The sequence below is a fragment of the Lygodium microphyllum genome, chromosome 17, assembly GCF_053477565.2.
Source record: "Lygodium microphyllum isolate KBCC chromosome 17, Lygodium_microphyllum_v1.1.10, whole genome shotgun sequence".
NCBI lineage: Eukaryota > Viridiplantae > Streptophyta > Polypodiopsida > Schizaeales > Lygodiaceae > Lygodium > Lygodium microphyllum.
This window is the reverse complement of record NC_141151.1, coordinates 6,722,687-6,794,775: the sequence shown is the minus strand read 5'-3', so window position 1 is coordinate 6,794,775 and position 72,089 is coordinate 6,722,687. Positions and strand designations below refer to the sequence as shown.

Genomic DNA, 72,089 nt, shown 5'->3' with positions numbered 1-72,089 from the left:
GTTGCAAAAAATAGATCAATTGTAGTTTTGGTTCCAGCCTTTAGGCTAGGATAACATCATCAAGTGTCCTTCATCTTGGATTTGACAATTCAACATTAACCCTTGAAACTCATTAATGTGGAGTTCAGCATCTTCCTCTGCTAACCCATTAAAAATAGGAAGAGAAAATCCTAAGGTTGGAAAGTTCGGCATTCCTACCAGGATTGCAATGGGTTACACCTTAACAACAATCGGATTCACCAAAGGAGTTTGAATTGATGGCACTACTACCCCACTTGAAGTGGGCTTACTGATACTAGGAGAGAGAGGAAGTATTGGAACTTCCTCCTCCTCCTCATGAACTATTCATAGAACTAGGGTTGCTAAGACCCCTTCCTTATAGGGATATCAGACCAGTCCCTTGAGGGGAATATCTCCTAATAATTTTGGCCCACCGTCTAGCCCGTTCAGCTCTTTCTTGCTTCTAAAGTTTCACTACCTTTTGGCATACACTAATAAACTGGTCCCTATCAAGCAAGATTAAGACACCACCACTTATTAGCGACTTTGAGAAAATGCTCCACCTATCAGGACATAAAATGGGCCCGACATTGGCTCTAAGGATTTACCTAGGCCTCTATGCTCAACCAAAATACCCCATGGCCTCGCAGCCAGGAGCATCTAAAGGCTACACACTGATCTAACCAAACAAGCATTTGCATGGCTTGTAGCGACATCCTTGTTCCTCTTGAGACTCAGAGCCTTGGTAGAGGCAATGGGGAGGGACCTTGACTCTTTAGACATGCATGAAAGGTTGTTTGGAATGGAAAACCAAGAGGCCACAGATATTTGCCACAAAGGTGCAAGTAGTGACAATGTGAGACCCAATCGATGCTTTGGTAGACTAATTGGGACGTTGAGAATACGAGTGTAAATATGGCCAAGCTATGCTATTGTATTTTTGTAGATAATTCATGTCATTTGATTTTTATTCATAGCAATTCTTTTAAATTAAAATTTCTGCCCTTATTATTCCCTTTAGAACTATTAATTATCAACAACTTCTTAAATTATAAATCTAGTTAAAATTACATCAAAATTTTTATAAATTAAATACCTTAGAGTTGAAAATATATTTAATTGGCTTAGAAAGTATAGATAATTTTATAATAATCAAAAAGAGACTTAGAAAAGTAAAATAATCTTTTCCAAAAATAAGATTAGTAGTTGTGCAAATATTTGTGGTTAAGAAAGTTGTTAATCTACTTACTAAATTTAAAAAATAAAAAATTAACCTCTTATACAATAAAATACTTAAAAATTTTCAAACATGTTCATTTTGAAATGATAACATTTTAGCTTGTTTATGCTTGAACACTCTTTGATTTGACTTAGGGGGGCTATGAAAAGTTACTAAGCATTATACTTAGTCAATACAGTTGAGATTTTTTTTGACATTATTGAAGCATTTGTTCTTAAATTATCATTCTTATTGTCTATAATCTATAAATGGATACTTGTGGATATAGCATGCTTTTATTAAGATTATGACGTTCTAGTTTCTATGTCCACTTTCTTCACAATTCTAGACAATATGTGACCATTATAGATTTGTTTGATATAGGTTTTAACATTTGTTTAGGTTAATCTTGAATCCTTGGTTTTTTGTGTGATTTTGGATAGTATGTGGTACTCAAATGCATATTGTATTATCCCTCAACAACTAAAGAAAAACATAGGGATTGCCAAAGGAAACAAAGAAATTTATAAACACTTATGCATGCATCAAACATGAAGACAACCCACAAGTACAATAAGACAAAGCCAAATGATAAGTAGAGGATGTGCTTGCTACCTTGTTTGAATCCATAGGTGTGTGTGTACATGTGCATGGAAGAAAAGGCATCAAATAGCTAGTTGTGGAATGGATAGTGATAGGACCTAATAGGTTTTTTTAATCACCCTCACATTAAAAACTTCTTGAACATTAACTCAAATGCCTCATAATTCCCATCATTTCTTTGATTAAAGAAGTAGTATAGTTGATACATTATATCCTTCTCCCCTTGGAGAAATCAAGATGTCATCATCTCAAGAGAAACTAGGAGTAATATAATGGATACATTATATTCTTCTCCCCTAAGAGAAATTGGGATGCCCTCATCCCAAGAGAAGTTAGGGGTATTGTTTTCATAGGATGGGCTTATCTACCCATGTGGCATCTTCTTTGGTATAGTGTGTATACTATACACAATGGTTTCTTAATATTTGAGATGTTAAGGGTTTCTCCCTCATGTGAAGATGAATAATAAATGTATTTAATTTTAGGATAAATGTCACACATTTTTAAAGATATTTTATCACCAAAATTCACCTAGATTGCAATGTAAAGATATAAAATAAACCTAAGACTTCCTAACTTTCATATATACTTTTCTCATAAGGCATGCATTTTATACATTAGATAAGTAAGTGTGTATATGAGTATGTATACACAAATTCCTTATCTATATGTATGCATGTTTTGATTAACATGAAAAGTTTAGATGATAAATGAGATTTTTATTGCTAGAATTTTAATTATGTTTTACTAGGGGCTCCAAAAATACTTCACACAACAAATAACCATATAGTCCTTTGAGAATATAAGTAAGACTTTTGTTGGTCTTGGATGGGTTTGATGTCATGGAAAATTACTTAAAATTATTGATCCATTTTTTCAAGCATATCCTTAGAGGCTTTTACTTTGATAGTGGGATCCAAAAATTTCAATGGAGTTTGGTGCTCCTAACCATAAAGAGCTTGAAATGGGGAAATCTTGACATTATAGGCCAATTCCATGAGATGTAGGTCACTGATCCACCTTCTTGATTCTCTTTCACAATAATAGGCTCTTAGGACATCCTCGATGATTTGGTTTACTCTTCAGTTTGACTATGATGTTGATAAATGACATAGAAATATAGGTGAGTCACAATGGCTTGAAACAAGAAAGAATGAATTTGGAGGTGAATTTAGAGTCCCTATCACACTAATTATGATTCTTGGTAGCACATTATCTTGAATATTTCTTTGATATCAAAGTTTGCAATATCAAAGGATTTATAGGTTATCTTGACTTGTATCAAGTGAATTGACTTAGTCAATCTATCTATTGCTACCATTATTGAATCAAAGTCACTTATCCAAGGGAAAATCCAAATATAAAGTCCTTGATTATATATCCCCACTTCATCTGGATAATGTCCAAGGGTTGTAGTTGTCTAGGTAACTTGACTCTTTCCTCCTTGAGTTTTTGACAAGTTAGGCATTGGATCACATACCATAATATATCTTGCTTTATTTCTACCCAATAGTAACTCTTATGTATAATACTAAGAGTCTTTGCACACCAAAGGTTTCTAGCTATAGGGGTGTCATGTGCTTCCCACAAAACTTTGGCCTTAACTTCCTAGCTTCTTAGAATACAAAGGTGATCTTGGTAATAAATCCATCCATTACTTGTGTCATTAACTTTTATCTTGGATTGCTCCTTTACTACACTCATACCTTGAAATACTCTTTTCATATCATGCTCCATGTCATGATGAGAAACTTGGTGCACAAGCTCTAGGATAGTATCATCAACGGTGGATATAGTCCTCAAATTTTGCACCTTAGTGAGGCTATTTAAAAATGGCTTTCTATTGAAAGAATCTACTACAACATTACCCCTTCTTGGCTTGTGTACAATTTTAAAGTAAAACTCTTATAACATTTTGATCCATCTTTTTTGTCTCATGTTTAGATATGAACACCATATTAGAGATTTTGGGAAATTTTCAAGTCCCACTTTTAATGAATGTCTTAGTTTTGTGAATGAAAGAGGGCACTATGTTTATGCTTGTCTTTAAAGGGCACTTTGTATGTTACAAATATGAGATCACACATCTTGAGAGCTTAAGTGATGAAGTGTAAGCTATGTGGTTATTAGGAGATTTGATTTCACCTCTATTATTTCTAGCATACTAACAAAATGCGATGTTGTATGGTGGTGGAAACATCAAGGAGTCTCAACTAGGATATACCTAGGAAATTTCCAAGTTTAATGTAAGAATACAAAGGTTTGGAGTGTAGAGAGAATTTAGAATACAAGAGCCTTAAACATTATATGAAGATATGTTATCATGGCCAAAATTTATAATGTTATGGATTTGACAATATTATAATATGAGTTTCTTCTTTTAGATATAGTATCATTTAAAGTGACATGTATAAGTTTCATGAACTAGGATCTTAAAAGAGTCACCACTAAACTAGTTGTGGTTTAATAACTTGATCTAATACCATATAGTAATAAGTTTGGATAACCTATGATGTGATGGTTCTTTTTTTTGTGTAAACCAATAGACACAAGTATATTAAATAATTGCTCACCTCATTTGCATTTTTTGTATGTGTGCGCATGATATATAAACGTCTTTTGTTCAAAAGTTCTATTTATCTTAACAATATATAGACAATATGAATATTGTCTTTGGCCAATATCAACTAGCTTAACACTTTGAATAGCTAAATGAACTTTCATATCATAAAATGAAGATTCATATACCAAGCTAGAAGTTTATGATTTTCTAAGACCAAAGATTTAACCTTTGACCAATGGTTTGTGTTTCCAAAAAAAAGACATAAATTTTATTATTAGTATGACTTATTTGTTAGCTAATACATAAAGTATAAAATTGGACTCAAACCACTTTATAAGAAATTTCAATACAATTAACTAATTTTATTGAAAGAATGAAAACATTAAGTAGATTCTCTCATTGATATTGGTGGTGTTTAAAAAGACCAAGGTAACTACATAAAACACTTTAAATTTTTAACAAGCATATATTTCATAGCCATGCAAAAGCCCTTAATATAAGGGATATATTTATTATGAAAGTCAAAATTAGTCCATATAGATTCATTGCCTTGTTACATCATATATATAGGGAAAACACAACTTTTGTAGATTTTGTATAAAACATTTAGCTGCAGTACCATTTGTTAAATGTTTGTGATATCCTAACTCATGAGCAATTTGCATTGCTTCCATATCTTTCAAAGTAGAGACTAAAGGAGTCTGCTTCGACTTGGATAATTGTGAGCTATTCAATGTAGGAGATGGATGACGTGAGACATTTGTTGAGGATGTTTGTATAATAGATGGTCTCTTGAAGTAAGAAGTAATTGAAGGTTGAAGATATCTACCGTCTTTATCAATCATGGTCTCATGCGCGGTGCTAATGATGAAGATGAAATACCATCATTCTTTGCTCTAGTCCATTCATCAATGAAAACCTTGAATTGTGCATACAATTCATGTCCATATTGAACTGCCTCCTGTCCATGTCGATCAAACTTGATGACTTCATGTGCATCATGGTATTTGCTTAAGCAAGGCAAGTATGGTAGAAGTTCTTCGATCAAAATAGAGTCTCTATGATCAATATCAAATGTTTTTGGATAAATGCAGTTCTCAATAAGATTTGGACATCCTATGTAAGGGCTTCTATCTATGAGAATAGTCTTGGTATGCTGGCAAACATCTCCATATTGATCCCACACATACTTCAGAGGCTTGAATATTGCTTCTACTCCCATCTTATCTAGCCTATATATGATTTTGAGTCGATGTCTATGACATTGTTCTTGGCACCAAATCATGAAGAAATGATACTTCCTTTTTGCATGGATCTCCAAGTACTTAATAACAGCCATAACATTCTTATGTAAAGCTGTTGATCAAACTTCCACTTGGAATCTTGCAAATAAAGCTTCAAGAAACTCCATACATCCCGATCAAAGAACAAGCCATTGCTTTCCCATTTGAAAACTTTGAAATTTTTTAAACTGAGTAAAGCATCATTGTAAAAGAAGACCATTGAGATCAAGTATTACATATGATTGTGTTGCATTTCTTATTAAGGACACATCAATCACATGATTGTGCTCTACTGTTGTTGAATTTGTTAGATATCCAACCATAGATATCTTAGTTGAAGTTACAAATAAGAAAAAGAAGCACATTAGATTCATTTACTTCCTCATCATTCTACTTAATGTTTGAGCTATAAACTGGCATAAAACACTTCAGCAATTTAACTTCACATTGACAAATACATGCATAGGTACTAGTTAATAAATGATGTCCTAAGAAAAGAGACATTTGATCATGTGGACAAATCTAACCAAAAGTAATATCATTGTCAGATAGAGAACCAGGGAGAGAGAAAGAGGAGAGAGAATACTGCAGAGGAGAGAGAAATACTGCAGGAAGAGAGAGAATAAGAGTGACAAGGAGAGAAAAAGATTAGATTTAGAGAGAGAAAGACAAGAAAGAAGGGGAAGCCATAGAAGCTGTGAGCAAGAAGGGAGAGAAAGTCTGTAATTGTATTAATGTGTCAAAAAGATATGAAAATTTACATCTTCTCTCCTTTTATACCAATGTCAGTGTGACATGGCATAATATCAATATTATTAACACTTATTTGCTATTCTCAGCTTCTTACAATCCATCCCTTCCCAAAAGTTTTTGTCCTAAAAAACAAACCTAGAAACAACTAGAGAGGAGATGGATAGAACAGAGTACTACTCTGTTTTACAGCTTTACAAATGGGAAATGAATGAAGAATGACCATTACAAGAGCTGAATTTGAAGAACAGAAGTAAGGCCCAACTATATACATGATTTGAAATACTTCAGAAGCAAATGGAGCCATAAAGTCTTCAACAAATAGTCCCAGAACAAAGTAGACAGCTTGCTGAATAAATAGTCCCTGCTGGACCAAATCTGGCATAACTTTTGATAGAAATGTCCAAATGAGATGTACCATATATCAAAACGAAGCTCTTGAAGAGTACTTTAAGCCCATGTAGATAGCTTAATTCTGAAAATTAGGTACGATAAAAACTGTTCTAAAACAGCGTGCTGTCCTGAACCAGTCTGCATCAATACTAGCTCTATAAGCAATAGGCTTCAGCCCCACCAATGTCTCCCTCAAGTATGGATACTCATCCAATATAGAATCAGGTCTCCAAGAAGCCTCTTCAGATGGTAAACCTCTCCATTTGATCAAATATTCCACAATAGAACGTGATCGAAGCTTCTTTTTGCGCTGACCTATAACAGCCTCTGGGATGTACTGAACAAGACCATCTTCATCAATAGGTGGCAGCTCATCAACTATATCCACTGGATCACCATAATAGGGCTTGAGTTGACTAACATGGAAGACATTATGAATCTTTGTAGAAGAGGGAAGCTCTAGTTTGTATGCCAAATCTCCAATCCGCTTAAGGATGCTGTAAGGGCCATAAAACCTGTGGGCAAGCTTATTACTAGATCCATCTTTCAACATAGAGTACTTGGATTTGGGCACTTTCAACAAAACCAACTCTCCTTCTTGGAACTCTAAAGGCCTCCTCTTCTTATCAGCATACATCTTCATTTGATCTTGAGCCTTCCTTAGATTCACCTTGCATTGCTAAAGAAGGGTCTGCATTCTTTCCAACTCCTCCTTCCCATGAGGATTGATCTTTTCATTAAAGATGACTGTGGGTAAGGGCACCTTGTAACCATACAAAGCCTCAAAGGGTGAAACTCCTATGCTCGCATGAGTGGAATTGTTGTAAGCAAACTCAGCGAGGTATAACCAAGAATCCCATGAGGTTTGGACATCATAGCAAAAATGGCGAAGATAAGTCTCCAACCATTTATTAACTCTCTCTATCTGTCCAACAGCTTCTCCTGTGGGTATGCAGGACATGTGGTCAACCATGTAATGTTGCGAGCAGTGGATTTTTCCTAGGAAACATGCTCAAAATTAGGCAAAAAATTAGAATTTCAATGAAAAAATAGAGTTCGTCGAAGACGACATAGGGAATCGAGTCAATTTTAAGCAACAAGCAGTCCACGGGTGCCAAAAGTACTTTAAAGACCCACCAACTGATAGTTGCAAATTTTTCATAATTTTTCCATCTGCTGGATTGGATCCCAAAAAGTGTCAGGTAGTGTTACTCATAAACTTTGAGTCCCTATCATGGACAATCACGTGTGGTAATCCATGTAGTCTAAAAATATGCTCCATAAACTGGTTGGCCACTTGAGAAGCAGTAAACTGAATTTTTGTTGGGTTAAAATGAGCTGCTTTGGTGAGTCTGTCAACCACCACATAAATACTATTCCACCCCTTCTTAGTAGTAGGTAAGCCAGTGATAAAGTCCATAGTAATATGAATCCATTTACCCGTAGGAATAGGCAATGGCTGTAACAAACCTCCTGGCTTATGGGTGCTATACTTATTTTGCTGACAAGGCATACACTTCATAACGAAGTCCTTGACATCTTTCCATAGTCCTTTCCAATAAAAGCTCTTGCTGATCCTATCATAAGTCTTGAAAACTCCCAAGTGTCCAGCTAAAGGCGAAGAATGTAACTCCTCCATAATTTTCCGCTTGAAAGAAGAAGTAGAGGGAATAACAATCTTGCCCTTCCACCAAATAAGACCATTTTTAAGCTGGTAATGCGAGTTTTCTTCCATAAGACCTTGCTGTAATTTTTGAAAGATTTGGCTGAATTCCTCATCTAAAAGATAGGCCTCCTGTAGTTCTTCAATCTAATCATTATGTAGTTCTGTCATGGCTGACACTTTGCAGGCCCACATACGAGAAAGAGAATTAGCCACTATGTTATCTTTGCCCCTTGTATGAGTGATGTCAAAGTCATAATTTTGTAATGTAGCTACCCATCGACGTTGCTTTGGAGTGAGATTTGACTGAGTAAGGAAATACTTGAGTACCCGGTGATCACTATGTACTCTGAATCGGCTGCCATATAAGTAATGGTGCCATTTCTTGATTGCATGAAGGATAGCCAACATTTCCTGGTCATAAACATTCATGGCCATCTCCTTATCTGTAAGCTTACGGCTCTCAAATGCAATTACTCCATACTCCTGAAGCAAAACAACCCCAATGCCACGGCCACTAGCATCACATTGTATAGTAAACTCTTTGGAGAAATCCGGGCATACTAGGATAGGAGCAAAAGTAAGTAGTTCCTTTAACTGGTTGAAGCTGCTATCTGCAAGAGCATCCCAAAAGAAAGCCTCTTTCTTCAACCTGTCAGTCAAAGGAGCTGCAATTGCCGCATAATGCTTTATAAATCGGCGGTAGAATGAAGATAGACCAAGAAATCCTTTAAGAGAGGTAGTAGTAGTAGGCGTTGGCCAATCTCTTATGCATTGCACCTTCTTGGGATTAGCCTGTATTCCTTTTTCACTGACTATATGCCCCAAGTATTCCACTTCAGTCTGCATGAAAGAGCACTTCTTCTCCTTAGCAAAAAGCCTATGATGTCTCAACACATCAAAAACCTTCCTCATATGTGACAAATGATCCTGTAAAGTCTTGCTATAGATCAAGATGTCATCAAAGAACACCAAGACAAACTAAAAGAGGAAAGGTTGCAAGATCTTATAGATCAGGCTTTGAAAAGTAGTTGGAGCATTTGTAAGCCCGAATGGCATCACTAAGAAATGATATAGCCCACGATCAGTCCTAAAAGCAGTCTTGACTTCATCACCCTCTCGCATACGAATCTGATGATACCCTGATCTCAAATCAATCTTCGTGAAGAATCGAGCCCCCTTAAGCTCATCAAGCAAATCGTCAATCCTGGGTGTAGGATACATGTTCTTCACTGTTATCTTATTGAGATCCCTGTAGTCAATGCACATTCTGAAAGATCCATCTTTCTTTTTGACTAACAGGACTGGAGATGCATAAGGTAAAGAACTTGGTTCGATGAATCCCATTTCAAGAAGCTCTTTGATTTGCTTGGCTACTTCCTCTCGTTCACATTTTGATAATCTGTAAGGTGGCTTATTGATTGTCTTTGAGTTGGGCTCCAAATCAATGGGGTGATCCACCACTCTCTTAGGAGGCAATGAAGTAGGTACTTCAAACAAATCTCTATACTCCTCAAGAAGAGCTGTCAAGGCTGGATGGTTTGCTGAATTATCGGGCTGATCCTGTGTTTCTTTGTTCAAATGCAAAACAAATGTCTGTGAGCGCTTCTTGTACTCTCTCTTGAGTTGTTGAATGGTGATAAGCTGAAAATCAGATCTACTAGGAATTCCCTGTAAATGGATGAGATGTCCATTGGAGAAAAACTCCATATATAACTGTGAGAAATCCATAGTGATCCTGCCTAATGTCATCAACTATGGACCCCATTTCCAAAGTGATCAGGTTTACTTTGACTTCAAAATTTTCAGCAAACTGCAAAGAAACCTGTGGGCAAATCTGTGTGCTAATTTCCTCTTCACCATTAGCCACTTGTACTCTAATGGGCTGCTATAAGTCTATGGGAACACAATTCAACTTGTCCATGATGGACTTATTGACAAAAGTGTGAGTACTACCACTATCTATCAGGATGAACACTGGTTTTCCACATATGCTTCCCTTCATACTAAGTGTATTAGGGCTCTTAGATCCCGTCCAAGCATCCATAGAGATAGAACAATTAGTGGCAGCAAGCGACTCATCACAAGATCCACCAGGATCAAACGGAACATCTCCGCCTAGATCAAAAGGAAAAGAGTCGGCTGGATCATAAAAGTACTCCTGTCCACCGTCATCCTCAAAATCTTCATTTTCAGCATTGATTGCCACTGCATTAGCTTCATCTATGTCATCTTCAAAGTCCTCAAAAACTAGCATACTCTGAAGCTTTGGCTTGGCATTTTTGTATACACACTTTGAAGCATGATCAGGAATATACTTTTCTCCACACTTGAAGCATAAGCCCTTGTCCTTCCTTTCCTTGTAAAGATCCATGGGAATAGATTTGGGATTTGTATTAGCTGAAGTGGACTTAGGCTTGTTGTCACCCTGCTTAAATTCAACCTTTGGACTGTTTGCTGTCCTGAAATTACTTTGAGACCTAGAAGCATTGAATGGAGGATAAGGTGGTACCCGTAAGCTCCCACTAGGCATATGATTGCTGCCATAAATGTTACCAACTTGTCCCTGCTTTAAAACAGTCCTTGGCTGTCCATAACTTGGCTGAAATGAAGACTCTTTCCTATACTTTCTTCCATAGCGCTCTGCAAGCTCAATAGCCTTGAAAAGTGAAGTAGGATTTTGCGCCATAACATTAGCTGACAAAGATGGCTCTAAACCATACATAAACTTGTGTAGCTTGGCCTCATCACTGATGCTTTCCATATACATGGTCAAGTTGAGGAATTGGTTTATATATTCTCTTACACTTAGGCCCCTTTGTTCCAAACCATACCATCTCCGTGCTAGCTTTTCTTTTTCATTAGGCGAAACAAAGACTTCAGCCATAAGTGCCTTGAAAGCTTCCCAATTCTCAATAAGTACATTCTCTTTCTTGATATACCTCCACCAAGTATGGGCAAATCCTTCTAGATGCAAGGAAGCAAAGTGAATCTTCATATCATCAGTTTTAGGGTATATATCAAAGTAGGACTCCATCTTAGAGGTCCATTCCTCTAATTCTCATGGTGAAGATGACTGGCCATTAAATTTGGCTAAAACAATTTTGTCTTTGAATTCTCTTTCATGAAAGGGTTGCTGTCCCAAAATTGGCTGATCAGGATTTCCAAGTATAGAACCTTCAAATTGAGACTGAAATCTTCCAACAGGTGGCTGAGAATTACCATGTAATCTTCCTGTTGGTAAAGTACCCCTGGAATTTTGAGTATGTAATCCAAAAGCTTGAGTATTGGCCCCATTCAAACTGCCCAAATAGTCATTATGCCTTTGTGAATCTTCTCCTACTTCATACTGACTATTTGGAATGAGTCTTCTTCCAATGATCCCATTTCCATGACCATTTTGGTTGGATGGCTGAAGTGGGACTGAAAGGCCACTGTTTGAACAAGCCCTCTCATTGGCTTCTCTTGATCCCATTTGCAACTGCATTAATTGAGAAAATTGTGCCATAAGTTGAGCATTAGATTCTACTAATTTATCAATAGAATCCTTGGTTTGAGTAGTTGAATCCATCAACTTATCAATGGAAGACTTTGTTTGATCATTAGATAAAACTATCTGCTCCATTCTTGACAAAATGGCCTCATGTCGTTCCCTATGTCTTTGTTCATGGGCACACAAAGTATCATTGAGTAAACTAACTTCTCCTTGTTGTTGAAGCTCTTCAGGGTTCTCTTGAAGTGTGCTATCCATCACGGAATCCCTGATTTGCTGAGCATAATCCTCCTGGACCTTATTTTTACCTTTATGTCCTGCCATATTAGTGCAGTCCTATAGTACCCCCTGTCAGTAAAATGGCTATAACTTTGGCTAGGAAACTCCGATTTCAGAAATTTTTTGTGTGAATCGAAGCTAACAATGCCCTCTTTGAGATGAGCTATAGCACCCTATAACAAGTTTAGGACAGAAAATTCTGTAGCTAGATTTCAGAGTCTGAACTGTCCAATCCTGCACCCTGTCTAGACCTGTAAGTGCCCTGTTTTGACCCTATAATGCAAGATAGTAATCCCAAATAGCTACCAAACCCTGCAAAGGGGTATATAGGACATTTGGGTACCTTGTAGTACCTGCACCTGTGCTTCAGCAATGAAGGGTGTACCTGTAACCACTTGTAAATACCTTGTAAGTGACCTGTAAATTCCATGTTTTACCCTGATATTATAATGATAAGATAATTTTTGTAACTAATTACAATAATCTATTATTAGTATCCCAAGTATACTTATAATTAGTGATAAAAAGTAGGTATGGAAAAATGACTTTACTAGAATATATTTTACCTCAAAGAAATCATAATATACATTTATTTTACCTCATGATTGTAAGAAGTTGGGAATAGCAAATAAGTGTTAATAATGTTGATATTATGCCATGTCACACTGACATTGGTATGAAAGGAGAGAAGATGTAAATTTTCACATCTTTTTGACACATTAATACAATTACAGACTTTCTCTCCCTTCTTGCTCACAGCTTCTATGGCTTCCCCTTCTTTCTTGTCTTTCTCTCTCTAAATCTAGTCTTTCTCTCTCCTCGTCACTCTTATTCTCTCTCTTCCTGCAGTATTTCTCTCTCCTCTGCAGTCTTCTCTCTCCTCTTTCTCTCTCCATGGTTCTCTCTCTGACAAGTGGTATCAGAGCTTCAGTCTTTGATCCATTATTTTCTTCCATTTTCAGTCTCATTACTCAGTTTCTAAAAAGGCCTTTAAAATGGCATGTACAAAGAAGGTGTTTATTAGTCCTAATTATTTAAAGAAAATTTAAACATGATACTTTTGACCATGTGACCAAAACCATGCCACATATAAGTAACACATGATAATTTAATTGAGATAAGCTATACTCTATTTGGATAAGTTTTCATAGTTTCTTCTTAAGGACTAACCATTCTATTTTTGAACTAGTTATGATATTTAAACTAATGAATTGTAACAAGCATTTTACCTTAATATTCCATATGCATATCTTAAAAGATACATTGGAGGTGAAATCTTTGTTGCAATATTTGCTAAAATGAGGTAAAAATCCTTTGGGAGGTGCAATGAATCTTTATTGGGGTGTGCAATATAATGTTGGCTCTCTTATCCTAAGGTACATGCATAGACATACACTAGTGATGTAGTCAAAGAGGCTATAAGAGATAAGATATTTGACCATGTGGACAAATCTAACCAAAACTAACATGACACAATCATTACACAACACATATAAGAGTTTAATTGAAATAAGATCTAAAATAGACTTAAGTAAATTTTACATAGCTAGCTCAAAATTTTCATTATGATAAGTATTCTTACACACTAGATTACAATATCTTCTTTCAGCAGTTATCCTTACAAAGGATGATAAATTTTAATGAGCTCTTTAATACTATTTTAGAAAAAGATTTACTTAAATAGTTTTTAAAACAAAAAATGCTTGGTGCCTTTTGTAAAAAAATTTAAAACTAAAGACAGTTTCTTTAAGTAATATTATCAAAGAAAGAAAATATCGCAAATGCTAATGGAAGTAACTTCTCAAGAAAAAAATCAAATTTACATCAATGTGTCTTCCTTGATGAAAGGAGAAGGAACGAAGTTTAAACACCTAAATTAGCCTTTAATTTCTCTTTCATAATTAGACTTGCTATATCTTGGCTTGATTCTTCTATGCCCTTGGGTGGTACTTCAAGAACTTGAACTTCAGTAGGAGGAACCTCTTGGAAATTTTAATTTTTGTTTGGCACTCTCATGGACCCTCCATGATTGTGCTTCAACCTCTCTTTGCTCTTGAGTGTTGCAAACCACTGCAATGGTCTTCATGTGATTTACCAATGCCACCTTAGATGCAAGTCCACTTGCATTTATATCAAATACAACCTCATGAGCATCATTGAATGCTTTGATTGTAGTTTCCATAACTTTCATTTTATTTCTCAAAACAACCTTTGCAATCCTCTGGTTTTCTTTAAGGTCTTCATCATTGCACTCCTTGTCCAAGCCTTCAAAATCTAAAATGGAAGGGTTGTTGATATTTTTTATATATTTCTCAAATTTGATGAATCTTTTCTCCATTGTCACTAATGTCAAAACCACAAAAGAATCTATAGATCCAATAGCAAAGGTTCTATCCATTGGTAGGAAGTCAACACTACCACAACTAGCATGTGATACTTGTGCAAGAAATGCTTTCAAGAGCATTTTTTAAAGTTTCCATTTTCTTTCGAGCAAGAAATGATAAAAACATGAAATTTTTAGGTTCACATGTCATTTATAGTAGAGTGGATACAACCTTTCCAAACTTTATAGAGTCCCATTTCATTCCTACAACCCCATGTGCTACATCTAGAACAACAACCCCAATGATAATTGGATCTTTGTAAACATTATGAATAAGATCAAAGGTTTCTAGATTGCATCCGACAACATATACATGCCAAGGGCTAGTGGAGGATTAAATTGGATTTTACTTTTTTCCAATTAGGAAGTTCACAATATCTTTTGCTCCATTTGGTAGGGACCCTGCATCGACTCCATGTGTGAGCTTTTTTGATACCCAATCATTGCAAATGCCTAAAATCTTTGTGTAGAATTCATCATTGTTGATATCATAGTTATCAACAAGCTCTTCGCAAGTCTTCATAACAGTGCTACTTTCTGGAATTGAGGCATTGAAAAGAGTGACTAGTTCTTCTTTTAGGACCCTATCTTGCTTGATTTACTTAGCCCTTGTTTCCATGTCAATAATATCTTCCTTATCCCATTTGTTTCTTTCTCAAGCTCTTCTTCTGGGATATAAGATCACCTCTAGATATCTCTTCATGATTTTGATCCAACTATCAAATATTTCTTGGGAGCTAACAATCATATGGCAATCTCTAGATGCACAATTTTCTCCAATGCATGCCACAAATCTTGTTGAGATGACAAGCTCAACACATTTAGACATTAATGATGGACTACCTGGTTAGATGGGTCCACACTTCTACACTTAGCACGTCGGTGGTCATTATGACTCTCACATGGCCACTGACTCATTACTTATTATATTCAAGTTTTTACACCTATTTACAGCTAGCATAGTTATAGCGCCAGTTGACTAGTGTAGTCGGTTATGCATTGTTTGACTTAGCATGCCACTTTCCTTTATGTTGTATCTTATCTATACTTTGTGTACATTGAAAAGTGTGTGGAAGAAGAAGAATAAACCAACAAGAAAACGTTTTGGCCTCCATCTCTCTTCTTGTCTCTTGAGTGAGCTTCTCCTTATGCATTCTATGTATGTTCGGCGCAGCATCTTGAGCAAGTCCCCCCACCATACGATCCTTGACATGGTATTAGAGCTGTACCACTGATTGAGGCTGGTTTTGAAGGCTAAAGCGAAGGAGAGGAGCCAAGGATTTGAGCAAGCAAGCAACGAGTAAGAAGCTCTTCCATTCTCTACTTCTTCTCTTGGACAGTGCCTGTGGAGACACCGGAAGCAGGGCAAAGCAAATATCTCATATTGCAGTGAGATTTGGTGTGTGCGAAGAGCATTGTGTATTCCGCAAATTAGCCCTTTAGGGTTTTCCCGCTGCTATTTTGGCCATCCGAGGTCATTTCAGGCCCTGTTTTAGACTCGCAAGATTGTGGACATATGTTCGAGGTATCCTGCAATTTCAGTTGTGTCTGTCGTATACAGGTGCACATGTTACATATTTTAGATTTGTAAGTTCAAAGGTATTTACCAACGAATAAACACAAGGTTTATCTACAAACTGGTTGCAGATTGTATGTATTGTTGAGCAGACAGTGAAAAAGGCTGTCTAGTGTATTGTTGTGCACTACAGGTCGAGGTTGCAGAAGATTTGCTTGCTATTTGGTATTAGTTTTGTGATAATGGTAGAGAACAGTGGAAACCCCATCATTGAGAAGCTTGACAAGAACAACTATCCTTCATGGAAGTTCCGTGTCACGAACTTTCTTATTGGAAAAAGCCTCTACGAGTTTGTTTTAGGTGAAGAAAATGAGTCGAAGGTGAGTGATCCTCCAATTGCAGAAGAGACAAAGGCACAGAAGGAATGGAATGCAAAAGACAAAAGGTCATATATTGGCTATCTGCAGTAATTGACAAAAATATGCTGGGACATATTAGAAATGCAGAGAATTCATATGCAGCTTGGACCATACTTGAAAGTATGCTTTCCATAAATACAAAGGCACGAAAGATTCAACTCAAGCAAGAGTTTAATACATTGAAGAAAGGGAAGATGTCTATCAATGAGTATGCACTAAAGGTAAGGAGCATTGCAGATGCCTTGACAACGATTGATGCAATGCCCGATGATGATGATTTGGTGTCGTCTACCTTGGGTGGACTTAATAATGAAAAGGCTTGGAAGTCTTTTGTAACTTTCGTATATGTCAGAAAGCCATTTTCAGATTTCGATGAGTTGGTCTCCCTTATGATCACTAAAGAGATCAACATGTAGAGTGAGACATCTGAAAAAAGTGGTGAACAGGTCCAAGCTTTCTACTCTAGCTCAAGAAGGGGACATGGTAGGTTCTCTTCAAGAGGTCGTGGTACAGGATGTGGTAGTGACAACCAACAAAACAGATTGAATCAACACTTTGGTGATATGTAGGTTTCAGGAGGTCATGGTAACTTTAGAGGCAGGGGGAGCTTTATAGGAAGAGGTGGATGGCAGAACAGAGGTTCTAACAACTCTGGTATTATGTGTCACTACTGTGGCAAAACAGGTCATATTACAGCCCAATGTTACGCTAAGAAAGATGATATTCGCAGTGGTAAGTTGCAGCAAGGAAACTATGCATCATCTTCACGACAGAATGAAGACAAAAATGAACGTCTGTTTGTTATGCAACATATGTTGAATGCTGTTACAGGAAAGGGAACACATGATGATGTTTGGTATGTTGATTCAGGTGCATCCAATCATATGACCAGCCATGTAGAATGGTTTGGAGAGATGCAAGATTTGCAAAATATAGGTTATGTGCAGACGAGTGATGATTCATGCTACCTAATTTCACACATTGGAAAAGTTTCCTTGTCTTTGCATGATGGTAAGGCAAAGAGTCTTTCAGATGTATTACATATGCCATCTATTACAAAGGACTTGGTGTCAATCGATCAAATGGTAGAGTAAGGGTTGCAAGTCAGATTTAATGCAAAGGGCTGCTTTGTAGAAGACTTCAATGACAAGTGCAATTTGGTTGCAAAGGGAAGTAGAGTTGGACGTATGTTTACTCTGGATGCTGGAATTCCTACTATGAATGCTGCTATGTATGCTAGAGGAAAAGGTGTTGTTGCAGATATTGAAATTTAGCACAAATGCATTGGACATGCAAATGTACAAAGGCTGAAATTAATGCAATCCAAAGGGTTGGTTACAGGTTTGCCTGCATTTAGAATTGCATAATTTCATAAGGTTTGCGAGTTTTCACATGACAGATATGTAAGCAGAAATACCCTTGATGTTGTGCATACAGATATTTGGGGGCCTACACAAAATGTATCTTCTCTTGGAGGCAGTTCATACTTTGTCACATTCATTGATGACTGTTCTAGAAAACTGTGGGTATATTTTATGAAGGAAAAGAGTGAAGCATTTGAGCACTTTAGAACTTTCAAGGCTGCAGTTGAAAGAGAAACATGCTTGAAAGTAAAGTGCTTGAGGTCAGATGGAGGGGGACAGTACCTCTCGAATGAGTTCAGTGATTTTTTGAGGTCTCATGGGATAAAGAGACAGTTCACATGCAGGTATATCCCACAGCAAAATGGGATAGGCATATTGCAGAAGTTGCATGCGCCTTGATGGGCTAAAAAGAATATGCCTAAGCATTTTTTGGTCTGAGGCTGTTCATACTACTATTTATATTATGAATAGAACTCCCACAGCTGCAGTTCATGGTATGACCCCCAAAGAATGTTTTATAGGTAAGAAGCCTTATGTCTCACACTTGAAAGTGTTTGGTTGTATTGCATATGTTCATGTATCAGATGACTTGCAGAAGAAACTGGATCCAAAGGTTGAAAAGTGTGTGTTTATTGGATATTCTTTAGAGCAGAAAGAGTATCGCTATTATAACCCTATCACATGTAAGTTCAGAGTGAGTAGGGATGTCATCTTTGATGAAATGAGCAGTTGGTATGCATCTAGTGGTGATGCATTGGATGATAATGATGATCATGACACTCATGTGCAGGCTGGAAAGCAAGAATCACAGACTCTTAGTGGACCAGAGACATCATCTGGCAGTCCTTGGTCTAGGAGACTAAGGAGTATCTCTACATCTTCAAGTGCATCTAGTAGCACTACAAGTAAAGACAAAGGAAAGATAAAGTATCAGATGGCATTGATGCAGTTCTTGATGGAGACTCCAATGGCTCAGAGAGCATGGATGATGAGCTTGGCATACCTTCAGTGAGGACTCCAGGTGTACAGAGAGCACGTGTCAATGCAAAGATTCCATTGAGTGATCCAATGGTACGCAGATCTAGTAGGGGCAGATACCCTGTTAAAAGATTTGGTTTTGAAGGTTATGCAGCTCACCATTATGCTTATATGGTGAAACTAGTTGAGGATGTTGAGCCCACATGTTTTGAGGAGGCTGTTGGTCATGCTCATTGGGATGCAGCAATGGATGAGGAGATGGCTGCATTAGAGGCCAATAAGACTTGGGATCTAGTATCATTGCCGAAGGACAAGAAAGCTATTGGATGTAAGTGGGTTTATAAGATTAAGCACAATGCAGATGGTTCTATTAGTAGGTACAAAGCTAGGCTGGTTGCAAAAGGCTATGCCCAGACATATGGCATAGATTATGAAGAAACCTTCAGTCCAGTTGCTAGGATGGAGGTTGGAGGTTGGAGGTTGCAGCAAATGGATGTGAAGAATGCCTTCTTACATGGTAATTTGCAGGAAGAAGTGTATATGGATCAGCCAGCAGGTTATGAAGATTTAGAGCATCCCACGTATGTGTGCAGGTTGAAGAAGGTGCTCTATATACTCAAGCAAGCACCTAGAGCATGGTCTGACAAGATCAAAGAGTATCTTGTCAATATTGGCTTTTATGTTTTTGATACTGATCACTCACTTTATGTGAGAAAGGGAGATGCAGGTTTGGTCATCATAGTCATCTATGTGGATGACTTGATTATTACAGGTGATAGTGATAGTGGGATTGCTGAAGTCAATGACTTTTTGAAGAAGAAGTTTGAGATGAAGGATTTAGGTGAGCTAAGGTACTTCCTTGGCATTGAGGTGATCAGATGTGATGATGGTATATGGCTGTCCCAAAGACAGTATGGCTTGGATATGTTTTCCAAGCATGGTATGATAGCATTCAAATCACTTTCAGTCCCGTTGGAGCAAAATGTAAAGTTGAATGCTGATGTTGGGGATGAGATAGAAGACCCTACTATGTTCAGGAGGATAGTGGGGAGTTTGATCTACATGACCATTACAAGGCCAAACTTGAGCTATGTTGTTGGTCTTGTGAGTCAATTTATGCAAGCAAGTACCTAGAAGCCACATTTGGATGCAATCAGACGCATATTGAGATATGTGAAGTCCACATTACATTATGGACTTTTCTATGAGGCAGGTACAAATGTACATGTGTTTGGATGCACAGATGCAGATTGGGTTGGTAGTATGTCTAATAGAAGATCTACCAGCGGATACATGCTCTCTCTTGGTAGTGCAGCAGTTACTTGGAGCAGCAAAAAGCAAACTACAGTTGCTTTCTCGAGTACAGAGGCTGAGTATAGAGGTGCTACTATTGCAGCATGTGAGGTAATATGGCTGCAAAAGTTATTGCTGATTTAGATGTGCAGGTGGAAGGTCCAGTTGTCATTTATTGTGACAACATGAGCGGTATACAGTTGACTAGGAACCCTATGTTCCATGCCAGGACAAAACATATTGAGGTACACTACCACTTTGTGAGATTGACTTGGTGTATGTCAACACACAGGATCGGATAGCTGACATCTTCACAAAGGCATTGGGTACAGAGAAGCTTCAAAAGTTTCGAAGCTTACTTGAAGTTGTAGAGATGCAGTTGAGCTTGAGGGGGAGTGTTGAGATGACAAGCTCAACACATGCAAACATTAATGATGGACCGCCTGGTTTGATGGGTCCACACATCTACACTTAGCACATCGGTGGTCATTATGACTCTCACATGGCCATTGACTCATCACTTATTATATTTAGGTTGTTACACCTATTTACAGTTGGCATAGTTATAGCGCCAGTCAACTAGTGTAGTCGGTTATGCATTGTTTGACTTAGTAGGCCACTTTCCTTTATGTTGTATCTTATCTATACTTTGTGTACATTGAAAAGTGTGTGAAAGAAGAAGAAGAAACCAGCAAGAAAACGTTTTTGCCTCCATCTCTCTTCTTGTCTCTTGAGTGAGCTTCTCCTTGTGCATTCTGTGTGTGATCGGCGCAGCATCTTGAGCAAGTCCCCCCACCACGCGATTCTTGACAAATCTCTACAAAAAAAAGATCAAAATACTGATCATAGAACATAAGAAAGAGCATCACACTAATCTTCACAAAAGATAAGGTAAGCTTATATGTGATTACCTGCCATGGTACTCTTTTTTTAGAAAGCCCTTGTTGGGATTTTGGTGAAGAATCAAATGATAGCCACCACTGATCTCTTAATTATTGAAATTGCTCAACATAAGGGGCATTCTTCATAACATTATGTGATTCCATATTTGTCATTCCTAAAAGCTCAATGCACATTTTGGCAAGACAATCAACTAATATTCTAGCATTTCTCATGGTGCATAAATGCTTGGTTGCTAGACAACATGTAGTATTACTCTGAATATATATCTTTGCTACATGAATTGAGTGAAGCCCCAATATAATCCAATAACTATAAGTGTCCAAATTATTAGCATCCACCTCATTACGATGCATGGGTCTCTTCTCATTGTTATCTTGTACAAAAGGCATAAGATATGCTATTGTTACTAGATTCATGGGATTCTTTATGAAAGACGTGGTCAACTTTTCTACATAATCCCAACATAGTTACTTATAAGCATACAAAGGAGGGGCCTCATAGCACCTATTAACAAGAATAGGAAATTGTGTTGTTGGATCAAATGGAAAGAAGTTTTCAAACATGTGAAATCCAGATTCTTGCTTCTTTCCCTTGTTCTTAACTATCTCAAAAAAATCAAATGGTCTTTTTACTCCCCTGACCTCAAGAGAAATTATTGGCTTTGCATGTGTAACTTCCAGCATGGAAGGTAAAGTGGCATTATTCTCAGTAGTGTTAGCAGCCATACTAGCAACTACAGCTTGTGACAAGGAACTTTGTTGAGGTGATTTTGACTTTGAGCTCATGGGATTCAGTGAATTATTTTCTTCTTGAGGATTAGGTGACGATCTCAAGTCTACTTTTTTATCTTGGAGCTTGTAATATTCCCCCGTTCCTCCCCCTCCCATGAGAACCCCCCCTAAAAATTTTCAATTTTAAAATAATTTTTTTTACTCTCCCTCTCTCTCCCCCTGCCAACTGCATGGCGGGGAGAGAGAGAAAGAGAGTGAGTAAGAGGAAGATAGGGGGGGCATGCAGCCCCCCAGGTGGGAGGGGTGGCGGCCATACCACCCTCCTCCCCCTCTTTAAAAGGGGAGCCTTCCCCCTCCCTCCGGCATTGCAGCTTCCCCTCCTCCCTCGGCTCGACATCAGCCCCCCCTCCATCATGAACAGGTAACCCCCCCTCCTCCTCGTCAGGCAAACCCCCCCCCTGTGATCAGAGAGAGAAGAAGAAGAAGAAGAAGAAGAAGAAGAAAAGAAGAAGAAGTAGAGAGAGAGAGAGGAGAAGGAGAGAAGAAGAAGAGACGAGAGAAGAAGAGGAAGAGAAGAAGAAGTAGTAGAGAGAGAGAGAAGGAGAATAACAGAAGAAGAAGAAGAAGAAGAAGAAGAAGAAGAAGGAGAAGAAGAGACAGAGAGAGGGAGACAGAGAGAGAGAGAGAGAGAGAGAGAAGCTTGTGGAAGCTTCTTCTTTCACCTCTCCTTAAAGAGAGGTCACACACCCCTCTATATTGCCGAAAATATGCCCCTTCCCCTTCAATCTCTTCCTCCACTCAAGGAGAGGCGGAGAATCTTGCCTAGGAGAGTGCGAGAACTCTATCACTCATACAAGCGTCTTCAAGTATGGCCCCGAAGTGTAGTTCCACAAAGATGGCTGGAAACCCTACAAGCGTGGATGGAGGTTCGAAACAAGGTGGCACCACAACCGTGAATGGTTCATCAAGCATCAATACCACTGGAATTAGGGCATCACTTCAAACCCAGGTGTGAACTTAGTTGGGATGTATGTAATAAGCAAGATAATTTCCATCGTAAGATGTCATCATAATAGGTGAAATTGATTAGAAATGGCATCGTAAATTGCCAAAAATTCTTGCATAAAGTGCATTGCTCTTTGCACAAGTTCTTGCTTAAAATGCATTTCAGAGGACATTAAAAGAAACAAAGTGCATGTCCGTATCGCAAGATGGATTCTAAGGTACATGTAATAATCTGCTCAAAAGATTAAAGTGCAGCTAGGCTCATACAATGATCACATAAAGTTAGATCATTCAAGAAGGCCATAGATCGTGTAAATAATTACATGGAGGATAATGTTAAGATTGCATGCATAGAAAGCACCTTCGCATGTGTGGCACAAAATATCAAAATTGTAAGCATTGAAATGAAGGCATGGCATTACGTTGCGTGCTTTAAAGTTGTTGGAAAAATTCAACATTGTTTGTAATTCACCAAATAGGACTGAGATCCATAAGTCCCATGTCAAAGTCCTTGGTGACTTCAAGAGGGATAGGTAAAAGCTTAAGCACCTATGAGCATTGTTAAGAGGGCTTAAGAAGATTACACTTAAGACGAAGTAGGATCTGTTCTAAACAGAACCATCTTGACCAACCATGGTCAAGGGAATAGACAATCTCGATCAATTAAGATCAAAGGTAAAGGTACATAGGCACTACAAGGGATCTAGAAAATAACCAGCAAGTTGACCAACCAAGGACAACGGGGTTGTCCGTGATCTATTTTACAAGGAGACCTAAGGTAAGGATAATAGGGTCGGAAGGGTACAAACCCTAACCCAAAGAAAAAGGGAATACAAGTAACCTAGCTTGCCAAGCCCTTGGGATCTCGCCAAGTCGCGAACAATCCAGGATCGGATGCTAGGAGCATCCGAGAAAAAGGAATCACACCTTAGTAGTTGGTCGTACAAATGGCCTCCGAAATGATCGTGATTGTACACTTCGGCACATTGTTTGAATTTCCTTACTCAAGGAACTAATTCAAGGCAAAACACTTAATGCTGCAAGTTAAAAGCCTGGAGGGAGAGGCAGGTTCAGTTACCTCTGACTGTCTGCCTGGCCCTATCCAAGGGGGTTGTTAGCCGCGCCGGGTATGTGGACCGAACCCGCCGCGAGAGGTCTCTCTGTGGATGCTGCTTGGAGTGGGAGGATGCTTGGGTGCCAGGGGAGGCTCTGGCTATAAATTCCTTGCCTTCGGATCCCGCACAAGAGGTCGATGTGACTCGAGATGGGATCTCGAGGCTCGTGTACTAGTCTACGGGCGGAACTTGGAGCAGCAATCCTATTGATTGCTAGGATAGTCTTCGGGCATGATACTTGATGTATTCCGGGACTATGATAAATAAAGATCAGATGTTTGAAAAAGAAACTTGCTTGACATTGTTTTTGTGTCAATGTGTAAGTTACGTGAAGGAACTTGTGTTTAAATTGATTAATTAAGGAAGCTGCATTTGCATGTCAAACATAATGTGGTAGGTAATTAGATAACTAACAAACTGAGGAAGCGGTGGACATGACTTGGGTCCATCCTACGGAAGAGTGGTCCCGGTTAGCTGGGAACTTTTCTCAAAAGACGTTTTAGTTTGAAAAAATATGCCAATTGTTTACAGAAATATTAGAAATTTTTTGGGAATTTTTTTGTAATTTTTTTATTTTTAATTGATTTTTAAGGAATTTTTGAAATTTTAAATGTGTTTTTAGGGTTTTTTGAGATTTTAAATTAAAAGAGCAGTACTCGACTGCGTGTGAACAGCTGATAAGGACTACGTGTGAACGGCTTGCTGTAGCACACCACCGCACGGACAAGGTGGAAGCGCGTGAACGACCGGTAAAAGACGCTCCCACACGAACAACGCATAAGCAACTCTGCGCACGCACACCCTGCGTGTGGCAGGGGGTGCGGGGGTTTTTGTTGTTGGGAAAATTAATGTTTTGTGGCTGCACTTCGGGGGGGTGGGTGGGAAAAGGGCTTAGGAGGGGGAAGTTTGTATGTGGGTGGGAATGGGGGCTTGGAGGGGGGAGGTTTGTGTGACTTGGGGGGGGGGGGGGGGGGGGGGTGTAAGGGCTTTGTAGCTATACCATGCCGTTGCTACCGATTGCACCTATATAGGGAGTAGTAGTGACTCAAAGCCCTGCCTTGTTTCCACTCTACGTGTGATTCCCTATGCCCAGTGGTGAACCCTCTTATGTGCGGCGTCACGAGGGTGTAGTCCTGGGATGTGTCTATGTTGTCCCACTTTTGGATTGAATAATACAAGAGTATACCTTGAGCTCATATCGTGTTACCTTTTTGTGCCGTGTTGAGTGCGTAACGAGTACAGGTTTATCACACTTGGTATCAGAGCAACTCTTGCTCGGAGTGAAGGAGTGCTCACGAAAGCAGGAGAAAGGATCCAGTGCCCTGAAGAGATCGAAGTCGTAACGACCCACAACACGATGCCCCACGTCGCGTCTCCCCACGTCGCGACGCCTCCCCGACGTGACGCCCCAACCGCGACATCCCACCATCTGAAGACGTGACGCGGCTTCCCCGCGGCACGACCCACACCACCACCGACGAAACGCGGCTTCCCCGCGTCGACACCACCACCAACCACATGGAGGACGAAAGGAGAACGTCACCCTCCCGACACTGGAGGAGAGAAAGAAGAGTAGGGGACATGAATGGAGAGTGGCCCAGGAGGAGAAAGTGGCCGGGCTAGAAAGACAGTTAGATGGTATGTCAGGCATGCTAGAATCGATATGGAGGAACATACAAATGAAAGAAGAGGAGGAAGAAAGGAGAAAGAAACTAGAAGTAGAGCAGGGCTATAGAGAATGGGTGATTCAACAACAAGAAGAGGAGAAAAGACACCGAATGCAAGAGGAGATGGATAGAACGGGTAGAGAGGAGACATCTAGGAGGGTGCAAGATACAAGGAAGGAGAAGGAGAAAGTAGTAGAATTAGGAAGCAAAAAGAAAGACAAGAAGAAGGAGAAGAAGCACCATCGCAAAGAAGAGGGAGATAGCAGTAGTTCAGAAGATGATTATGGAAAATTCAAGATGCCCCAACCCGCCAAGTACAAGGGAGAGAGGGATGGTTTGGTTCTGAAGAAGTGGATCGCAGAGGTGGACAGATACTTAAAGTATTCACGAATTACTGAAGACAGGAAGGCGGAGGTGGCACCATTTACTTGGAGGAGGACGCTGCCAATTGGTACTTGCTAGAACAAGAGTAGGGCCACACAATCTGTTCGTGGGAAGAGCTCCAAGAAGAACTGAAGGACTACTTTATTCCAAAGCTGGAGAAATTCAAAGTGAGAGATGAATGGAGGAACCTCAAGCAAACACAGGGAAAGATGAAAGAATATGTCAACAAATATAGACAGATCATGCTGCAGCTACCAAACATGGATACAGATACTAAGCTACATGGATTTTTGTTTGGGATGCAAGAATGGGCGAGAAGAGATGTGGAGAGACAAGAGCCAACAAGCTTAGCAGAAGCCATGAGAATGGCCGAACGACTGGTGGACCTAGAAGGCAGAAGAACAGCACAAGGAAATCAAAATAGGTTCAACAACAACTTCAACAACACCTTCAACAACAACAACTCATGGAACCAAAGGCCCAATGCTCCTAGAGGGGCATTTACAGATACACGGAACCAAAACAACATGACCACCACAGCTGTATCACAAACCGCCTTAGTACCAAGAGGAGCAGCAGGAAGATGGGGTAACAATCACTACAGGCCAACCCCTAATACATCATATGGGCCAGCAGGATCAAACACGTCATGGTCGAGACCCCCAGGCCCGTCCGTTGAAATCAGATGCTTCAAATGCGGGGGTCCACACTACCAAAACAGATGCCCAATAGAAGATACAGCCTCGTCAAGTGGATCAAGGGTGAATGCAACTAGTGCATATGGAGGAGAAGAACTACAACCACCACGAATCCAAGAAATCCCTAGTGGGAGTGAAGAAAGCATGGACCACCCAAGGGTAGGGTCAGTTAGCGCCCAACCCCAATGCATGGCAGCCAGAGTAGCAGCAGTCCATCATCTATACATCAAGGCCAAGTGGGCAAGGGTAACCAACCCATCATGGTGGACACAGGAGCAACACACAACTTCATGACACCGGGGTGTGCAGCAAAACATGGACTAAAACTGTCGAAGGCCCCAGAAGGACTAACAGTGACATTCGCACAAGGAGAAGCCAAGGAGGTGAAACAAGTCTTTGCAGTCCAAGTAGTAGCCGACAAGTGGAAGGCCAAACTCAACTTCTTAGTAATCCCCATGGATGATTTTGAAGTGATACTGGGATTGGAATTCTATGACAAGTATGTCATTGCAATGTTTGGTAAAGGTGTAAATGAAATGATGTTAGATATGCAAGGAGAAGGCGTCAGAGTACCATGTGAAAGAATGCAACTACCTGGCAGGACCCCAATCAAAGTGCAAATGAAGGAAAATAAGCCAGGAGTAGCTTGCCAAACAATGAAGCAGACTACAACCCAACCAAAGGGCCAGACCCAAAGTGTACCGGTCTAGGGGATCGTTATCAGCCACGCATCATGACTTGCAGTGCAAAGCAAGTCAAAAAATCAGTCAAACAAGGAGATATGGTCTATCTATGCATGATCCGACCGATTGAAGAAGAAGAGAGTGGCAAGAAACCCAGACAACAAAACAAGAAAACAGAAGTGGCAGAAATACTGGAAGAGTTCAAAGACGTGATGCCAGCAGAGTTGCCCAAGGGTCTACCACCCAGGCGAGATGTAGATCACAAAATTGAGCTAATCCCCAGGTCGGCCCCACCAGCCCGAGCTCCCTATCGCATGAATCACACCGAACTAATGGAACTGAAGAAGCAACTGCATGAGTTAGAAGAACAAGGATTCATCCGCCCTAGCAAATCCCCCTTTGGTGCCCCAGTGCTATTTGTAAAGAAGAAGGATGGGGGACTCAGACTCTGTGTAGATTATAGGGCCCTTAACAAAATCACCATAAAAAACAAATACCCCATGCCCCTAGTCGAGGATCTCTTAGATAGGTTACACGGGGCCAAGTACTTTAGCCGAATTGACCTTAGATCCGGATACCACCAAAACCGCATAGCAGAAGAAGATATCCCCAAAACAGCATTCCGTACCTGATATGGTAGTTTTGAGTGGCTAGTACTAGGATTCGGCCTAAGCAATGGGCCAGGCACATTTTGTGGACTCATGGATGGAGTCTTTAGACCGGAGATAGATATCTTTGTCATTATCTACATAGATGACCTCCTAGTCTACAGCAAAACATTAGAAGAACATAAGCAGCACCTACGCCGAGTTTTTGAGAAACTGCGGCAACACCAGCTATATGCCAAGCCCGAAAAAGGTGATTTTGCAGTAAAAGAGTTGGAGTTCTTAAGCTTTATGGTAGGAGCAGATGGAATCAAAGTGGATCCTAAGAAGGTCGAAGCCGTCCAAAGATGGCCCGTACTCAAGAATGTAAGAGAAGTGCGGGAGTTCCTCGGCTTCACAATGTTTTGCCGAAGATTTATAAAAGATTACAGCCTCATCACTGCCCCCCTCTCCCACCTCACCAAGGAAGATCACCCTTTTACATGGGGGAATGCGCAACAGGAAGCCTTTGAGCAGATGAAGAAGTGCATGAGCCAAACCCCTATCCTAAAGGTGCCAAACTTTACCAGACCCTTTGAAATTTCCACAGATGCATCCGACTACGGCATAGGAGGTGTCCTGGTACAGGAGGGCCACCCCATTGCTTATGAGTCAAAGAAGTTTACTGGTGCTGAAACAAGGTGGAGCACGCATGAGAAGGAAATGTTGGCAGTCATACACTGCCTTAGAAAATGGAAGCATTATGTTCAAGACAAGCATACAGTCATCTTCACCGACAACATCTCCCTCAAATACTTCCAATCTCAGCCCAAGTTATCGGCAAAGCAAGCCCGCTGGCTAGACTGCCTAGCTGAATTCGACCTGGAGATTAAACACAAACCCGGCTCCACGAACAAGATAGCAGATGCATTGAGTCGGAAAGCAGACCTAAAAGCTGTCAGTGTTGTCAGCAGCAACTTCATAGAACTCGTCAAAGAGGCCCTAGAGCAAGACCAAGAAATGCACAAAATAATCAAAGATGTGGAAGCAGAGAAGACCCCACACGGAATGTATACCTTAGAGGAAGGTATCCTCTTTCTAGGCAAGAGATTATATATCCCCAACAATGTGGAATTGAAGAAACTCATACTACATGAAATACATGATAGCAAGATTGGAGGCCACAAAGGGCAAAGCAAAACCTTGGAGGCCCTCAGGAAGCAGTTCTTCTGGCCAAACATGAAGGAAGAAGTAATAGACTACATCAAAACTTGCCCCACTTGCCAAATGGTCAAAGCACCACGATCAAGACCAGCAGGTCTACTATAGCCATTACCAGTACCGAGCCGCCCGTGGGACGTCATCAGTATGGACTTCATTGTGGAACTACCTGAGTCCCATGGGTACACAATCATCTTTGTAGTGGTGGACTATTTTTCCAAACAAGCTCACTTCATCCCAGCCAAACCAACACTAAACGCCAAGGAGGTAGCACGCCTCTTCTTCACACATGTATTCAAACTTCATGGCTTACCGCTGGCTATTGTATCAGATAGAGATGGAAGATTCATGAGAGACATGTGGAAGGAACTCTTCAAGACTCTGGAAACACAATTGAGATTCTCATCATCCTTCCACCCAGAGACAGATGGACAGACAGAACGAGTCAACCAAGGCATCGAAGATTATCTCCGAAGCTATGCTCGAGTAGACCAGAAAGATTGGGCATTGTACCTTGATGTTTTGGAATTCCACTATAATAACTCCATACACTCGGCAACCGAGTACACTCCCTTCGAGTTAGCAATAGGAAAAGAAGTCATAACACCATTGGCCTTAGCATCCAGAGCGGCCAAAGCAGAAGATCAAGATGCAGAAGAATTTTTGAAGAAGTGGAGAGACCGCAACGCAGCAGCTAAACAAAGCCTAGAGCAGAGCAAGATCACCATGACAGAGCAAGCAAACAAAAAGAGAAAGGCTGTACTATTCGCCAAAGGAGACATGGTCCTAGTGAGCTCTAAGAATATGTCACTTCCCAAAAACATGACCCCCAAATTCAATCACCGTTACTATGGACCCTACCGAATCACTCAAGTGCTGAACGAAGTCACCTACAAGCTGGACCTGCCAGATAGTGTTGGTGTTCATAACGCATTTCATGCTCGTCTTCTGCGCAGGTTCTATCCCGACAACCAATGGGGACGACGCGTACCAATGCTCCATTCCAATGGTCCCTTCGAAGTAGAAACCTTCCTCCGAGGCCGGGAACAAAGAGGCTTCCCCGAATACCTCACCAAGTGGCGTGGGCGTCCACTCAAGGAGGCCACTTGGATCTCAGAAGCGGAGGCCCGTGAACGCGGAAAGGATGCCTTCGCCCTTTGGCTCGAGGAGAACCCCCCAGCTCCTTCCAACGACCCTTGAGCCTTCCCAGTACTTCAACAATAATGCGGTTCTCAAGCATAGACCCAAACGTGCCCTACTCCTCAAATGTTATTGAGTCGAGGGTGGACCCGCATGGTAGCACCCATCCAAAAAACAACTCCAGTAAATAAAAGGCCCCAATGTCCTAGTGCGGCAAACACTGGCCAGTCTGATAGCATAGACTGTGTTAAGACCCCGCGGTCCTTTAGATCGGCAGACACTGACCAGCTTGATAGAAAAAGCTGCGTTAAGACCCCGGATGAGTCAAATAACAAACGCTACCCTTAGATTGCTGAGGTCAGCAATCCAGTAAGCGGGGGTGAGTGTAAGGGCTTTGTAGCTATACCATGCTGTTGCTACCGATTGCACCTATATAGCGATTAGTAGTGACTCAAAGCCCTACCTTGTTTCCACTCTACGTGTGATTCCCTATGCCCAATAGTGAACCCTCTTATGTGCGGCGTCACGAGGGTGTAGTCCTGGGATGTATCTATGTTGTCCCGCTTTTGGATTGAATAATACAAGAGTATACCTTGAGCTCATATCTTGTTACCTTTTTGTGCCATGTCGATTGCGTAACGAGTGCAGGTTTATCATGGCGGGGGGGGGGGGGGGGGGGGGGGTTTGGGAGTGGTGAGGTGGGGAGGTAGTAGGGAAGGAGGAGGGTGAAGGAGGAGGAGGGAGGGAGGCAGGGTGCAGGCAGCGGCGCGGGCGAGGAAGGGCGCAGGCGGAAGGGGTGTCGGCAGGAGGCGTCCAGGTGGAGGGCGGCGTTGCACACACGAGCGAACGGGCAGCGCTGTGAGGCGGCCGGGCAGGAGGCGACTCGAGGACGGGCGAGGGCGTCAGAGCCAGGCGGGGCCCCAGGCACCAGGGTGGCGACACCAACAGGCGGGCGGGTGTGGCAGTCCAGGCAGGCGGCGGGCGAGAGGCATCAGAGCCAGGCGGGGCCCCAGGCGGCGGGATGGCGATACCAACAGGCGGGCGGGACGAGCAGCAAGGCGAAGGGGGGAGAGGAGGGAGGGAGAGGCGTGCCCCCGTCCCGTGCGCAGGCGCGGGGCGGGGTAAAAAAATTTGTCGTGGCAGGATCGGAATGGCGTCGGGACGTTGGCACGGGGTACACGTACACGACCGGGCATGTGGAGACGCGCGAGACACATCAAAACAAGGAAAATTTAATATCTCCCAATCCGGGCATCGAAATGAAATGACATAAAAACAAAAATTATGCAAGACGGCAGGGGGAAGACAGGGAAAAAGTGCAACGCGGGTTCCAAGGGGAAGACAGGGCGTTCACATGCAAAAAACGCAAAAAACGGGTCAAAAACGCAAACGAAAATTAATATCGAAAGATCCGGGCATCGAAACGAAGTGCGAGAAAAAGGAAAAATGTGCAGAAGCACGTGCCTGACAACCTTGTCTCGACCAAACACCGTTCCGACTGATATAAGACGTGTTCACATGCGAAAAACTCAAAAAATGGACCCAAAAAGGGATTCGGAAATTAATACGGAACGATTTGTGCACCGGAACGAAGTGCAATAAAAACACAAAATGTGCAAGGGACAAATTTTCACAGGCCTGTCATGGTAAAACACAGTTCCGATAGGGTTTGGAGGCATTCACATGCAAAAAACACCAAAAAGACACTCAAAAACACATTTAAAATTTAATAATTAAAAATCCAGAAGTCAAAATAGGGTGGAGGAAAAAGAAAAAATGTGGGAAAAGGTGGGCTGGACAAGACTGTCAAGTCAAATTGGAATTCCAATGCAAACAGGGTAGGTTTACATGGAAAAATGTCAAAAAGACGCACGAAAAGGTCCCAAAAAACCGTAAAAATTAAGATTGGACAAACCATGCATCAGAAAGAAATGGAGTAAAAAGGAAAAATGTCAGGGGGAAAGTGGTTGTTAGGGCTATGATGCCAGATCACCGTTCCGAAGCAAGCAAGACACGTTCACATGGAAAACGGTCTAATTTTCGCAAAATCCCTAAAAAATTAATAACTCAAAAACCGTGCATCGGAACAGGGGTGGGTAAAAAGGAAAAGTGGTCAGTTTGAAGGGACAAACATGGCTATAAGTTTAGATTGGAATTTGGAGGAACGTAGGGTGCGTTCACATAGAAACACAGCAAAATAAAGGAGAAATGAAAATGAAGGAGGAACATCCCCAAGGGAGGGGTGACAGTGGACGACTGGGTGGAGAGGGGACCCAGGAGTGTAATAGAGAGTTATGGCGTACATGCATGATCAAAGTGAGGCATATGCAGGGCGGTATGCAAGGTAGACGTGCAGGGATGCGTCCCCACACTTAAAACCTTAACGGATAGGGTTGACCGAGCAACAGGGACCTAATACCACATGACATACCATCCGCTAACGTCCCCACACTTAAAACATGAACATCACTGACAACAAAAAGTGTAGGGTTAAAAAAACTTGGCCCGTGTTGTCGAGAATCAAGGTTGACTGTCGATGGCACGTCCTGTGTCATTGTCGGCTGCAGGAGGTACCAAGGTATCTTTACAGCACAAGTCCTTCATGGCAGGGACCACGCGGCAGCACCCAGGTAGGTAGCTGGTGGATGAATCGCGTTGGGTCGGTGTCACTAACGAAGGAGAGTCGCTCAACTTACAGCACTCAGATGGGATGAGAGAACAGTCACTCGCCCCATTACGAACATCACTCGATGAATAATGATTGAAACCCATATCTCACACTCGGTTTAGGAATTGACAAGGAATGGTACAAAGGAGTACGCCAGGGTGCACAGTTGATGGTGCATCAGTGCGTCCAACTCGTGTGGCATAGGTGCAAGGAGGAAGGCAAGGGAGCCTTACAGTGCAGTGTACAGAATAGGGTGACGTGTCCTGTGATGATGGAAGAAACCCACCCCGTGGGTGCATAGGGAAAAGAAAACATACCTTGCACCAGGGGTCGTAACATCCCTCAATCTCACCTCTCGGTAATTGATCGAAGAAACTCCAATCACACTCAGCCCACCCTCTGTCTCATGCTCGTTTGATAGTTACAGAGGGCAGCCCTTGCCTGAAACCCATTGATGTAACCCTCACGCTCACTTGTGCAAAGGTTGTATGCCTTGTGCGCATTTGATGGTGCAACTGTGCATCCCGCCCAGTGCTGGCATACGGTGCGAGAAGGAAGGCCAGGAAGCCTTATGGTGGAGTGCACAGAAACAGATCGTGCTTTGTGCATTAAGAGGCCCATCCCGTGCGTGCAACACTTCATTCACACTTCTCACCTCTCATTTGATTTGAAGGAAAAAGACTGGTCACTCGCCCCACCCTCTGTCTCACTCTCTGTTGATAGTTACAAAGGGCAACCATACTCACTTCCCCATCTAGTTAGGATGAAAGCTCGCGTCACTCGATTGTTTGTCGATGAAGATCGCGTCGTCCATTGTTGAAGAGGCATACCCAGGGAGGTAGCCATCAAATCGAACGTTGTATCACATAGGAACATGGTGTCTACTAGAGGACTGTCAAACGCTCTACAGAAAGGCACAGGACACAGCGTACCAAGGGAGGCAGCTTCGGAACTAGATCCTGGGGATGTCGATTGATTAATCCACTTTCTGGACTGCTGGGTGTTGCCACCTTTTCCACAGCCAGCTTCCCACCCAAGGGTGTTAACCACCTTTTTTTGGAACGAGGCCTGCTATGATAGGGAATTTCTTCATTTTCTCCCATAACAGTTTTTTTTCTTTTCTTGTTTTTTTTTTCTTTTCTTTTGTTGTTGTTTTTTTTTCTCCTATTCCCGAGGGTGTCTCCACCTTTTCTCGAAGAATAGGTCGGCATGACAGGGACCGAAGTCCTTTTCTCCCATGACCGATATGTATAATTTTTTCTTTTTTTTGAATTAAGCAAGGGAATGGTAGAAATACCATTTGTCAGAACCAACCTCGCCACTGCCGCTAGTAGAAAATAGAGGATAAGAGATCAGGGCTGGAAGGTGGGGCTGAGGGGACAGAGGGTTGCGTCCACCTCATCAGGAGTGGCTGAAGAACGGCTATCAGAAGTAGTATCATAAGAGTGACAGTGCCATGCCAACGGTGGAAAGGATCAGGTGACCATGATTGTCAAGATCCCCAAGGAGGGAAGTACTTCTTCAGGCGATATCCATTGATCAGGAAGGGATCATCAGAGGCATCAACGGTCTGCACTTGGACAAAGCCATTAGGGTTGATAGCAAGTACCTTATATGGGCCCATCCACCGCTGTTAAAGCTTGCCAGGAAACTTGCCAAATCGTGAATCATAGGCTAGGACCAAATCACCTTCTTTGAACTCCTTGTGCTTGATGAAGCTATCATGGTAAGCCTTACGTCGAGCTTGTGTGGCTTCCATGCACTGTAGAGATATCCTGCAAGTTTCGTCCAAACATTCCAAGTGCAGGAGATGACATTGCAGTGACTCACTATCTCCCAAGCATTCTTTAACTGCCACTCGCAAAGAGGGCAATTCCAATTCAACAGGGAAAACAGCTTCTGTACCATACACCAACTGGAAGGGTGTATGTCCTGTAGCTGCTTTATGGGAGGTTCTGTATGCCCAGAGGGCCTCTGTAAGTCGATCATCCTAATCACGACGATGTGCGGCAATCGTTCTTGTCAGGATCGAGCAAAGGATGCGATTGGGGACTTCAACTTGGCCATTGGCTCTGGGGTAGTAAGGAGTGGACTTGCGATGGCGGATCTTATACAGCTCTGTCAACTCTTCCATGACTTTATTAATGAAATGAGTGCCTCTGTCACTTACCAACTCTAGGGGACTGCCAAAATGGGTGATGATATTCTCGTACATGAACAGGGCCACGCTGTTACCATCGTCCCGCTTTAGAGCTTTGGCTTCACATCACTTTGTGACATAATCCGTACATACCAAGATATATTTATTTTGTTTCCTTCTGGTGGGAGGATCGATTGGGCCGACGAAGTTGATGCCCCACTTCTCGAACGGATTCAAAGGAAGGATAGGTTGCAGTGGCATAGCGCTGGTCTTGGTGGGTTTCCCCATCCTCAGGCATCACATCTTTTACAGTAATCATATGCATCCTTGTGGAGGGTTGGCCACCAGTATCCTGCTAGTAGAGCCTTCATGGCTATAGCTTCTCCTGCAAAGTGGCCTCCACATGGCTCAACATGGCAAGCCTTCAAAACAATCCCAATCTCATCTCCTGCAACACATCTTCTGAGCACTTCATCTTTGCCTTTCTTGTATAGTGCACCGCCTAACAGGGTGTAGGGGGCTGATTCTAACATAATCTTCTTCCTGTCCTGACTAGAAATGCCAGGAGGGTATTGTTGGGTTGCCAGCAGATTGGCAATGTCTGCATACCAGGGGGTTACAGTTTCTACCAGAAATAGGGAAGCATCAGGGAGGTCTAGATCATCATGCTCCTCGTCTGCAGTCTGTGGGATACGCAACAGATGATCAGCCAGAACATGGGAATGACCAGGTTTGCTAATCACCTCAAATTCAAACTCCTAGAATCGAAGGAGTCATCTCATCATTCGTCCTTTCACATCTGCTTTGTTCATTAGGGAAGGACAGGGCCTCATGATCCACATAAAATTTAAAGTAGGTAGACAGTAGGTAGTGGCGAAACTTCTCTAGGGCAAACACCATTGTCAAGCACTCCAGCTCTCTCACTGTATAGTTCCGTTCCCTATTAGTGACTTTTCGGCTTGCATAATATATAGGTTGATCTAATTTGGAGAGGCCCTTTTGACATAGGACAGCACCTAGCCCTTCAACTGATGCATCTGTGTGTACATGAAACTCCTTCGTCCAATCAGGAGGCCGTAAAATAGGAGCCTCAATCAGGCATTGTTTTAGGGTATTAAAGGCTTCTTCACAGTCATCTGTCCAAAGGAAATCAACTTCTTTCCTTAGGAGCTTTTGCAAAGAGGTTTCCTTTGTTGCAAAATGGGCTATGAACCTTCTGTAGTAACCCACATGGCCTAGGAATCCCCTCAACTGTTTGAGGTTGTTTGGTGCTGTCAAAGTTGCAATCTTCTCAATCTTTGCAGGGTCTGTTGCTATCCCTTGTGCAGAGACAATGTGGCCTAACAGAACACCAGAAGAGACTCCAAAGATGCATTTGTTAGGGTTGAGGGAGATCCCATACTCCCGGCATCAGTCAAAGCATTGTTCCAAATGTCCCCAGTGTTCACGGATCAAACTATAGGCACAAAAGTCATCCAAATATACCTCAATAAAGTCATGCAGATGATTTTGGAATGCGGCCATCATGACTCGCTAGAAAGTAGCAGGGGCATTGCAAAGTCCAAACGGCATCACTCGGTAAGCATAGGTCCCCCATTCTGTGGTGAAGGTTGTTTTGGATTGGTCTTCTTCTACTATCTGCACTTGGTTGTATCCACTGAATCCATCCAGAAGGGAATAAAGCTCATGTCCTGCCACTATATCCAACAGTTGGTCTGTGAAAGGGATAGGAAAGTGATCCTTCTTCGTCTTGGAATTCAACTTGCAGAAATCCACACATATACGAAGCTTGCCATTCTTCTTGGGTACAACCATGATGGGTGAGACCCATTCACTATTTGCCACTGGATAGATGAATTCGGCTTCCAGAAGCTTCAGCAGCTCTGCTTTCACCAATGTGGAATAATTGGGGTTCATTCGCCTCTGTCGTTGCCGTACTGGCTTGGCATCAGGCTCCAAATCAATATGATGCTAACATATTGTGGGATCAATCCCCTTTAGGTCTTTGTAAGACCATGCAAACACGTCCAAAGAGCCAATTGTAAGCTATTGTTCTATAACAAAAACTCAAGATGATAGGAAAACCTCCATTCTTGGAGGAAGAACACAATAGGTATAGATTGGCCATTGAGACACAGGCCTACAACCAACTAAAATACCACAGCATCAGCAATTTGGAAGAGGTGGTGACTGAGGAAGACGTGGTGAAGCAAATAGTTGATTAATGCAAGCTCCAAAAATACGTAGAGAAGGTTAGCCAAAAAATATACCACGATAGATGAATTGAGTCCCTTAGATCTTTTGATGCAAGAAAGAATAAGGGTACAGTAACCGTCAAGCAAGGAGGCTCACCCAAAAGGATAGAAGTTGCACTTAGCCCTGAAATAGTGGAGAAGGCATTAGGTTTGGTAAACACACAAGGAAAGAGACCAAAGTAGGATGTTTACGACATTCTAAAGATGTCCAAGACAAAGGTGCACACTAATGATGGGATTAGTTTAGGAGACATCCCTGACCCCTCTGTCTAGTTACAGGCAAAGATGGTGCATACCCTTTTCTCTAGTCACCAATACAATGCACTCTTGACCCAGATATGAGTGCCGATGCTTGAAGGCATCACAGAAAGGGCCCTAGATGAAGTAAATTGGAATGCTTGCATCCGTAAAATGATTGAATTGTCAGGGAATTATCATCAAGCCAAAGACCTACAACGGGAGATGAGTCATCGGCCACCACAACTAAATCAAATAGAAAAATGCTTGCATCAAAAGCATCCATAATAGGGTTTGGAGGGGTGTTGACGGCCATCATCCAAGAATCCGTAGGAAAGATGAAAAGGGAAGAAGAAGTAGGGGAGACACCAGAGAGATCTCCTATTCAAGAGTAGCACCTCTCCCCGATCACAAAAAGCCCATCAATGTCTCCAAAAATAGGAAATATGGGAGATGAAAAAGCTATCAAGCTACATAAAGAAAAATTAGAGTGAGCTATAAGAAAAAAGGAACCTCAACTCCAAGCACAATGGAAACAAAAGGTTCAAGTGAATGGACCATTAGTGAGCAAGGTGAGGAGGGTTATGTCCCATTGAGCTAGGAACAAAAGGGAAAAACTATGTTGAAAATCCCAAGCAAGAAGAAGAAAACTACAACAAAAGAGGAAAAAGCCTTAGAAGCCATACAAAAGAAATAAAGAAAGCTAGAAGAGGAATGCCTATGGAAGGCACAAAAAGAGTTTAGAAGGTTGTAAGAAGAATAAAAGAAGAAGCAACAACAAAAGGAGGAAAGACTAAAGAGAGAAGATGATGAGCAGATGGCAGGATGAACCACGACGATGCACTAGGCACCAATGCCACAGCATCAAAATTAGTTCAAGGACCTGTAGTGGCACATAAGGCAAAGGCTCCATTAGACCCACCACCACCCATCATGGTTGCCACTACTACCACCACACGGAAAACCACGAACGCAATGGTGAACCAAAGCAATGTGATGCCATGGGTGCAATACCTACTAAGCTCAGTGCAATAGCTCATCCCAACACTAAGTGGAGGAGCCCTAGTGCCAAGGATGAAGAGACATACTACTATAGATGCAGAGTCAAGAAAAGACTCAAAGAAGGCCATAGTAGAAGCCTCAACTATGTCCATACCCTTAGCGGGCACAATATGATGAATACATCAAAGAGCTACTACGACAACTGGAAAAGGTGAAAGAAGAGAGGAAGGCAATGATGGCTGAGTTGGAAATGGAAAGAGACACATTCTTAGCTTACTCGCTAGAGAAAACAAAGCAAGTAGCCACCCAATAGAGGCAATTAAGCAACCCGAGGAAGGAGCCAAAAGTGAAGAAGGAACAAGAGAGCACAAAAGATCCCCCATCTTATGCGCATCTCCGTGTCTTTGGATGTGAGGCATTTTGCCATGTTCCCAAGGACAAATGTATAAGCTAGATCCTAAGAGTGACAAATGCATTTTCCTTGGCTATGGAGATGCACGCGAGATGGGTTATCACCTATGGGATCCACAAATGCAAAAAGTCATCTACAACCATGATGTAGTCTTTCATGAAGACAAGATGCATAGGCAGCCTGAGAAGGTGCTAGAAATATGCAAGGTTACATTCCAGGAGGAGCCACGTGCTCCTGCACAGCCAGTTGGATAGCCTGGAGCAGTAGTTGGTATACATGTCCAGGGTGTTGGACAGGATGCTAGACATGCAGCTGAGCCTGCAAAGAGAGGTCTACTAGAGCTAGATGTCCACCTGATAGATTTGAGCCCTTGATGCATTATGTCTTGGTTACAGATATAGGAGAGCATCTCACATATAATGAGGCTATGTGCAGGGGTGAAAATCACTCCTGGGAGAGGGCTATGCAGTCTGAGATGGACTCCCTACATAAGAATATGACTTGGGATTTGGTTGCATTGCCTAAGGCAAGAAGGCTTTGCCATGAAAATGGGTGTACAAGTTGAAAAGTACCCTTGGACACCCCAATCCGGCTTATAAGACAATACTTGTTGCTAAGGGTTTTGAATAGGAGCATGGAGTTGACTTTGATGAAGTCTTTTCTCCTATGGTGAAGACGACCACCCTACGCTTGGTTTTGGCCTTGATCGCATAGCTGTACTTGGACATGTATCAGATGGATGTCAAGACTGCATTCTTGAATGAGGATTTGCATGATGAGATTTACATGGAGTAGCCTAAGGGATTTACAAAACCTCGTAGGGAGCACCTAGTGTGCAAGTTGAAGAAAAGTCTTTATAGCTTGAAGTAGGCACCTAGGGAGGGGTATCATAAGTTTGATGCCTTTATGCAGTCACAAGGCCGCAGCAAGAGTGTTATGGATCTATTCTTTACACTAAGATAGCTTGTGATGGCTCATTGCTTATTTTGGTACTTTATGTGGATGATATGCTGATATCAAGGAAAGCTCGTGATGAGCTGGATGCTCTTAAAGCTCAATTGAAGAAGAGCTTTGAGATGAAGGATTTGGGACAGGCCTCTCACATTCTTGGTTTGCGCATTAAGCATGACAAGCATCAAGGACTACTCTACCTCTCACAGAGGAAGTACATTCATAAAATCCTTGAGCATTTCCACATGCAAGACATGAAGCCTATTGGCTATCCATTACCTTCTTATGTGAAGGTCTCATATGTCGATTGTCTACAAATAGATGAACAGAGGGCTGAGATGGCCAAGATCCCTTATGCATCAGTCGTGGGTAGCTTGATGTATGCCATATAGCCACTCGTCCCAATATTTCCTTTGTAGTTGGTATTGTGGCAAGCTATATGGCTACACCTGGAAAAAACATTGGGATGCCGTGAAGGGTATCATGAGGTACCTAAAAGGCATAACAGATATGTGTATTTTCTATGGCAGCTAGGATACTAGAGTTTTGGGTTACACAAACTCCGATTATGTAGGACATGCAGATAGTAGGAAGTCTACTTCTAGCTATGTATTCACCTATGCTAGAGGTATTGTCTCTCGAATGTCCACATTTCAGAAGTGTATGACTCTCTCTACCACTGAGGCCGAGTATGTTGCACCATTGAGGCTTGCAAGGAGGCCATATGGTTGGGCCATTTGGTTCATGACCGTGGGATTGATTCTATACCTATACTACATTCAGATTCTATGAGTGCTATTCAACTAGCCAAGAATTCAATCTTCCATGCGAAGACGAAACACATTGAGGTAAGGTATCACTTCATACATGGGGTTGGGGAGGACAAGTGTGTTGACCTTGTCAAGATCTCCATTGACGAAAATCTTATAGATCTGCTCATGAAAAGCATCGTTACTAAGTACTTTGCCTTCCTTAGGAGATTGATAGGCATTAGATGAGATGATATTTTTCCTCATCCTGTTGTACATGTGTACATTGTACTATCTTTTGTTTTTCTTTTCACTCCTCACTTGGGTAGATTTGCCTTTAAGTGGGAGGTTGTTGGGGGTAAAGGTGTCTCTACCTAGCCGCCCATGTATTACTACACTGACAGTACCCGCCACTGCACACTACAGGTGGCGCGCACCCATCACCGTCAGTTTATTTTTTATTCTTTTAGTGATAGTTTGAATAAAGGAAGGCCCAGTCACACATTGTGACTGTTGGAGTTCCCATTTAGTCTCTCTCTCTTTCTTGCTCTTGCTCTCATGCCGTAGCTCTTCCAAGCAAGCTTCGATCCTTCTCACCTTTTAGATATTTTCTTGTTCGAAGGTATGATTCTCTCTAAGTTCTGTTTCCCAACTAGTATTGGAACTTCCAAGACACAATCTAGAGATTGAAGGGTAGTTGGCAGTTTGTAGGAGCCTAAGGAGTTTATGACCAAAGCCCCCTGGTATCCTCACCTCCTCCTGCCGATTAGAATTCCCTACAACAAGACCTTTCATGTCGTCACGATTGGTCTAAACTCACTAATGTAAAACAAAGAAAAGAAAGAGAAACCCCTTGGAGTAGGTTTTATTCACACTAGCCTTGGGGAGGTCTAGCGCCATAATGATGGACACTGCCTCAATCGGGCATTCTGTGCTCACCAAAACATTGCCTCAGTCTGTGATTTATACTCACTCATCCATCTTTTAGCCTAATGATTTTAGGAAAGATCAATACCTAACTTACAATCACAAACATCTTATTTCGAATGCATTATACATAAACTTCTTTAACAAGTTTATTTCCAAGACAAATCTTTTCTTTCCAAAAATAATACATCAAGGCAAATTAGCATAAGTGGCAATACCTTCCAATGGTCTTTTTGGATTTTCCCTTTCTCTGGAATCTAGTTGGACTAAATCTAAACAAGAATTTTATTGAGGATAACCCCTTTGGAGTTTCATTGGTCCTTGCCCACAATAAAAGAAAATCTTGGTTAGTTTAATTACGAACGATATCCCTTGGCAATTTCATCTTAAGGTGTCTTATATTCTGAGGATTAGCATCCGTGATTACCCATCAGAGGTTTCGTTTGATCAACACAAATAAAAAGCATTAAATATTTTAGGGACACATTACCTTCATTATACTCACTTAGGTTCATCTTGTACAAACACAAGTTATCCCTTGGAATTCGTGGTTACGAATTCTTTTTAAAAAGATTATATGCAAGAATTGAATAAAGTCTTATTTCACGAATGCAACTTTTATTACTTGTTCTGGGATGAAGGCCTGCTAGCTGTTTTCATTAAAAAATAGTACTTGAAGGTCCACGATGGTTGCTTGGTTGTTAATGAAATTCGCAACTTTGTTTTGTAATCCCCATACTCGCCATTCTGTTTGTAGTAATTGTATCTGCAACATTATTGGCAGCACTTGCCTCCACGACCTTTGTAACTTTTCTTATTGGGGCCATGGTCTTTAATTGCAAGTATTGAAAAGGGGATTTTTGGCAAAGGAGATTAGGGGTAATTAGATTGATGGAAATTTGATTGATGGGGGAAGGCGATTACCAAGAATTTAGAAAAATTGAGAAGAGCCTTGATTTCATAGAGAAATAGGATAGAAGGGATGGAGGATTTGATTTCAAGAGCTTGCAGAGTATTCTCCTTGCCTTCTGACGAGAGATTCCCACCCTCGCACTTCTCTTGCCCACTTCCTCTCACTCTATACTCCTAAGAAGGGCCTCTCTTCTTTGTTCAAACTACCTTAACTGCTTCTCATGCCTTGTATTTATAGCTAAATTGAAGGAGAAGGGTTGTGGCCAATAAGAAGAGCTCTTTATGGAGGGTATATTGGCAAATCAGTGATCTAGAAGCTTTCAAGATGCAATTTGATGCTGGCAATTTGATCTTTGAGGCTTAGAGAGGCTGCCAGAGAGGTTAGATGATCTTGCTTCAATCCAAGTCTCTCATCAAATTGAGAAGAGGGGGGGAGATTGCTAGAGCTTTTTGGTTGAGATTGAGAAGGGGGGTTTCAAGATTTTTTTCCTGTTTTGATTTGCCAAATTTGGGGATGCTAAGGGCGTCATTTTTTCCCAATAAAAAAAGCCAGGGCGGCGTATTCATGATGTGTTCCTCTTCTTCTATTTTTTTCAAGCTTTTTAAGCTTTAAAGCTTAAATCTTTTTTATCTATTTTAATTGCCAAGTTTTAAACGTGTTTGGTCAAATTCAACTTATGGCTCACAACTCTTGTTCACACGGTAACTTCCATGACAAATAGCTACAGTCATTGTCAATCCGAGGAAATGTCGATTACGATCCTTGGGTCATTTTACTCAAGATCTTTTCTATTTGATGATTTAGAGTCCTTCAAGTCCATTTTGCGAGATGTTGGAAAGATTTAAAATTAAATTCGGGATATCACAACATTTATATCTACTGCTGAAAATGAAGATCTTGAGAAAGAAGTTGGGTAAGAGTATTTTTATAATCCTGCCAACACTTTTTCTTTTGATCTAGGTGGGAGTGTTCCTTTCAATCAAGGAGGAATTTATGATGAGCCACTTGCTACCACTAGTTGTTCCATTTCCATGGATGCTTGGACTGGTTCTAAGAGCCCTAATACACTTCATATGAAGGGTAATATTCAAGGAAAGGATGTGTTCATTTTGATAGATAGTGGCAGTACACACAGTTTTGTGAATAAGTCCATTTTGGACAAGCTGAATTGTCTTCACATTGACTTATAGTAGCCCATAAGAGTTCAGATAGCCAATGATGACGAAGAAATAAGCACTCAAATATGCCCACATGTTTCTTTACAATTGGCTGAAAATTTTGAAGCAAAAGTAAATCTAATAACCTTGGAAATGGGGCCCATAGATATTGTACTCAGTTGTGATTGGTTGATGGCATTGGGAAAAATTACTATGGATTTCTCACAGCTATATATAGAGTTTATCTTTGATTGGACAACTCATCCATTTACAAGGAATTCCTAGTAAATCATATTTTCACCTTATCACCATTCAACAACTCAAAAAGGAGTACAAGAAGTGCTTATAGATTTTTGTTTTGCACCTGAATAAAGAGGTTGAAGATCAATCCACAAATTCAGCAAGTCATCCAATTTTGAAAGCTCTCATTTAGGAGTACAAGGATTTGTTTGAAGTGCCTACTTCATTGTCTCCCAAGAGAGTAGTAGATCACCCAATTGATTTGGAATCCAACTCAAAGCCAATTAATAAGCCACCTTACAGATTGTCCAAGTGTGAGCGTGAAGAAGTAGCCAAGCAAATCAAGGATCTTCTTGAAATGGGATTCATTGAACCTAGTTCTTCATGCCAGGATGTGTATTGATTACAAGAATCTAAACAAGATCACAATGAAGAATATATACCCAATACCTAAAATTGATGATTTTCTTGATGAGCTCAAGGGGGCTAGATTCTTTATGAAGATTGACTTGAGGTCAGGGTTGTCAAGATTGTGGGAGAGAAGGAAGGAGTCTCACTTGTAGCTTTCTCACTTACACAATGGGGGAATACACACAAAGGTGGAGGCTGAAAATAGTTTTTCTTTTCTTAGTTGTGTAAGCCAAAAAGAACTCTAGTACAGAGAAATAGAAGAACCCTATATATGGGTCTCAAACCAAACTCAACTAACTAAGGTGGCATACTAACTGAGCCACAAACTAGAGTAGATAAGAATAGCTGTTATCTAGCTATTATTCATGGGCGATGTACCAACCACATCTGCAGCTAACAAGTCGGTGACATAAATGCACAACGGTCACCCTGGCATATCATGAGTGGAGCTCGATATCTCAACACTCCCCCTCGAGCTCAATCCCAATTCCTGCACACCAAGCAGGTCTCTGAACTTGCGCATCTTCTCTACGCCTAATGCCTTCGTGAATATGTCAGCTACCTGATCCTCTGTACTGACATAAGCTAGATCAATAAGACCTTGTAAAACCCTCTCCCACACATAGTGATAATGGGCCTCAATGTGCTTTGTTCTAGCATGATAGACTAGGTTATTTGCCAAGTGTATATTGCTCATGTTGTCACACTGAATGACAACTAGCCCATCTGTAGGCTGATGCATATCATAAAGTAGCTTATGCAAACAAGCTACCTCACATGCAGCCATTGCTGCACCCCTGTACTTAGCCTCTGTGCTTGACAAGGCAACTGTAGGCTGTTTCTTGCTGCTCCAAGTGACTGCAGCACTCCCAAAAGAGAACACATATCCACTGGTAGATCGTCTATCAGAAATACTACCAGCCCAATCAGCATCAGTGTATCCATGCAACTGTATCTGAACCCCAGTCTCATAAAATAGTCCATACTGCAATGTGGACTTCACATACCTGAGTATGCGTCTAGCCGCATCCAAATGCGGTTTCCTTGGAGCCTGCATAAACTAACTTACCAATCCAATAGCATAGCTCAAATTTGGCCTGGTAATAGTCTTATAAATCAAACTTCCTACTATGCGTCTGTACATAGTAGGGTCTTCCAGAAGCTCACCTGCATCTGCGCTCAGCTTCACATTCTGCTCCAAAGGAACTGAAATAGGCTTAAAGCCTGTCGTCCCATATTTGGATAGCATATCCAATCCATACTGCCTCTGCAAGAGCCATATCCCACTTGGTGATCTAATCACCTCAATGCCTAAGAAATAACGCAGCTCTCCCAAATCCTTCATCTCAAACTTCTGCTTCAATAGAATTTTCACATGAATGATATCTTCATCACTATCACCTGTGATAATCAAATCATCAACATAAATGACGAGCAGCATAATACCTTTCTCTGTTTTTCTCACATAAAGTGAGAAATCTGCCTTGGAAATCTGAAAGCCAATAGTGACAAGATACTGTCCTATCTTGTCAGACCATGCTCTAGGTGCTTGCTTCAAGCCATACAAGGCTTTCTTGAACCTGCAAACAAACTCAGGATGAACAGCATGCACATAACCTAGTGGCTGCTCCATATAGACCTCTTCTTACAAATCACCATGCAAGAAGGCATTCTTTACATCCATCTGATGTAAAGACCATCCCTTTGATGCAGCCATAGCAATGACTGCTCTTACGGTTGCCATCCTTGCAACCAGACTGAATGTTTCTTCATAATCAATGCCATATGTTTGTGCATACCCCTTGACTACTAATCTTGCCTTGTATCTGTTCACAGAACCATTTGCATTGTGCTTCACCTTATAAACCCACTTACAACCAATTGCATTCTTATCTTTAGGCAAAGGTGCCAATTCCCATGTAGCATTTGCTTCCAAGGCATTCATTTCTTCATCCATGGCTTTCTCCCATTTTTCTTTTCCCATGGCTTACTCAAAAGAAGTGGGTTCTGGTTCCTGTATCACTTTGACTATATAGGCATAGTGAATGGCTGTAAATCCATCATATTTCAGCCTATCCACAGGATACCTAGCTCTGGTAGACCTGCGCAAAGTAGGCTCACTTTCAGGTGCTCTCAAAATATCCCTGGTCTTTCTTACTCCAGGTGTAACAATAGAAGGAATACCCAATTCATCATCAATGCTCTGTTCTGAACCACTGGATTCACCATCCACATAAGAGTGACCTACATTCACATCAAACATGGGCTGATCTACCTTCTCTTTTTCTTTTCGTGATACCTGCATACCACTATCTACATTGCTTTGAAGAGATTCTCCTAATCTCAATCTGCCTGTCCATGGCGAAGAATGTGAACCAACACTAGAGGACACTCCAGGTCCACTAATATCTTGTGACTGCTGCTGTGAATTCTATGCAGCATTACCATTTTGTGCATCTACATTATCAATCACATTTACTGGTTTATACCAGCTACTCATCTCATCAAAAACAACATCTCTTCTCACTGTAAACTTATGAGTAGAAGGGTTATAGCATCTAACCAATAAAGATTCACTTCTCAGCTTTTGGATCCAACTTGGATCTCAACTCATTTGGCACATGAACATAGGCAATGCAACCAAAAATTTTCAAATGAGAAATATCCGGTTTCCTACCAGTATACCTCTCCTCTGGAGTCATGCCATGTATTGCTGCAGTGGGAGTCCTGTTCATTATGTAGACTGTTGTGGCAACTACTTCAGCCCAGTAAAAATCTGGCAGGTCTTTTTCATTGAGCATGGCACGAGATACCTCTCCAATATGCCTGTTTTTTCTTTTTGCAATTCTATTTTGCTGGGGGGTATGACTACATGAATATTGTTGCTCTATGCCATGCTCCTGCAAGAACCTTGCAAACTCATTTGAGAGGTACTCTCCCCCTCCATCTGACCTTAGGCATTTTATTTGCATGCATGTTTCTCAACCATAGCTTTAAGAGTTTTGAAATGCCCAAAAACTTCACTTTTCTTTTTCATAAAATACACCCAAACTTTTCTGCTATAGTCATCAATAAAAGTGACAAAACAATGACAACCTCCAATAGATGCAGCTTTAGTAGTCTACACATCAAAGTGGATTAATTCCAAAGGCTTCTTACTCTCTTGAACATGTCTAAGAAATGGTTTCCTTACCTGTTTTCCAACTTGACAGGCTTCACATACCTTATGCATTTCTGCAACCTTGAATTTAGGCAATCCTGCAACAATATTTTAGGCTTGCATTGATTTAAGTCGTTGTACATTAATATGACCAATGCGTTTATGCCAGATATCAATATCTGCAACTACACCGGTCCCATGTGCAAACATTGATGTACTCAATTCAGGCATGTCTGCATCCAACGTAAACATCCTGCCCTTCTTCTTTCCTTTTGCTATCAAGCGACCGTTATTTTTCATATCCTCAACAAAGCATCCATGAGGATTAAATCTAGCTTGCAAGCCTTGCTCAACCATTTGACCAACAGAAACCAGGTTCTTGGTGATATTCGGGACATGAAATACATCCAACAGGTATTTCTTTTTCCCATCCTACATAGACAAAGGAATTTTTCCAATCTGCACAATAGGATGTGCAGTATCATCACCAGTCTCCACAAATCCTGGTTTTTCCATTTTCCTTGCATCTTGCATCCATTCGGCATGACCTGTCATGTGGTTTGATGCACCTGAGTCAACATGCCACACATCGTTGCTTTCTTCTGTACTTGTCACAGAATTGGTCATGTGCTGCACCATAAACAAATGCTCATTTCTGTCATCACCCTGTCTACTAGAAGATGTATAATTCCCTTGTTGTGATTTTCCATTCATGATGTCATTCTGCTTTTTATAGCAGTCTTTAGCTATATTACCCATTTTACCACAGTAGTAGCATTCAACATTGTTGTTTGCATTTTGGCCTCTTTGCCATCCACCACGACCTCTTTGTCTCCCCCTGTCTCTAGAGTTACCACGTTCTCCTCCATAGGACTGGTTTTCTTGAGTTTACTGCATATTCTAATTTCTACCATGGCCTCCAGATCGGCCTCCTCTACCTCTGCCTCTACCTCTTCCAGCATTTGAGTAGAAGACAGCTTCTTTTGAAGTTCCTCCTGAAGAAGATGCACCGCCATTTCTCTGCTCCTCAAAAATTAGAAGAGCAATCAACTCCTCAAAATCAGGAAATCTTTCACGGACGAAAATGGATGTTCGCAATTGTGCATAATCCTTTCCTAGACCATTTAATGTCACAAAAACTAAATTATCATCTTCCACTGGCGACCCAATGGAAGCAAGTGCATCTGCAATCTTCTTCACCTTCATGTGGTAGTCATTGATGCTCATACTTTCTCTTTTCACATTGTGCAACTCTTGCTTGAGCTGCATTTTCATGGCTTGCGTATTTGTGCTATACATTTTTTATAAAGTATCCCATGCCTCCTTTGGCGTACTTGCATCCTGAATATGCACAATCATAGAGTCTGAAATACTGATAGACAACTAGTACATAACTTTTCTGGCTCTCTCATGCCATCCTTTAAATGCGTGCATTTGCTGTTGATTGGGAACATCAGGAAGAACTGGTTCTTCCTCATTTCCTGCAACGAATTCCCAATATCGTTTTCCCATAAGGAAATTCGTCATTCTAAACTTCCATGCTTGGAAGTTGTTCTTGTCAAGCTTTTCAGTGACAATCTATGAAAGAGAATCAGACGCCATTACAGAACACTACAAAAAATTCTGTCACTGCAAAAAACACAGCTTTAGCCTCACAAGGGCAAATCTGCAAAACTGACGAAAGTGGTATTTAACCACACAGTCACTTCCTAGTGACGATTTTGCATCAACAGGCAACAAGGATGATTCTGTAACTTCCAATGTCTCTGCGCACAAGGATACGATGCAATTTCTATGGTAACTTTTCACCGACCTGTAGAACAGTGGTCGCACAACAAAAAACAGGGCCTTTTCCTGAGTGCGTGCGGAAAACTTCCGCCTCCAAAACAGGCCCCGAAATGGCCTCAAATAAAAAAAACAGGGCAAGCTAGGGCTAAAGCCCTAGCCCGCAGCATATACTGTCCTCTTGCTACACTGCGAAGGGCGTCTCAATCTGAGACAATGCACTCTTGCACTTTCCAGTTGTGCTACCTGCAGAGACTTGCTCCCAAACTCGAAAAATGAAAGCAACACTAGTCCTCTTACCAGAACACCGTGAACTTGGTTTGCTTTCTTGAGCTCCTTACCACGAACCAAGCTCTGATACCATGTCAAGATGGTGGGAGAGAAGGAAGGAGTCTCACTTGTAGCTTTCTCACTTACACAATGGGGGAATACACACAAAGGTGGAGGCTGAAAACAATTTTTCTCTTCTTAGTTGTGTAAGCCAAAAAGAACTCTAGTACAGAGAAATAGAAGAACCCTATATATGGGCCTCAAACCAAACTCAACTAACTAAGGTGGCATACTAACTGAGCCACGAACTAGAGTAGATAAGGATAGCTGTCATCTAGCTATTATTCATGGGTGGTGTACCAACCGCATCTGCAGCTAACAAGTCGGTGACATAAATGCACAACGGTCACCCTGGCATATCACGAGTGGAGCTCGATATCTCAACAAGGGTATCATCAGATCTGTATGTGAGAGGGTGATGAAATTAAGACGGCTTTTAGGATTGATTGAGGCTTAGTGATGCCATTTGGGCTTACAAATGCTCCAGCTTCCTTCTAGAGTTTGATGAACAAGATTCTGTAGCCTTTCCTCTTTCAATTTATCTTGGTCTTCTTTGATGAAATTTTGATTTACAATAAGACCCTTCATGACCATTTATCACACATGAGGAAGGTTTTTGATGTATTGAAGCATCACAGACTCTTTGCTAAGAGAAAGAAATGCTCTTTCATGTAGACTAAAGTGGAATACTTGGGACATATTGTCAATGAAGAAGGGATCTAGGACTCTAACCCCAAGAAGGTGCAGTGTGTTAAAGATTGGCCAACACCTACTACCACTACTTCACTTAGAGGGTTTCTTGGTCTATCTTCATTTTACTGCCGATTCATCAAGCATTATGCAGCTATTGTCGCACCTCCTTTGACTAATAGGTTTAAAAAAGAAGCTTTCTTTTGGGATGCTTTTGCAAATAGTAGCTTCAACCAGTTAAAAGAACTTCTTACTTCTACTCCTATTCTAGTATGCTCGGATTTTTTGAAGGAATTCACCATACATTGTGATGCTAGGGCCGTGGCATAGGGGCTATTTTGTTACAGGAGCATGAAGTGATTGTCTTTGAAATTTGCAAGCTTACAGATAAGGAAATGGCTGTGAATGTCTATGACCAAGAGATATTGGCTACCTTACATGCAATTAAGAAATGGCACCATTATTTGTATGGCAATTGGTTTAGAGTTCAAAGTGATCACAGGGTCCTTAAGTATTTCCTCACTCAATCCAATCTTACTCTTAAGTAGCCTAAGTGGATAGCTACACTACAAAATTATGCTTTTGACATCACTCATACAAGGGGCAAAGATAGTGTAGTGGCTGATTCTCTTTCTTGTATGTGGGCATGTAAAGTTTCAGGCCATGACTGAGCTACATAGTGATTGGATTGAAGAATTACAAGAAGCCTATCTTTTGGATGAAGAGCTCAGCCATATTTTTCAGAAATTACAGCAAGATCTCATGAATATAACTCACATTATTAGCTTAGAAATGGCCGAATCTAGTTAAATGGCAATATTGTCATTCCTTGTACTTCTTCTTTTACACGGAAAATCATGGACGAGTTGCATTCTTCACCTTTAGCTAGACACCTTGGAGTTTTCGAAACCTATGATAGGATCCATAAAAGATTTTATTGGAAAGGACTGTGGAAAGATGTCAAATATTTTGTCATGAAGTGTATGCATTGTTAGCAGAATAAGGACAACATCCATAAGCCAAGTGATTTGTTGCAGCCATTACCCATTCCTATAGGCAAATGGACGCACATTACCATGGATTTCATTACTGGCTTGCATACTACCAAAAAGGGATGAACTAGTATATATTTGGTGGTGGATAGACTCACCAAGGTAGCCCATTTCATTCCAATCAAGACCCAGTTTACTGCTTCTCACAAGTGGTCAATTAGTTTATGGAGCAGATTTTTAGATTACATTGATTACCACGGGTGATTGTTCATGACATAGATTCAAAGTTCATGAGTAACTTTTGGCAGGTGGTATTCACATCCATGGACACTAAATTGGCTCCCTCTACGGTCTATCATCCACAAACTGATAGACTAACACAAATGGTAAACAAGTGGTTGGAGACTTATATTTACCATTTCTATTATGATGTCCAGAATTCATGGGATTCTTGGTTACACTTGACTAAGTTTTCCTACAATAACTCCACTCATGCTGGCATTCGAATTTCACCCTTTGAGGCTATGTATGGATATAAGGAGCCCTTACCCACAGTTATCTTCAATGAAAGAATAAATCCTTATGGAAAGGAAGAATTGGAAAGAATGCAAACCCTTCTTCAGTAGTGTAAGATGAATCTTAGGAAAGTCCAAGACCAAATGAAGATGTATGCAGATGAGAAGAGATTACCTTTAGAGTACCAAGAAGAAGAATTAGTTTTGTTGAAGGTGTCCAAGTCTCGGTATTCTACTTTAAAGGATGGATCCAATAACAAGCTTACTTACAGATTTTATGGACCTTACAGGATCTAGAAGCACATTGGAGACTTGGCATGTAGATTGGAGCTACCCTCTTTCACTAAGATTCATAATATATTTCATATTAGTTAGCTCAAAACACCATATTGAGGAATATGGGAATTTCCCATAAGTTTGGGACACGTGGTCAAATATTTGGATTTGTCGTAACTTGAATACTATAACTCCAAATCGAGTGCTCTATAGCTTAATAGATTACATTTTTCAAGCGCTTTCCAATGATAGGTGACATCATATGGTTTTGAGAAAATTATGGGTATGTTATCCGTGTGCCACCTTTTTAGTATTCAAAAGATGGGAACTGGGAGATTCCCAAACTCACTAATATTGTGTTTCAAGCCTTTCTATGGTGATCACGTTGATGTAGTCGATGAATTGCTACCTATTGATGAAGAAGGTCTTATTTAGTACATCCCAGAGGTTGACATAGGTCAATGTGAGAAGAAGCTTGGCTCTCACTCCATCATTGAATATTTGATCAAATGGAGAGATTTTCCACCTAGGGAAGCTTCTTGGAAGCCTGATTCTATACTAGATGAGTTATCTTACCTACAGAACACATTGGTGGGGCTGAAGCTTACTGACTATGGAGCCAATTATGATGCAAACAAGGACTTGACAACAAACTGTTCTAGAACTGGGCTCCAAGTACTTTTGAAGCACTCTTGATCATGTATATAACTAAGGCTTGATTTCATTCCTTCATTTCAGCCCATATGTCTTTAATCTTTCATTCATTTCCCAATTTATATAGCTGAAAACATAGTAGTACTCTGTTCCATCCATCCTTTTCCAATCTTTGTAAGTTTGTTTCTGTGGGCAAAAACCTTTGGGACAGGATGGATTGTAAGAAGCTAGAAAGAATAGTGGTTTAGTGTGGAAATAATAATAATACCATGTCACACTAACATAGGTATTAAAGGAAGGGGCATATAATTTTTCTCATCTTTTGAAATATTAATACATTACTCTATCTCTCCTCATTACCTTGCACACAGCTTCAATGGCTTCTTACGTCTTTCTTTCTCTCTCCATTTCTAGTCTTTCTCTCACCTCATCACTCTCTTTCTCTCCCTTCTGCACTTCTTCTCTCTCTTCTGCAATATTGTCTCTCCTCTTTCTCTCTCTCCAATTCACTTCTTGACATACTCACAAATAACAGAAATACAAGAAGGGGTCCATACTACTGCCAATGATCATGACTCAAGACATACATCAAAGATAGCTCTACTACTATTGCATACTACTGCCAATGATCATGACTCAAGACATACATCAAGGATAGCTCTGCTAATGTTGCAAAAACTAGGCTACCAATCAAACAACATGTCAACTATGAACCGTTGACACTCACTGCCAACTACCTAAAAAACGAATGAATGAACCCCCTTGTTTGAGGAAGCCTCTCCCTTTTATAACTTGCTAACATATGCAATATTCTCTTTGACCATGTTTCATGCCAATGGCCATTACTACCACTGCAACCGTCTACTCGTCGTCAATGCGCCGCTAGTGGTCTTTCTCTTAACACTACTAACTGCTATCACCCTTAAGGGTTTGCATCTCTGCATTAACCATTGGTATCATCCCAAGCAACATTCTCTTGGCTTCTGCATTTATAGAGTGCATAAAACTATTATGTATGTAATGACTATCATAAATGTAATCACTCTCATTATTACCTATTAAATGCTCCAATGGGGGAGGTCATTTAGTCTCAAGCTTGGACTCATTTGCTTTCTCTTGCCCTTGAGTGGTGGCTAACTGAGTGAGAAGAGTTATGAGTTGCGTTGTTTACTTTGTTGCTTCATTGATGTCTTCTTAAGGCTCAAGCTTACCACTTGCCATTTGTTTTATCCTACATTCAATTGATAAAACTTGATAGTATTTAGACTTTTACCACTTGCAAGTATCAAGTTTCATTAGCAATTCAATGTGTTGGCTACCCTCCCCACAAAAATGTTGCAATGCTTTTGAACGTTGCAGGGGTTGGACCTTTATGATGTGCAATATTATGCTAAAGAAGTACTATATACACAGAATTAATGAGTGTTAAATATGTTTGTTGAGTTAGAGAGTTGGAGAGGCATCTATTGAATCATTTGATCCATAGTAGAGAGCATGTCGTTATGTCTTAGTATAGTGAATCTCATGTTGTCATAGGATATGATTCAACAAGCTATAGGTGTCGATTTCAAGTACCCCTTCCTGCATCTCCTAGGTACTCTTAGACAGATCTAGGCTCATTCATAAATGCCCACAAGTCTTTTATTTCCTTGTGGATTTCCTCATGGGCCTTCCTTTTTCCTCTGTGGCATGTCATTTTTAATGTGGTCCACAAGACCTCCCTGCATTAAGACTACAATAACTTCCAACCCATTAACTGTGATTGAGGAGATTTTTTATTTAAATCAAATGGGATGATGCCTTGTTCACAATGAGCTATAAATCTCTCTCATAGAAATAAGACAAGCGGTCCATACTGTGAACACGTTAACTAGAAAGATGACTATATAGATATATTGTAACTTGAGTAGGTGGACCAACTATAAAGTGTCATTGGAATGATATGCCTTACAAGTACCAACCATGTCATTGATATGAATGTGAAAATGGTCATCTAGGTACATGAGTGCCATGTCGTGTTGAGCTCAATATTTCCACATGGATTGGTTGCCTAGGCGAGGATGATTTGCTAGGCTTTGGCCTCAGCCTAAAGTACATGTACTATCTTTAGCCAAATACATGCAATTGTTTTATGTCAACCTAGGAATATGGATCCAATGTTAGCTTTTTAAGTGTAGTCTCTTGTTGATCTTTGATGTGATAATTTTGGTTCTACAAGTTTCTAAAGAATGATGGGTAGTCATCAATAGTGCAATGCCCATCTAACAAAGATAACTTCACAAGAGAGTGGATCAATCTTCTAAACTTGAACAACCTCAGCAATGAATATTCTACTATACTTTCTTGTCTTTAAATAGTGCCAGCTAGTCAAGATCACTCAACTCTAATACTAGCACTATTGTAAAAAACCACACAACTAATCGAGTCCACCCGATCGATAGGATGGCGTCCATTGAGACTCCCACCCACCAACTTTCTACCCACTCACATAGTGCTCTTATTTGTTTAATTACTATCCCATTGTGTTTAATATACATGTTTTTTCGTTACATCCTTAGCACTAGTTCTTTCACATAATACACATAAGCAAACAAAGATGCATAAATAGTCATGTTCTTAACAATCAAATAAACTTTTACCAATACAACAATTTTTAGAGCAATTGCAATCATCATGGCTATACAAAACATGATGATAACCTAGGATCTGATTACTAGTCCATCTTAGGTCTCCCTAATCCACCACTAGGTATATCCCTAATGGAACGTACATCTCGTCCTAGGTAGCAAATAAGGCAGCGAGATGGTTGGTAACCCTCATTGGACCAAACACTCAACCCTTTCACTCATTTGAGGGGTGCCACACACTGGCGCTAGGCTTTCTATGACCCGTCATGCACCCATGATATTAGATGGTGGCACAAAATCATGTCTCCCTCACTATAATCACATGATCTACACCGTTGGTGGTGATCCTGCTCTAAGGCTAGAGAGATGCTTTTAAGGACACCACAATTCATCATGCTAATGGACCTCCTCATCTACAAAAGCACATTGGAGGGGTCAAGATCTAAAATCAAAATATTATGGTATTTCCATCACAATTTGAGCACTTTAAGAAAAAAAACGTGTTTTGGTGCACCTTTTATATGAAACCAGTACTCTCTAAACTTCAATTACTTAAGCAATATACAAAAAATAGAACTTGCGGGGGGAGGGGGCCATGATAAGTTAATTTTGAGCTATGAGGTTGTCATTACGGAATGGAACCATCTTCACACTACTAACTTGCATTAATACACTAGTATATTTTCTTCTATTTCAACATGTTTAAAGTAAGATATAAACTATGATGTTGTTTTATAAGAATTTCCTTGCCAAATGGAGCCATCTTCATAGCTTTACTTGCATTAAGAGTGGTGGCTATGATGGCACAACATGAGCCATCAAGGCATTCATTCAGTTGTCATTTCAAGACCATAAGATCTCTAGGTGAATTTGAAAACATATTGGCTACCAATCTTCAAGTGCGAGGGACAACATTAGCATCTTGTGCTTCTTCACTTGTCCATTCCTCTCCAAGCTCTCCTTGTTATTGTCCTAACAAGGTGGAGAGGTATTGAGAGTAAGAGAAGATGGAGATGAGAGTTGGTGGTGATTGAGAATACGTTTAAGTTGAGGAGTGTATCGATGCTTGAGAGGATTGATGGGTTCATTCGGAAGATTGAGAGTTGCCTCCTCTGTTGCCAATGCCCTATTTATAAATGTTTAAGGGAAGGATGGAGTATATGTTGCTAATTTCCATCTCCAATGGGTCGAGAGCATTCATTTCAAGGTTATTAGCCACATGTGAAGGGTCTCATGTTTATTAACTCCTTTGTAAAGTATATGATCAATGGTGTTGGGTGTGCTCATGGAAGAGGTTCATTCGTTATATGGTTGGATGAGGAGCTCCTTAGGAACCTACTTCTATGAGTTGCCCTCTAAAAATGCATGATTGACCACAAATATGTTTGGAATTCACTAAAGGTGCATGCTCTACCTTTGTGCTCAACAAGTGCACTTGGCACAATTGATGCATTAGCAAACTCTTCTATTTTTCTCGTGCTTCTACATGTTTAAGGTAGAATATAAACTATGATGTTGTTTTCTAATTTGGAGACATAGATTTGGCATCTACACTTTCAAATGACGTCTATTAGAGAGCCAAAAGCTTGGCTAACTAGCTAGCTAAAAGAGATGAGTTGTAGATGGCACACGCACTGATAATGAGCCATGATATCAACATTAGAGCCTATCAAGAATCCCTTCCGGTGGGGGGGGGGGGGGGGGGGACTTGCTCGAGCTGCTATGTGGCCTATCTCTAGAAGTGAGTAAGCACTAATAATGCAATAGTATGGCGCAGTATTGAAAAGTAAGGCTGCATGGTTCCAAAACAAGATGGTGTCGCCGCTTCGGACAGCTGGATACAGCAAGCATTCTCCCCAAGTGCACATTGGGCCTAGGGCCTAGGACGAATTGGCACATGAGCAGTTGGTTGGATGGTAGCACGGGAGCTTGTCGTGTTTCCAATGTTTCCAGACGTGTTACATCCGATATAGATTCACATCATCAGAGCCGGGCATGGTTCGTTGGCCTGAGGTGCCGATGCCCAGTTGTGCACATGGGAGTGCGAAGAAGTAAGGCTCGTATGGAGACACTTTGGGCCTCCTACCATAGATCGCAATTGCCAATGTGGACGTCCGCTAGGGCTCATGGAAGTACCCCACCGCGATATCTTCTTAATGGCACGGATCATGTGATATGCACAAACGATAACGATCGGTTGCCATATTCAGCAGAGAGCTACGTGTGTGGTTAAGGGAAGCGAAGCATAAATCCCCAAGGGAAATGTGAGACGCACGCATGGTATGCTTCCTCCTCACACGGCGACACCCGTCGTTGGCACAAACTCCCTGCTGATCGGAAGGAAGGAACAGCGTATGTCGTCGTCTCCCTGCTACCGGCCTAGCGAGTCTTCTCCATCTGCAAGCGCCGGGGCCCGAGCCGGTCCCCAGAGCGAGAAGAGAGAGATACAGCGGGGGCGCCACGTGTGCTCTCACCATCCCACATCCCAGGAGCTCCATAGATAAAAGTGGTATGAATAGGCGCGCGGGCAGGCCGCTTCATTTCGTCTCTTCGGAGACATCTGATAAAATTGGAACGATACAGAGAAGATTAGCATGGCCCCTGCGCAAGGATGACACGCACAAATCGAGAAATGGTCCAAATTTTTCTCGATCGTTTCGGTGCGCCAAGAGCCACGGACGGCTCACGGCCCCGGCCGGCTTCCTCACTGATGAGACGCGCGAGAGAGGATTCAAGTATTCTTGCGATCTCTGTCGTCAAATTTGAATGCCATATCATTCTCCTTCTCCTAACCGCCGAAACCAACCAGCACGAATCTACTTCTTATGGTACACGCAGCCACTCTTCAGCGGTCATGCAATTCGGTGCTCCTTGGTAGAATACTACAACTGTACTTTTGCAGTTTTCTGCTTCCCCCCACGAACCCAGCAAGCCAATTTTGGAAATGCTCCACCAAGGATGGACTAGACTTATCTTGACCCATAGCACTCCCACCATGGGTATACAACTCACCAACCGTAGCTTGCTTCCATGAAGGAAATCCCCAGTCCATAGCTTTGCTGTCCCCAACCCCCCCAACCCTAGCTCTGTTCACAACATGAGTGTCAAGAAAACCGATGTGGTGAGAACAAGAGATGGCACTCACGTACATGGAAGTGACAACCCTAGAGGGCTGTGACCAACCCGCAAAAGCGTGTAAGCCAATGTGACAATACCATCCTCAGCAGAGGGGGAGGGGGGCGCGGGCACACTCAAGTAGAATTAACAAACTACATTACAAAGTACACCAATATCAAAGTACCACATTTGTGAATTCACAATACATATACAAGAATCGCGTAGAAAAGGTTCATAATCTCAATTACCCATCTTGTATCCTACACAACCATTTACAACTTGTGAACTAGAAGGAGAGGTATCTACAGCACCCAATACTAGCCTCTTTCTTCTTAGTCTCTTTCACAGTTAGTTTAGGATAGCACATTGACTACAATGCAAGTGGAACTTGCAACATCCTCTCCAGCACTTGTTTATGCTACAGTTCGGCTTCCATAGCCACAATAGCATGACATTAGTTCCTTGCACAAATTTTCACACCACTTTTGCAACCATATAAGTCTACAATGGATACTTGGTTCCATCCAGCATACGGAATATGTCACATTGTTGTCAGCCATGGTGATTGACTATATCATACAAAAGTTTCATGTATGGAGGAAAATCTATACAAAGTAATACCTAAAAATATATATTGCAGTAAAGGCCTTAAATACACCAATGAGCACTATCAAAAGTTTTGCACAAAAGGATGAAATAGCATGTGTAGAGCTTCAAATAGTGCAAACAAAGTCCTCAACCAGCTAGAATAACAAAAATTTCACGATACCAAGCCTTGCAAGTTTTCTCGCAATATTAGTTAGCTTGTGAATGCTCATCAAATCTTGCCCAATCACAGGAGATGAAGCACACGTATTAAAGAATCTACCCAAGAAGATGAAGCTCACTCCGATACCGGATGCAGGACCTCGGGTTCCAAGAATTATCAATGTAGAAGATTTGCAAGGCTAGGTTTGCCCTAGAGTGTATGAGTATATATGGAGCCCCATCTCTTTCACAGGGCGATGATATTGGTGATGTGGCTGTGGATTTCCTAGCCCTTTGTGTTTTAGAGGGGCCTTCCCAAGATCGTGAGGAGTTTCTTCACAGTTTTCACTCTACTTTGGGCCTTTCTTTTATGCGGCTACCCCTTTTCTTCGTCACCGAGCCACCATTCCTTACCGCTTGGCCCTTGGTCCCTATTGTTTCTAGGCAGCTTATGGAGCCTTTCGGTAGTTCCTCCCTATCATCTTATAGTTGGGTTAGAGGCTTGGCTCACACATCCCTGTGACTAGAGTTTTCAGGAATGATGTGATTGAGGCCTCTTCATTTCCATTGCCCTTTGGTGGGCTTCCGTTGATCGGATGTTTATATGGAGACGGGGTCTTGCTCAAAACTTCTTAGTGAGGGAAAAAGTGCCTTGATTGTCACAAGCGTGTTAACATACATCACTATCAAAATATGAAAACACATTTATCTAAAACTCACTACCCCCCCTCCCCACACACACACACACACACACACACTCTCTCTCTCTCTCTCTCTCTCTCTCTCTCTCTCTCTCTCTCTCTCTCTCAACATGTGTTTGATGTGTATGAACTTCATAAAGAACCATTAGCTCTAAAGGTGTACTTTTATGTGTAAAGGCATGAAGAACCATTAGGACATGTTGTCGACTAATGAGTGCCCATAAACTTTTGATTATGTATGACAATCATCACAATGACTTTTTTTTGTAGATATAGAAAGCATGGAACTGTGGTTATACATAATCACTTAACACTCTTTTACATGTGGTTGTTCATCTACCCAAGTGCAAGAGAAAATAGAGGTCATAAGTTGCCAGATCACAGAATTTTGCAAATAGTAATGGTAGTTCTTTACCTTCTTTTCATTTAAGAGAGAGAAAAGAGTTGTCTTTGTACCTTGGACAAACTAAATTTTCAACTTTATCTCTCCAATGGGTCAAAGACATAGGCTGTTTGTTTCTTCCTCATTTGGAGTTAAACTTTGATGATTCAAAGACACGTCTGGGGTTTTCATGTGCTTTAAATCCATTGGAAATGCCCAAACCATACTCAAATTCTAAAAATACTTTTTGAGCACCAAATCTGGAGATTTAGATATCCCTAATGCATCATCCATGGTGCCTTAGACATCCATGGTGCCATAGGTGATAAGCTTTCATATAATAATTAAATGCTAGTCAAATCTCGATTGCAATAGAGGCCTAGAATTGGTCTAGTGCATTTATAATAACTTTGCAAACTATTATGCCAAGCTATTTTACAAACTTCTACATGTTGAATGTGAACATTAGAAATGGCTTGGCATTACTACATAGCTACTTTGTAGGTGCTAATTCAACTACAATAAGCTTACTAGTATACTAAGAATCACAAGCATCCTACAAAGTAGCCATGTAGCAATGCCATCCTTCTCAATACTACCTCAACACTCTATAAAATCTTATGGACTCTTCATACTCAACCACTTGAAGCCATTCCTCAATAGATGATGTGTTTTTATGATATCCAGCAATCGATACATGCAAACACATCTCTAACACACACACACACACACACACACACACACACACGTTTGCGTCTTTGTGTGTGTGTGTTGTGTAGCATAATAGAGAGATTATCCATATGTATGTATGTATGTATGTATGTATGTATGTATGTATGTATGTATGTATGTAGCATAACAGAGAGAGTATCCACCCCTTGATATAGCTAGTTTCAGTTGGGCTTTTTTTAGTAGGGGAAATTGAGATGTGCGCTAAACCTATATATGAGACATATCTTCACAAGGAATAAAATAATGGATATTTTTATAGGAGGCTTGGCATTTGTAACCATTTCATTCTCTATGGAGAATTTTCCATATCCTGTAATGGCTAATTTGAAAAGCAATCTCTTACTAGTTATCTAATTTTTTAAGTCTTGTAACGATTTCGATATAATCTCATGGAAGGAGTTCCCTATTCCCAAAAAGAAGTCAAAAGACTATAATTGATGTTCTCTTTGCAAATGTACTCTTGGAGAAATTACATCTCAAATCTCTTTTATGAGAATTATTTTGTCCACAAGATGTATCCCTTCCTAGCTCAATATGGTCATCTTTCACCTTTGGATGGATTTTCCTCCCTCACTCAAATAGGAACTGTATTGCCTAAAGGAATGCTTTTCATGTGTTTCTCACATGTATGATTCCAAATTCTTCTTAAAAGAATATGACCATTTAGTGACTAGTGATCTCAATATTATTGAAAATCCTTCTCTCAGAAGGTTACTCAAATTATGTATAAATCATATCTCATCATGTTCACCTGATGTTTATGATGCAAAATGGGCTCTACTTGATGATTTCTTAACCTTTAGTGAAATCCTCCAATTGCAAATCCCAAACCTAATTGAGCCTTTCACTCAGTTGATCCAAAATGAACTTGAACTTACTTTCACTCAGTTAATCCAAATTCAAGTGAATGAAGTATCCCCATGCTTTGATATACCACAAATCACTTTTTTGTTGTAGGTTTCGATAAAGCTCAAAATAATCCCTCATTGATATACAAATACTTTTTACTACAACTAGCCAAACAAAGAAATAATGGACTAGATTTCGCTCCTATGAACCTTGTTCAATCAAGAGGATATTCAATACTCACTACAATAGCTCAAAAGTCATGTAAATCTTGAATTCACTTACTGTTTCACATTACTTTATTTCTTTATGTACAATTTTAAATTGCATAAATAATATTTTAGATGCCTTGCAAATGCCTTGTCTTGTTTTTGTTTTGAAATTATTGCTCTAAATACATAATTACTAAACACATGCAAGGGAATGCTTAAAGCTATGTGTGGCACCTTCAATCAAAAAGTTTTCTTAGCTTCAAGCTTATGAATCCAATCTTATTGAGTCATTGCTTCCCAATAATGTTATTTAGTGCTTGCTCTCTTGATATTAAGAAGTGTTATGAAACCATTCCACATGAAGGGCTTGATGGTTTGAAGAATTTTCCAACCACAATAATCTTTTATTCACCTTTATGTTGTGACCTATACTTGTTCTACTTTGAATACACATTTTAGCCAAAGAATGGGAAGTAAACAAAGATGGGACGTTCTAAAATGATTCTCTCATACTTTTGTTTCTATGATCATCTCCATATTGATGTTCTAGATCCCATGATCTTTTGCAACACCACAATCAAAGACAAGAAGTTCGTAACTTATATCTGTCCATGAGACTTCATAAACATGGACTAATTTTATGATCAATTTATAATGTTAAGGGGATGATTAGTATTGGATTCTTGTAGACTTTGTTTGGCCATCAATATAACCTTTGGGGGAGTTTTAATTTTTTTGAGAGATTTTGTACCTTTCTTCATCCAAGAGATGACAATGCTATCTATTGTTTCCCATCATTCATGATCTTTTTTGTTGCACATCCAATATTTATCCCAACAATTAAGATACACCTCCACATCTGTAGCATTTTGATAACTACAAATTGGTGCCCAATATTGTATACATACCTTGTTGAATTTGTTGGAATTTCTATTTGTATCCATCTCACTTTGTGCAACATCAAGCCATTTGGATATATTGGATCTGAAGGTCTAACAGGCACAAAGTCATCTTTCTTAACATCAAGCATTGGTTCAAATGCATGTTTGGGTTGACATCTCTATCTAACAATTTTTCTCAATATGGAGATTGTGGTATTCAAAGATGGGCATCTATTAAAAGATTGTGGTATTCAAAGATGGGCATCTATCAAAAACTTTTACCAAAAGAAATCGTCTCCCCTTTGAACCAATAAGGTTCATTTCTAAAGGCAATAATATACCTTCAAATTGGGAACACAAGATAATTCTATCACAAATCCACTCCTACTTATATATATACAACTAACTCAATTGGGAGGTATCATGATATAGTAAAAAACCAAGCCAATACTTTTTCAATAACAATTTTGAAAATGCTAGACATGGAGATTGGTTTTGTCCATTAAAAATATTTTAATGTCCCCATTATATGACTATTAATAATAAAACAACATGAGATTGTGAAACAACAAAATTTATGTCAATCTAAAACACACTAGTCTAATGTCCACTAAGGGAACTTCTTGAGGGATAAACCACGTGCAACTTACGATATCACGTAAGTGTAAGGAAGAGAGAGAGAGAGAGAGAGAGAGAGAGAGAGAGAGAGAGAGAGAGAGAGAGAGAGAGAGAGAGAGAGAGAGAGAGAGAGAGAGAGAGAGAGAGAGAGAGAGAGAGTGTGTGTGTGTGTGTGTGTGTGTGTGTGTGTGTGTGTGTGTGCACATGCTTTCCAAAAGATACATAAGTCCATACATTAGGGTAGGCCCCCATTGATTTCCCCCCTTAAGCTTGTGGATAAAGGAGGAGGTATTACACTTAATTATCCATGGCATTACACTAAATTGGTCATGGTATTATGGCCCAAAACCCCACCACTTTTTCAAGGATATTGATCTTGTAGAGAAAGGTATGAAGCAAAATATAGAAGAGAGCCTACAGTTTAGCCCACTTGTGGATAGCCAATGATTGTAGGTTAGTTTGGTAGCACTTCTAGTAGCAATAATGTACCTAGTGCAAGCTCTAGAGTACCTATCTATCCACCATTCAATGCTTCTAGGTCTCAAAGTAACTTCAGACTAGCAAATAGTTATCAACCAAAGAATAAATGAGTGGATAACAAACCTAAAGGATCGACTTCTTAAGGCAATCAAACGTTTATCCCCATGGGCCTATTCAAGGAAAGAAAGGAAAAGGGCTTGTGCTTTAAGTGTGGGAAGAATTATACAATAGACCATGCCTCTAAATGTGCATACAAAAAGGCCAAACTTAATAGCATGTTTGTCATTAAGGATTTTGAAGATGAAGATGAGTATCCAAACAATATGAAACATGCTAAAGTTAAGTATTATGAGGAGGACGGTGGTCAAGAGTAGTTTTATGATCCATCCAATGGTTTTCTCTTTGACTTGGGTGGGCATGTGCCATTTGATCTCGGTAGAGAGGACTCTTCTCACGTTGTCGCTTCAACTTACTCCATCTCAATGGATGCATGGACTGGTTCTAGGAGTCCAAGCACACTTAGAATACAAGGGAGCATCCATGGGAATAATGTCTTCATTCTTGTAGATAATGCTAGCACCCACAGTTTCATCAATAAATCAACCATGGATCAATTGAAGTACCAAAAAAATGGAAGTCACTCACAAAGTTTGATTCATCAAAATGATAAAAGACCCCCACAATAGCACCTTTTTCCCTATTTATAGTTATTTCACAAGACTAGCTAGTGCAAGTTATTTGCAAGCCCTTTTCCTATGATACAAGCCATCCTAGCCTCAATTAGCTTTGTCCTCAAAGTTTTAAAGATGGGGAAGAGTATAATGGATGGAATTTGGAAACCATGGCATAGCTGTTTCCATAGGGGATTGGAAATCATGGGCACACTGACTCCTGACGTGGTAATGACCTTCTTCGGATCAAGAACATCTTGAATCTGCTTCTGCAACAACTTCAAAATATCGTCATTGGCGAACAAGTGTCTGGCAGCAGGACAGACTCCCCACGATATGGCAGACCAAGAGCCTTGCCTAGACTCTTCAGTGTCAGAAGAACAGTAGTGCCACGGACTGGACCAGGCCACTTACTGTAAGAGGTTAAAAACTCGTCACAAATGGTAGGATCATCTGGAACCGGTGGGAAAGAAGGGCTCACGAACTTGGACAAGCCCGCTTTAGCGACAACGTCTGAATCCAGTAACAAAGAATAATTATTAAAGCCAAAGGAACATACTGGATCGGGGGAGGAGTACGAGAGGGCGCCATTCAGATGGTTACACACACACACCACAAACACAGACAAACAAAGAGAATGCCTGCAAAACAACAGACGAAAACCAAGGATACGATATCAACCAAGGTGGTAAAACGTGACTCGACCAACTATCCCCAAGCAAACCACAACCTAGAAAAAATTCGACATGACCTCTACACATATGCGACTGAAAGCTTGGTGAATATGCATAACAAACAATCACCCGATATCCCCGTGTCAGGCAAAAAAAAGAAAAGGACAAACCATACCCTTAACCGTATCAAAGAAACTAAACCAAAATATAACAACAACCCACACATATCATGACCACAACTTTGATAATCAGGTTTGACCATGGAGACAACTCCGAAGACTTCACGTACCCATCCCACGAAGTGTATTTATTGAAAAAGGGGAAAAAAGTGCAGTGAGGGGAAGTAGTTTAATGAACAGTTCATTTTATGAATTATTAAGAAATGGGTGAATTTTTAATTAAGTGTTAAATCTTAACAAGAAAACGGCGGTTCCTTCTTAAAATTTTAATTACAAATTATTAGGTTGGAGCGGTGCATTAATCCGAATCCCGGACTTCGATACCAGACTGAGGTCTCTAAATGCAAATTTATTTATTAAAAATTAAGGTGATGTGGAGCACTTTTTTGCCAGTGCGTGCTTTTGTGATGGCTAGTTCATCGTTATTAAAAATATGAAGGTGCCTCTGAAGCGCACGTAGCGCGTGCTAAGTGAACGGCAGGTTGATTTTAATTAGAAAAATGTGTATTTGGCGTGAGCGCGCGTGCCATGGTGGTGTTTAGGATTCATGTTAAAAATTAAGCGTGAATTTTGGAGAAGCGAAAAAAAAATAAAAAATATAAAAGAAAAAATACCTGAAAGTGGGTGTATGTGTATGCAATGAATGTGCACGTCTCAATTCCCAAAATGTAGGTCAGCAATCCAAAAAGAAAAACCACGAAGTGAAAATAATTGGACACACGACATAGCAAGATTAGTGTATATGAATTTGTTTGGATGACTGATGGCTTATATGTTGTTGTTTTTTTTTTTTTTTGGTTAAAATGTTGTGTATTGTTGATTGTGTATTTTGGTTTTTATGTGTTTCTGTTTGTTGTAATGTTTTTTTTTCGTGTTTTTGTTGATCTTTGTGGCAAAATTTTGACAATGAAACACATATAAAAATTTTGAATATTTTCAGCATCAATCCACCACGCGTGACCAAGGTATCTAGATTTTTTCAGATTTTTCAGCTTGTGTTTGGAATTAAAGAGGATTTTTCATGAATTTAAGCATTTAATGAAGCATTTTTGCCATAAAATAATAATGGAATAAATTGGCATAGCATTTTCAACTTAGGAAATATTCCAAAAATAAGCAAAGAAGTTGATGGAATTTTCAGGAATTTTTTTGCAATTAAATTGGTATTTTTACCAATTTTAATGAATTTTTGCTCATTTTGTATGTATTTTTGAAAGAATTTTTTCTTTTAGAATTTTTTGAAATTTTTTTCTGAGATTTTCAGTTTGGAAAAATATTTCAATTAACTGCAGAAATATTGGGATTTTTTAAAAGGAATTTTATGTAAGTTTTTTGGATTTTAATTGATTTTTAATGAATTTTTGATTTTTTAAATGTATTTTTAAGGTTTTTCCAGATTTTAAATTAAAAGGGCAGTACCCGGCTGCGTGTGAACAGCTGATAAGGACTCCGTGTGAATGGCGGGCGTCAGCACACCACCGCACGGATAAGGTAGAACGCGCGTCCTCGCGCGTGAACGGCTGCTAAGCGCGCAGGAACTCACGACCACGAATATGCTCATGCAACTCCGCGGACGCACACACCCTGTGCGTGACAGGGGGCTGAGAAAGGGGAACGGGTGTTCTGGTTGTTGATTCAAGGATGGTGGTGTGGTCTGCGCGTCGAGGGGTTGGGTGGGAAAAGTGGCTGAGGAGGGGGTGTTGCGTGTGTGGGAAGGGGTATATGAAGGGGGCTAAGGAGGGGGAGTGTGTTAGAGGGTGGGAAGGGGGGCTTGTGGGGGTGTTTTGTGTGACAGGGGGGAGCTTGGTGTGGGTTAGGGTGAATGGGGGCTTGGAGGGTGGGGATGTGTATTGTGGGTGTGAAGGGGCGCTTGTGGGGGGTTGGGGAAGGGAGGGGGCTGGGATTGGTGGGGGAGAGGAGGCGGGCCCAAGGAGGGGCGACGTCAGCGGCGGGTGGTGGCGGGGCGCACGGATGGACGGTGGTGGCAGAATGGCTCCCGGGCGAGGTGCAGGCGGCGGGTGCAAGCGAGGACGCTCCACAGGATGGCGGACTGGGCGGCAACGACCAGCGGGCAGGGTGTGGGGCGTCAACGACCAGCGGACAGGGGCATCAGGAGAGTGGTAGGCGGGCGGGCGGCGGCCGTTAGCGCGGCTGGTGGCGGGGCTGGTGGCGAGGGCCCAGGTAGGGGAGGCGGAAGGCGTTAGAGGAGGGCGACGTCAGCGGGCTGGTGGCGGGCCTGGTGGCGAGGGCCCAGGCAGGGGGAGAGGAGGGAGGGAGAAGGGAGGAAGGAGAAGAGGAGGAGGAACAGAGATGGAGGTGACGGGGAGAGAGAGAGAGGGGGAGAAGAGAGAAAAGAAAGAAAGAGAAGAAAGAAAAGAAGAGGAGAGAGGAGAGAGAGGAGGGAAGGAGAGGGGAGAGGTAACGACCACGAGAGGGGGGGAAAATAATATGTTTTGTTGTTTTTTTTTTAAAAATTAAGGAATAAATTAATTAAAAAATAGAAAAAAGAAACGAAAGGCATGCCCCCATCCCGCGTGCGTGTGCGGGGCGGGGTAAAAAAATTTGCTGTGACGGGAGCGGAATGACGTCGGGATGTCGTACGGGGCACGCGTACACGACCAGGGCATGTGGAGACGCGTAAAATCGAAAACAGGCGCGTTCACACGCGAGACGAGTTGCGCGAGACATGTAAAAACAAGGAAAAATTAATATCTCCCAATCCGGGCATCGAAACGAAATGTCGTAAAAACAAAAATTGTGCAGGACGGCAGGGGGAAGACAGAGGAAACGTGCAACAGGGGTTTTGGGGGGGATAAAGGGCGTTCACATGTAAAAAACTCAAAAAAGGGTGCAAAAACGCAAACGAAAATTAATATCGGAAGATCCGTGCATCGGAACGAAGTACTAGAAAAAGGAAAAATGTGCAGAAGCACGTGCCTGATAAACCTATCACATCAAAACATGGTTCCGACTGAGATAAGACGCATTCACATGGGAAAAACCCAAAAAACAGACCTGAAAATGGAATCGGAAAGTAATATTGGACGAACCGCTTGTCGGAATGACATGTAGTAAAAAGGAAAAATGTCTGCAACAAGGGGTGGCATGGGGTTGTCGTGTTAGAACGTAGTTCCGACGGAAGTAGGAGGGGTTCACATGCGAAAAACACCAAAAATACACCCGAAAACACATTTAAAAATTAATAATTAAAAATCCAGAAGCTGAAAGAGGGTGGAGGAAAAAGGAAAAAAGGTGGGGGAAGGCGCGGTGGACACGGCTGTCAAATCAAATTGGAATTCCGATGCAAACAGGGCAGGTTCACATGGAAAAATGTCAAAAAGATAAAAAAAAGTCCCGAAAAACCGCAAAATTAATATTGGACAAACCGTGCATCGGAAGGACACCGAGTAAAAATGAAAAATGTCAGGGGGAAAGTGTTTGGTAGGGCTATGACATCAGATCACGGTTCCGAAACAAGAAAAGCACGTTCACATGGAAAACTGACCAATTTACGCAAAATCCATCAAAAATTAATAACTCAAAAACCGTGCATCGGAATAGGGGTAGGTAAAGAGGAAAATGGGACAGTTCGAAGGGACAAACAGGGCTATAAAGGTAAATGGGGATGTCGTAGAACGTAGGGTACGTTCACGAGGAAACACATCAAAATAAGGGAGAAAGAAAAATGGAGGAGGAACAACCCCAAGGGAGGGGTGACAGTGAATGGCTGGGTGGGGAAGGGACCCCAAGAGTGTAACAGAAAGTCATGGTGGACATGCATGATCAAAGTGAGGCATATGCAAGGCAGTATGCAGTGTAGATGCACAGGGACACGTCCCCACACTTAAAACCTTAACGGATAGGGTTGACCGAGCAACAAGGACCTAATACCACATAACAGACCATCCACGAATGTCCCCACACTTAAAACATGAACATCACTGACAACACAAGGTATAGGGTTAGAAAAACTTAGCACATGTTGTCGAGAATCAAGGTTAACTGTCAATGGCACGTCCACTGTCGTTGTCGGCTGTAGGAAGTGCCAAGGTATCTTCACAGCACACATCCTTCGTGGTAGGGACCACGCGGCAGCACCCAGGGAGGTAGCTGGTTGAAGGAATCGCAGGAAATTCGTCGATGATGAGGAATGTTGCACTCAACACACAATCACTCATATGGAATGAAAGAGCAGTCACTCGCCCCATGACTAATATCACTCGAGGAAAGCAAGATGAAAACCCATGTCTCACACCCCGGTTTAGGAAGCGACAAAGGAATGGTGTAGAGGGAGTATACCAGGGTGCACAGTTGATGGTGCATCAGTGCGTCCAACCCGTCTGGCATAGGTGCAAGCAGGAAGGCAAGGGAGCCTTACAGTGCACTGTACAGAACAGGGTGGCGTGTCCGGTGTTGATGGCAGAGACCCACCCCGTGGGTGCATAGCGAAACGGAACGTACCTAACTCCAAAGGTCGTAACGTCCCGCAATCCTCACCTCTCGGTAATTGATTGAAGAAGCTCCAATCACACTCAGCCCACCCTCTGTCTCACACTTTGTTGAAAGATACAGAGGGCAACCATGTCCTGAAACCCATTGATGTAATCCTCACGGTCACTTGTGCAAAGGTTGTATGCCTTGTGCGCATTTGATGGTGCAACGGTGCATCCCACCCTGTGCTGGCATACAGTGCAAAAACGAAGGCCAGGGAGCCTTATGGTGCAGTGCACAGAAACAGAGCATGCTTTGTGCATTGAGAGGCCCGTCCCGTGCGTGCAACACTCCATTTACACTTCTCACCTCTCATTTGATTTGAGAGGGAATGGTGTGCTGACGCCCGCCATTCACACTTCTCACCTCTCATTTGATTTGAAGGGAAAAGACTGGTCACTCGCCCCACCCTCTGTCTCACTCTCTGTTGATAGTTACAGAGGGCAACCATACTCACTTCCCCATCCGGTTAGGATGAAAGCTCACGTCACTCAATTGTTTGTCGATGAAGATCGCGTCGTCAGTTGGTGAAGAGGCATACCCAGGGAGGTAGCCATCAAATCGAACGTTGTGTTACATAGGAACATAGCGTCTGCTAGAGGTTTGGCAAATGCTCTGCAGAAAGGCACAGGACACAACGTACCAAGGGAGGCAGCTTCAGAACTAGATCCTGGGGATATCAATGGATGAATCCACTTTCTGGACTGCTGGGTGTTGCCACCTTTTCCACAGCCAGCTTCCTGCCCAAGGGTGTTAACCATCTTTTCTTGGAACGAGGCCTGCTATGACAGGGAATTGCTTCCTTTTCTCCCATAACAGTTTTTTTTTTCTTTGTTGGTTTTTTTTGGTTTTTTTTTCTTTTTTTCTTGTTTTGTCCCTATTCCTGAGGGTGTCTCCACCTTTTCTCGAAGAATAGGTTGGCATGACAGGGACCGAAGTCCTTTTCTCCCATGACCGATATGTATATCTCTTTTTTTTTTCTTTCAAGTAACAAGGAGAATGGTAGAAATACCATGTGTCAGAACCATCCTCGCCACTGTCGCAATAATATACCTTCAAATTGGGCACACAAGATAATTCTATCACAAATCCACTCCTACTTATATATATACAACTAACTCAATTGGGAGGCATCATGTTATAGTAAAAAACCAAGCCAATACTTTTTCAATAACAATTTTGAAAATGCTAGACATGGAGATTGGTTTTGTCCATTAAAAATATTTTAATGTCCCCATTATATGACTATTAATAATAAAACAACATGAGATTTTGAAACAACAAAATTTATGTCAATCTAAAACACACTAGTCTAATGTCCACTAAGGGAACTTCTTGAGGGATAAACCACATGCAACTTACGATATCACGTAAGTGTAAGGAAGAGAGAGAGAGAGAGAGAGAGAGAGAGAGAGAGAGAGAGAGAGAGAGAGAGAGAGAGAGAGAGAGAGAGAGAGAGAGAGAGAGAGAGAGAGAGAGAGAGAGTGTGTGTGTGTGTGTGTATGCACATGCTTTCCAAAATATACATAAGTCCATACATTAGGGTAGGCCCCCATTGATTTCCCCCCTTAAGCTTGTGGATAAAGGAGGAGGTATTACACTTAATTATCCATGGCATTACACTAAATTGGCCATGGTATTACAGCCCAAAACCCCACCACTTTTTCAAGGATATTGATCTTGCAGAGAAAGGTATGAAGCAAAATATAGAAGAGAGCCTACAGTTTAGCCCACTTGTGGATAGCCAATGATTGTAGGTTAGTTTGGTAGCACTTCTAGTAGCAATAATGTACCTAGTGCAAGCTCTAGAGTACCTATCTATCCACCATTCAATGCTTCTAGGTCTCAAAGTAACTTCAGACTAGCAAACAATTATCAACCAAAGAATAAATGAGTGGACAACAAACCTAAAGGATCGACTTCTTAAGGCAATCAAA

The 72,089-nt window shown here is 41.1% G+C and overlaps 1 non-coding gene across 1 annotated transcript; it reads left to right on the top strand.

Annotated features, from left to right (window-relative positions):
- The first annotated feature begins 57,965 nt into the window (after window positions 1-57,965).
- LOC148021540 (U6 spliceosomal RNA) lies at window positions 57,966-58,068 on the top strand. Its single transcript, XR_015694510.1, has one exon. It is a non-coding gene; the product is annotated as a U6 spliceosomal RNA (small nuclear RNA).
- Window positions 58,069-72,089: the final 14,021 nt, after the last annotated feature.